Raw genomic sequence first — 72,089 nt, 5'->3', positions numbered from 1 at the left:
ACTGAGTTTGAGAGATTTGAGAAAGTAGAGGGATCAGTGGAGTAGGGTAATGGGATGAGGAGGTGTGTGGGGCTAGTGGAGTGTGTGTAAGGTGGAAGGCAAAAGGTGTAATGGGTGGGGGAAATACTGGAGTGGCAGGTGAGGTGTGTGGAGAGATGGAAGGAAGTTGGGGAGAAAGAGATGGAAGTATGTGTGTAAAGGAAATAACTAGAGAGGCCAAAAGGGATAGATTGGAAGGGAAGATGTACAGGTCTGAAGTATGATATATAGAAGGAGGGAAAGCACAGGCTTGGGGCACTAGATTTTGTGTTGTAGGGAGAAAGGGTTAGGCAGGGAATAGTGGAAGATATTGGGAGAAGGCAGTATATTTTTGGGTAAGGGATGTAGAAGAATGCATGGTACTTATAATGGGGTAAGGGAAAAGTAGGGATGTGTGTAGGCATGTCTGTGACTAGAAGGGGATAGGTCTTATATTGGTTTGGAATGGTAGTAGGGAAAGTAGGATGTCCAGGAGTAGGGGAGGAAATTACTGTTTAGGTTGGAGAGGTTGTTTACATTGGGGGTGAGTATGGAAGGTGCAGGGTGCTGGAGCGTGGGGATAGATTGGAAAATTTTGAGTCTTCAGAGACTAAAGGGCAAAAAATTTTATGTCACTGTAAGTATAAGAAACAGCAGAGTACAAAAATTGGGAAAAAAACTGAAAGGAGGAGAAAATTCTGAACTAAAAGGAACTCGAGCATGTGGGGGGATGTGAATCCTAGAATGATGCTAATGGAAAATGGAGGACATTATGCCCTCTACCATATCTGAAAGTTCATACTGCTAGAATCAGAGATACCATGAAACCTAATTTTAGTTCCAGAACCAAGTGAATGAGGAAGAGGGAAGGGAAAGCCAAGTGCATACTCCTCCCAAGTTTGAGGGAGGTGTTTGGTGGGATTTTATCCTAGCACAATGGCCTGACGTGTAGCTAGATAGAAGAGCCATACAAGATCGTGGGTAGTGTGCCAAGAAGGAATAGAAATGGTATTGCAGCAGGTGCTGGGCAAATATCTCTGTGAACGTACTGCAAAAGAGAAGGTTCAGCATTTGGGGACTGTGTGAAAGAGAGGAAGGGATACCTTGGTGTCTCTCAGATACTTGGTGCTTTCTGGGAAGGTTTTCAGGTACTGGGTGATGTAATATTGCCCATGCTAGAGGCATACAGTAGTAATGTATACCTAGCTTCTAAAAGTGGCAGAGGTGGAGATCTTCAACTCTTAACTCTTTCAAAGTGTGAATAACTCATACTGGGTTGTCTGTTTTTCCTACCAAAAAGTTCAGGTAAAATTGGTTACAGGCTTTTTAAAAAAAATCCCCAGGTGCTTTGTCGATTCTCTGGTGTTTTGATTTGAGTTGGGTAGTGTAATGTTAGTATTATTATATTGAGAAAAGACTTCTGGGGTTGTGCATACATAGGGCACCCGTTTGCCAGGCACATGGGAAATAACCTTTAGGGGTTTGAGCACAGACTTTGAGCGCAGGTCTCATTTAGTGTTCTGTGGCTTGTGTTAAAGTCTTGTACATTTGGAGGGATTGAAGACACTGCTTTAAGACTGCCCAGTAATCAGGGTTTCCTAGAATTTTGTAAAACAACATCCCCTTTGACAGTTGAAAATTCAGTCTTGTAAGATTTTGTTAAAAAATAAATTATTTCATCCTGTTGCGGAAATAACTTCAATTATTGCTCTGTGGTGGGTTTTATATAGCATGTAATGAAGTACCAGTACCTAGTGTGATTCCAAGTAAAGTTCTTAGTAACTTGAGAATTTTTCTGGGTTAGTTTTTTTTTCCTTTTGCCTAATTTAGGTAATATCTTAATGCAACTATTATATCTTCAAATAGTAAGTTTGAGTGGAAGTGGGACTCTTACTTAAATATAATGATGACTGAGCAGAGCACCAAACTAAGGAATCCATATCTGTAAATGTAAATGTTGTAAAAATAAACTGGAAGCTAATGATTTTTTATAATCCAAATTTGAAGTATCATACAGACAGCAATGTATTGCCCTGAAGGCATTGCTATAAGATCTTATTTTTGGAGGGAAGTATTTTTAAAGTGTAATGTGCCTTTAATTGAAAGGTATATTATATTATATTAGTAGGATTTTTAAATTAATATATATATAGAATATAGTTATAGGGCATATGTCTGACCTTCTTGGCTCCCTGGCAGAGAATTTGAGCCGAAAGATATGAGATGAATAGGGTGACTTGAAAATTCTCTCCACATGGCCCTTGTTTCCTCCTTGTGTTTTTTAAGTCCATTGTGTTAGCCGATTTTATTGATTTGGGGCAAGCAGTACTTTCTTGCTCAAAATACTCAATTCTGGCATAGTGTTCTGATTGTATATATTGTGTCAAGGAGTTCTATGGCTTGGGATAATTTCTAGGCACTTTAAAATATTCTGCTGAGTTTATGAACCAAGAAAAGCAGGTTATTTAGGTATTGTAGACTAAATAATTGGGTTCTGGTTTGTGCTTTCACTGGTGACTTGTTGAATGAGATATTTAATCCCTTTGTGCTTGTTTCTCTTCCAGAAACCTGACTCTTTATCTGCCTTTCATGAGAATTGAGGTGGCTCATATATAACAAGTTTATGTCTTTTGGTACGACTAGAATTATGCAAATACAGGAGATATACATAATTTTAGTCCCCTCCTCCCCAACTTTTAGAATGGTTGAATAGTAATTAGTATTTCAGAATGTTAATTATGTGGACTAGTTTGTAGTGAGAAATTTGAATAGAGATGAAACTTCTTTGAAGAAGTTTCAGGCATCAGAGAGGTCTACAAATTGAAGTTTGTTCATTCTTTGCTCTATTGTGTACTTATCTTTCCTGGCGTATGTCTGTAGCTGAGTGTTGGTGCCGATTTGAATTCATCAATCCAAGCAAAACCTTAAGAGAAGTTCTGAATTCTAGCTATAGCCTAAGATTGTTTCCAAACATGAATTTCCATGTGAAGAGTCCTTTTCAAGCTCAGTGAATTCAGTTCTTAAATCAGGAATACTAATATAATGCATCTTCCTATGTATTTTGCAGAAAATTGACTAATTCTCAGTGACTTAAAGAGAAAAATACACTTAGCCCTTCTCCTGGGTATGTTTCCTTGTTTATTGAATATTTTCTCCTTTTTAAAGTTTTGGTTATCAAATATTGGCTCATTAGTTTGCCATTTCCAAATTCATTGATAGGTTATGCTCTGTCTGAGTGGGGGATGATTTTTAAATGCTTTTTTAATGTTGTAGTTTGGTTTACTAGTTGTATAAAGTGTCCAGGTACTCTTCATGATTGACATTGCAAAATTCTAAATATTGCTTTATTAGATATTTAATTTGCCATCAACTTGGTAGTAGTCTTTTCTGAGTCTTTCTGTGTTAGCTAATCTACTCTAATAGTTTATGCTCTTATATAGCTTTTGGACATTATTTCCCATTTTACTGTTCTTCTGTTTTCATTTGTTTTGCCTAGATCCTTTCTATTGGAAGATTGTTGATTTTCAAAATTTGTTCACCTGTAGAAAAACTGTTTTTGACAGGTAATTATGAAAGACTTCATAATCCAGTCTTATTTTAGAAAGCTTTATTGAGAGGTGTAAATTAAATGTATGTCAACTAAAATAGAAAAGAATAAACTAATGAGACCAAATTAATGGTGATAGAAATAATTAAATGGTTTGAGCCTGAAAGATTTGTAAATCTTTAATCCAGCTTTTAGGTCTTGCATTGAATAGTGACCAGATATCTTTTTGTTACTTTCATGCCTAATTTGAATTATTTCTTGCCCTAAGTGTCCTTTAGGTGTATTGTTTTTGAGATGTATGTTGCTTACCTCACAAAAGATATTCTGTGTCTGTGTGTGGCTGAGTCATTAAAGTGCTCCTCAATTTTAGTTATTTAATAATCAGATCCTCTTAACTTCTAACATAACACTGTGTAGAACATCTGCTTTTTTTTTAGATAACTTTAGCACAACTTGGAAGAGTGCAGTTGATTGTGTCAGTAATAAAATCACAGCCTTTTGCATTGTGACTTCGTGGTTCATTTCCATTTGAAAAATGACAATTCTGCTGTAGGTTGTGTAATAAATTCTGAGGCATTTCTGGGTCATGGATAAGCTGTAGTTTCTTACTGTACCTGCAGAAATTCCTGTTCTTTGCAGTTTTTGAGGTGCTAGGGCTTTCACAGTATTCTATTGGTCAGATCAACATTGTTTATGAATTTAATTTAACCATTTAGTACTGTGACATAATAGCAATTGTAATTTTCTTTAAAGACTTTATCTAGATTTTTTTTCACTCTGTTACCTTGGTTTGCCAATTTAATTCAGCAGACATTCGTTTATATTTAGGCTTAATATCTCCTTTTGTGCCAGACCTAAGATTTCTCTGTAGGGCTCAATAATACTGCTTTGAGTAAAGAATAGATCCTAGATAAATTGACCCTTAATGTGAAAATGAAGTGTATAACTTTGGTTACCTATGTTCAGTAAGCCTAAGTGAAAATCACTTTTTTAAAAAGCTAGATAGTGACCTGATAAGGAAGTTGTTTGTTTCCAAAAGTTAACATGGAGGCAGTTCATGTTATGATGTTTATAATTCCAAGTAAATCTGAAACTCATCAAATATTGCATCTAGTCATTGGCTTTTGTACAGCTTAGGTACTGTACATTATAACATAATGAATTATTAAATGGTGAATAACTTTCATATTGAATATCTCTGGCTAACTCAGTTCTAGTTAGCAAAGCTAGTGAACTAGAGGGGATATTTGTTGCAATCTTGATAATGTAGGTAGGTGGCTAGAAAGAATAAACATCTGGGGCCCTACTTATGCATATTTCTCAGTTGTTTTTGAAGTAAGCTGTGAAGTGCACATATAATGTCAATTTAGTGTGGAAGAATAAATATCATGGATATTAATGATGAGGTTTTAAAAAGATGGTATCTTTTATTTTTCCTGCTCTCGGATTCCTCTTTTCTTTTATAAGATATTTTTATTGAGAAATCTACACACACTACAGTCTATTCATACTATACAATCAGTGGCTCACAGTATCATCACATAGTTGTATATTATCACCATGATTATTTTTTGAACATTTGCTTCACTCCAGAACAAGAAATAAAAAGACAAAAGAAAAAACTCATTCATCCCATACCCCTTACGCTCCCTCTCATTGACCACTAGTCTTTAAATCTACCCAATTTATTTTACCCCTAATCACACCTATTATTTATTTATTTTTTTACTCATCTGTCCATACTCTGGATAAAAGGAACATCCAGGCACAAGGTTTTCACAATCCCACGGTTATATTGAAAAAGCTGTAAAGTTATACAATTGTTTTCAAGAATCAGGGTTACTGAAATACAATTCAGCAGTTTCAGGTATTTCCCTCTAGCCGGCTCCAATACACTGTAAGCTAAAAAGGGATCTCTATATGATGCATAAGAATAACCTCCAGAATAACCTCTTGACCCTGAAATCTTTCAGGCACTGAAACTTTATTTTGTCTCATTTCTCCTCCATTTTGATCAGGAAGGCTTTCTCAATCCGGTGATGCCGGGCCCTGGCTCATTCTGGAAGTCATGTCCCATGTTGCCAGGGAGATTTACACTCCTGGGAGTCATGTCGCACATAGTGGGGGAGGGTAGTGAGTTCACCTGCCAAGTTGGCTTAGCGAGAGAGACTACAAAAAATGTGGTTTCTTAAAATATGTATTAACTCTGATCTTTCTGATCTGCCAGTTTTGTGGTAAATATTGTGAAATTATACAAAGTTGTCGTTTGAATTTGGTCAGTGTTGTTATTTAGTAGTATCCTTTAGTTGTAGAGCAAAGAATTCACATACCTACACTTAAGGCCCTGTGATTGCTGTGTAATATAGGTGAATGGCAGAATATTACATTTGGAAAAATGGAGGCATGGGGATTGACTCTAGAGCAGAGAGTAGCAGGCTATCAGAATACCCTTTCAGAAGATGTATAACAAATTCCTATTAGTGTCTGAAATTGTCAAGGATGGTTGATGAAACCTACCTCTTTCAGTCAAGCCCTTAAGTACAAGTCTTTTCACTCTCCCTCCCCCAATGATGGTCAGGGTTCCAGGATTATAGTTTAGTATTGAATCTGAGAAAAAGGGATGGCATTGGGACAGACATAATCTCAGTTGCTGTACTAGGTAGTAAAAGAATGTTTTTAACTATCTTAGGAGGCTTGGCTTTGAGATCTGATCTTGCTGTTTACTAGCAGGATCTTTCTCCTCATGTGTAAAATTGGGATACTACTTCTAATTTACAGAGCTAGAGTAAGGATTAAAGAAGACAGTTTGTAGCTGTGAAGCACATGACATTTTTTATTAACTTTTTATTTGAAATAATTTCAAACTTACATGACACTTGTGAAACTAATACAAACCCCATACAAAGAACTCTACCATATCCCCATTCCCTCCAGATATCCATATCTACCAGTTTTAACATTTTGCTATTGCTCTCCCTCCCTCCTTTCTTTCCCCTTCCTCTCCCTCCTTCCCTACTTCCTTCTCTCCTTCCTTCCCTCCCTTCCTCCACCCATTATCTGACTATTTGAGAGCAAATGGCACACATAATCATTGAACTTAATACTTCTGTGTACATTTCCTTGGAAGATATTCACTTCTGTGTACATTTCCTCAGAATAAAGATATTCACTTATGCAATTGACTTAAGTGCAGTTATCAAGTTAAAGAAATTTAACATTGATACAAAGCTTATATTCTATATTCCAGTTGCTTTTTTTTAAACATTTTTTATTGTGAAATATATATGCAAAAAAGCACTAAATTTCAAAGTACTTCATAACAAGTAGTTTGTAGAATAGATTTCAGAGTTTGGAATGGGTTACAGTTCCATGATTTCAGATTTTTCCTTCTAGCTGCTCCAAGACACTGGATACTAAAAGAAATATCAATATAATGATTCAGCAGTTATACTCACTTGTTAAATCTTATCTTCTCTGTAATAACTCTTTCTTTTGGTTTGATCCTTCTCCCAATCTTTAGGCATATTCTTAGAATGACCATTCTAAGTTTTTCATGTTGGAAAGGGGTGTCGACAATATGGAATAGAGGGATGGAACTAGTTGTTGTTGGAGAAGCTGGCCTCTCTGGGTTTTAGGACTTTTCTGGCCTAGGAACCATCTGGAGGTTGAAGGTTTCTGGAAAGTAATCTTAGTGCATGAAACTTTTGTAGAATCTCAGATAGTGCCCTCTGTGTTTTTTAGGGTTACAGGATCTAGTTGCTTCTTAGGTCCCCAGAAATCCTTTTGAGCATTTTCTCCTCCATACTTAGATCCCATCCAGTTTCATGTATTATATTTAATTGTCGTTATCTCTTTATTTTATTTTTTTTTAATTTTTTAAAATGTGGAAACATATATGTATGTATAGAACAAAAATCTTTCCTATCCTAAACTACTTTCACAGTCTTACGGTATTCTCAGCACTATCCATTACCAGAACTTCTGTTTCACCCCAAAGCAAAATGCTACACTCATTTTTAATATACTCCCCATTGCCCTTGCCCCCTACATCTGGTAACTTGTACTTTATTTCTGTCTCTCTGAGTTGCATAATCTCTGATATTTTCTTTGTGGTTACCATGGGGTGTAAATCTGATATTGTAAATCTGTGACAAGTCTCGTTTGTTGTGATACCGACTTAATTTCACCAGCATACATAAACTATGTTCCTTTACCTCTCTGCCTCTCCCCCCCATTTATGTAGTTCTTTTCACATTATACTTTATGAAGTCCAAAGCCATACATTTATCATTATATTTTATGTGTTTGCTTTTAGATCCTTGTGGAGTTACAAATAAAAATACAATAGTACTGATGTTTGTATTATGTCATTATCTTTACTGGAGATGTTTATTTCTTAATGTAACTTCAGTTAATTGTCTCCTGTCCTTTCCTTTTAAACTGCAAAAATCCCTGTAGCATTTTTTATAGGGGTTATCTAGTGGAGACAGACTCCTGCTTTTGTTTGTTTGGGAATGTCTTAAACCCTCCTTCATTTTTGAAAGACGGTTTTGCCAGATATAGAGTTTTGGATGGCATTTTTTTGCTTTCAAGCTCCTTAAAGTTGTCTTTCAGCTGCCCTTTGTCTCCACGGTTTCCAATGAGAAATTGGCATTTAATCTTATTGAGGCTTTCTTGTATGTGACTTGTTGCTTCTCACTTGAAGCTTTCAGAATTCTTTATCTTTGGCATTCTGCAGTTTGATTATAACAGGGCAATGTGAGGTGCTATTTGGGTTTATCCAGTTTGAAGTTTGTTGAGCATCTTTTAATTTTTTAATTAGAGAAATTGTAGGTTTATGCAAAACCATGCAGAAAATACAGAATTCCATATACCACTCGTATTATTAACACTTTGCATTAGTGTGATTCTTTTGATACAGTTAATGAAACAAGAATATTATTATTAATTACAGTGCATAGTTTGTGTTAGGGTTCACTATTTGTGCTGTATAGGACTTTTTTTTTAAAACAATTATTGTGAAATACAACACATATGAAAAAGCAATAAATTTCAAAATACATTGTAACAAGTAGTTATAGAATGGATTTCAGAGTTTAGTTTACAGTTCCATGATTTCAGGTTTTCCTTCTAGCTTCTCCAAGACACTGGAGACTAAAAGAAATACCAATATAATGATACAGCAGTCATACTCACTTGTTAAATCTTATCTTCTCTGTTATAACTCCTTTTTCTCCTGTTGATCCTTCTCCTAATTTTTAGGCATTTTTGGGCAGTGGCTGTTCTAACTTTTTCATGTTGGAAAGGGGTGTCAACAGCATGGGTGGGATAGGGGGATGGAACTAGTTGATGTTCTTGAAGAAGCTCGCCCCTTTTGGTTTCGGGACTTATCTGGCCTAAGAACCATCTAGAGGTTGTAGGTTTCTGAAAAGTGATCTTCGTGCATGAAACTTATGTAGAATCTCAGCTCCTTACATGTTCTTTAGGGTTAACGGAACGGTGTTGGTTGGGGTTTGGCAAACCGTGATAATTAGCAACATCTAGCTGAAGCTTGTGGAAGAATAGCCTCCTTAATAGCCTCTTGACCTCTATTTGAAATCACTTAGCCACTGATACCTTATTTTGCTACATTTCTTTTCCCCTTTTGGTCAAGAAGGCACTGTCAATCCCACAGCGCCAGGGCCAGGCCTATCCCTGGTAGTCAGGTCCCACATTGCCAGAAAGACTTTTGCCCCTGGATGTCATGTCCCACGTGCAGGGAGGGTAATGGTTTTTTGCTTGCAGAGTTGGGCTTAGAGAGATTGAGGTCACATCTGAACAACAAAAGAGGTTTTCTGGAAGTAACTCTTGGGCATAACTATAGGTAGGCTTAGCTTCTCCGCTACAGAAATAGGTTTCGTAAGAGAAAGCCTCAAGGTCAAGGGTTTGGCCTGTTGACTTGGGAGTCCCTAATGTTTGAGACAATATCAGGAGTTTCCCCAGGTAAAGTTTATTAGTGCCATAGTTTTTTCCAGGCCTTCAAGGGACTTTACCAGTACTTTTAAATTATCTGCCCAACATCCTTTGGAATGTGTCCGGGTATTATATTAAGCTATACAGAATAAGAAGCCCTCATTACCATTCTGGGCTCCATGTGTTTGGGTTATTTAAATGAGCTATCCAGACAGGCTGAGTTAGATTATGTGCTACAGAATATTTAGGTTTTGGACAAAATAAACCTCTCTCCTTTGGTCTCATATAGTAGGTGAAGTTCTAAAATACAGACAGTGTCAAACATTACCCTGTATTCTGAATTCCAGTATAGGCATTTTTAAAAAAAAATTTTTATTTTATAACATATGCAATCTAAAATTTCCCCTCTTACCTGCATTTAACTATATAATTCAGTGATGTTAATTGCATCATAATGTTGTACCACCACCACCACCATGATCACCATCCATGTCTAAAATTTTTCCTTCACCACAACAGAAGTTCTATACCAATTAAACATTCCCTACTCCCAGCCTGGGTACTGCTCATTTGTATTCTAGTTTCTGATTCTATTATTTTGTTTTTTTCTAATTATATCTTATTAATCTGATCATACAAGATTTGTCCTTTTGGATCTTGCTTATTTCATTCAATATGATGTCTTCAAGGTTTATCCATGTTGTCACATGTATCAGAACTTCATTCCTTTTTATGGCTGAATAATAGTCTGTTGTGTATATATACCTCATTTTGTTTATCCATTCATTGGATGATGGATACTTGGGTTGTTTTCAACTTTTGGCAGTTGTGAATAATGCTGCTGTGAAATGGTGTGCAAATATCTGTTTGGTCCCTGCTTTCAGTTCTTTTAGGTGTATACCTAGAAGTGGGATTACCAGGTCATATGTGTTTAACTTTCTGAGGAACCACCAAACTGTCTTCGACAGCAAATGCACCATTTTACACTCTCACCAAGAGTGTATGAGGGTTCCTATTTCTCTGCATCCTCACCAACATTTATTTTCATTTTTTTAAATTGTAGCTATTCTAGTGGGTATGAAATGGCATCTCGTAGTTTTGATTAGCTTTTCCCTAATGGCCACTGATGTTGAGCATCTTTTCATGTGCTTTTTGACCATTTGTATATCTTCTTTGGAAAAATTTCCATTCAAGTCTTTTGCCCATTTTTTAAATTGGGTCGTCTGTCTTTTAGTTGTTGTAGGATTTCTTTGTATATTCTGGATATTAAACCCTTATCAGATATGTAATATCCAAATCTTTTCACCCTTCTGTAGGCTGTCTTTTTGCTTTACTTGTTGAAGTCTTTTGATGCACAAAAGTTCTAAATTATGATGAAGTCACATTTACTATTTTTTTTTCTTTTGTTGCTTGTGATTTTGGTATAAAGTCTAAGAAACCATTTAGGACCTTGTAAGGCAATGTCCTAAAGATTCCTCCCTGTTTTCTTCTGGGAGTTTTATAGTTTTGGTTCTTATATTTAGATCTTTGTTTCATTTTCAATTAATTTTTATATAATACAAGATATAGGGGTTCCTCTTCATTCTTCTGCATATGGATATCCAGTTTTCCCAGCATCATTTGTTATAAAAATTATTTTTTTTCCCAATTGAGTCGACTTGGCACTCTTGTCAAAAATCAGTTAGTGACCGGAATTAAGATGGCGGCTCAGCAATATGCGCGTTTTAGTTCGTCCTTCAGAACCATTACTAAATAACCAGAAACAGAACAGAACAGAACAGCTCCTGGGGCCACATCAGTGACCGGACACACAGTGTACTCCAGTCTGAACCAGCTGGACCAGCTGTGGGCCCACCCAGAACCATGAGTTCCCCAAGCCACAGCAACCTGTGCCTGACACCCCTCCCCCACAGGCGACTTCCCAGAGGTGAAAGGAAAGAGACTTTACAGCAGCAAGGGCTGAGCCTACCCAAACGCCAGTCGTGGAATTAACAAATTCTGACTACTAAAAATAGGCCCCCAGCTCAGGTGAATCTAGTCAAAGTGGAGGTCGCTCATTTTTGCCCCATTCCAAGGTGGGCAGGGCTGACGGAAAAAGAAAAGAGGTTTTTGTGGCTTGTTTCTACAAAGGCTTGACTGCCTTTGGGTTCAGTGGCAGGGCTTCTCAGGCTGCAACTGCCCCAGGCATAGGCAGAAACAAGCTCATTTGAGGGCTTGTCTGTAGCCTGTGCCTTCCCCAGGGAAGGGGTGAAGCCCAACTCAGGTGGGATCCCTCCCTCAAGGAATTCAGACACCAGGGCTTGGTAATTTGAAGCCATTAAAACCAGCCTACAACCTCTTCTCTGTCTCCACCATGCTCCCAGCAGGGAGAGTCTGCCAAAGTTAAGGGTACTGCATCATCTTATGCTGGTGGGACCAGCAGGCAGACAAGCGCCACATACTGGGCAGGATAAGAAAAACAGAGTCCAGAGACTTCACAGGAAAGTCTTTCAACCTGCTGGGTCTCACCCTTCGGGAAAACTCATGCAAGTGACTCGTTCTTCCTGATAGGCCAGTTTGGTCTGGGAAAATCTGACTGGGATCTATAATACCTAAGTAAACCCTCCTAAAGGTGGAGGGGGGAAAAGGCACCATACAAGCAGGGTAAGAAACGAGAAAACAAGAACTGAAAAATTATTCTCTAGTAAACAAAACCTAAGCTCTAGAGGTCCAGAAAAAGCTGGACTGAATGTCAAAGAACAGATAACAAATTCATCCAGCAAGAAAACCTTAAGTAAAAGAAGTGAAAGCAATCTCCAGAATAAACTAATTAAGGTAATTAAATGCCTAGACACTAGCAAAAAATAACAACTCACACTAGGAAAATTGAAGATATGGCCCAGTCATAGGAACAAACCAGCAATTCAAATGAGCTACAGGAGCTGGAACAATTCAGAATATATGAACAGACATGGAAAATCTCATCAAAAACCAGATCAATGAATTGAGGGAGGATATAAAGAAGGCAAGGAATGAACAAAAAAAGACTTTCAGAAACGGAAAGTCTGAAAAAACAAATCACAGAACTGAAGAGAATGAAAGGCACAGAAGAAGAGATGAAAAACAATGGAAACTTACAATGGTAGATTTCAAGAGATAGAACATAGGGTTTCTGAACTGGAGGACGAAACATCTGAAATCCAACAAGAAACAGAAACTATAGGGAAAAAAATGGAAAAATATGAGCAGGAACTCAGGGAATTAAAGAACAATATGAAGTGCACAAATATACCTGTTGTGGGTGTCCCAGAAGGAGAAGAGAAGGGAAAAGGAGGAGAAAAACTAATGGAGGAAATTATCACTGAAAATTTCCCAACTCTTATGAAAGACTTCAAATTACAGATCCAAGAAGTGCAGCGTACCCCAAAGAGAATAGATCCAAATAGATGTACTCCAAGATATTTACTAATCAGAATGTCAGAGGTCAAAGAGAAAGAGAGAATCTTGAAAGCAGCAAGAGAAAAACAATGAATTACAAACAAGGGAAGCCCAATAAGACTTTGTTAGGTTTCTCAGCAGAAACCATGGAGGCGAGAAGACAGTGGGATGATATATTTAAATTATTAAAAGAGAAAAACTGCCAACCAAGAATTCTGTATCCAGCGAAATTGTCCTTCAAAAATGAAGGGGAAATTAAAACATTTTCAAACAGAAAAATCACTGAGAGAATTTGTGACCAAGAGATCAGCTCTGTAAGATATACTAAAGGGAGCACTAGAGACAGTTACAAAAAGAAGAGGAGAGGTGTGCAGAAGAGTGTAGAAAGAAGGAAAATTAGATATGACATATAAAATCCAAAAGGCAAAATGGTAGAAGAAAGTACTACCCGTACAGTAATAACACTAAATGTTAATGGATTAAACTCCCCAATCAAAAGACATAGACTGGCAGAATGTATTAAAAAGCAGGACCCATCTATATGCTGTCTCTACTCAGAGGACATAAGGGCAAGGACACAAACGGACATTTGCACACCGATGTTTATAGCAGCATTATTAACAATTACCAAGAGATGGAAACAGCCAAAATATCCATCAACAGACTGGTGGCTGAACAAACTGTGGTATATACATACAATGGAATATTATACAGCTGTAAGACAGAATAAAGTTATGAAGTATATAACAACATGGGTGGACTTAAGGACATTATGCTGAGTGAGATTCGCCAAAAAGAAAAGGACAAATACTGTATGGTCTCACTGATATGAACTGACATTGGTGAATAAACTTGGAATATTTCCTTGGCAACAGAGACCATCAGGAGATAGAAATAGGGTAAGATATTGGGTAATTGGAGCTGAAGGGATACAGATTGTGCAACAGGACTGAATATAAAAACTCAGAAATGGACAACACAGTACTACCTAACGGTAATACAATTATGTTAAAACACTGAATGAAACTGCATATGAGAATGATAGAGGGAGGAGGGCTGGAGCATAAATGAAATCACAAAGAAAGATAGATGATAAAGATTGAGATGGTATAATCTAGGAATGCCTAGAGTGTATAATGATAGTGACTAAATGTACAAATTTAAAAAATGTTTTTGCATGAGGAAGAGCAAAGGAATGTCATTACTGCAGTGTGCTGAAAATAGATGGTAATTAATATTTTAAAATTTCAACTTATGTGTGAGACTAAAGCAAAAAATGTTTATTTGGTACTAAATTTATATTTTGACTAGTGCATGTTCTAATATAACTTATGTAGATAGCTTGATTGAACAACATAAGTACATGGAACCTTGGGTAGGACATGAGACTTTGTTGGTTTGTCCAGAATGAGGCCCTGATGAATCCCAGAGTGATTTGATCAGTGAGTGGAAAAATATTTGCAAGGTCTCCTTCAGGGAATGGTGAAAATTGGGGAAAATTCAGCCTCCCCAAGTTGAATTCTTTATATTCTCACAAGCAATGTGGACAACCAGAGCTTTAGGCTGAGCCCCCAGTCTTGGGGTTTGTTCATATGAAACTTAAACCCCCACAAAGGATAGGTCAAGCCTACTTAAAATTAGTCCTAAGAGTCACCCCCAGGAGAACTTCTTTTGTTGCTCAGATGTGGCCTCTCTTTCCAGCCAACACAACAAGCAAACTCACCATCCTCTCCCTGTCTATGTGGGACATGACTCCCAGGGGTGTGGACCTTCCTGGCAACATGGGACAGAAATCCTAGAATGAGCTGAGACTCAGCATCAAGGGATTGAGAAAAACCCTAGAATAAGCTGAGACCCAGCATCAAGGGATTGAGAAAACCTCGACCAAAAGGGGGAAGGGTGAAATGAGACAAAATGTCAATGGCTGAGAGGTTCCAAACAGAGTCGAGAGGTTATCCTGGGGGTTATTCTTATGCATTAAGTAGATACCACCTTGTTATCCAAGATGTAATGGAGAGGCTGGAGGGAACTGCCTGAAAATGTAGAGCTGTGTTTCAGTAGCCATGTTTCTTGATGATGATTGTATAATGATATAGCTTTCATAGTGTGACTGTGTGATTGTGAAAACCTTGTGTCTGATGCTCCTTTTATTTGAGTAGACCATATGGAATAAAAATAATAGGGGGAACGAATGTTAAAATAAATTTAGTTTGAAATGCTAGAGATCAATGAAAGGGACGGGTAAGGGGTATGGTATGTATAATTTTTTTTTCTGTTTTCGTTTTATTTTTCTGTTGTCTTTATTTTTTTCTGAATTGATGCAAATGTTCTAAGAAATGATCATGACGATGAACATGCAACTATGTGATGATAGTGTGAATTACTGATTATATATGTAGAATGGAATGATCATATATTAGGAATGTTTGTGTTTCTTGTAATTTTTTTAATTAATAAAAAAATTAAAAAATATCAGTTGGTTATAGGTGTGAGGGCTTATTTCTGAACTCTTGGTTTGATTCCTGTGGTTTATGTGACTGTCCTTGTCCTAGAACCATGCTGTTATACTTACTGTAGCTTTGTAGTAAGTTTTCAAATTGAAAAGTGTGAGCCCTGTACCTTTGCTCTTTTTTTCAAGATGGTTTTGGCTGTTCAGGGCCCCATATCTTTCTATATAAATTTGGTGGATTGGCTTTTCCATTTTCAAAGAAGGTTGTTGGTATTTGGTTTGAAATTGTATTGATAAATCACTTTGGGTAGAATTGACATCATAATAATATTTAGTCTTCCAGTCTATGCACATGGAATGCCCTCTGTTTATTTTTTACTTCTTTTTCACATTGTTTTTTAGTTTTCTGTGGTTAGATTTATTCTTAGATATTTGGTTCTTTTAGTTTCTATTGTAAATGGAATTTTTTTCTTGATTTCTTCTTTAGATTGTTCATTAGTAGTGTATATATAAACATTACTGATTTTGGGGTGTTGATCTTAAACCCTGCCACTTTGCTGAATTTATTTATTTACTCTTAACTTTTTTGTGGCTTTTTCGGGGTTTTCTATAAATGTCATGTCCACATGGGGAAAAGTTTACTTCTTTCTTTCCAATTTGGATGCCTTTTATTTCGCTGTCTTGCCTAATTGCTCTGACTAGAACATCCAGTATAATGTTGAATAACAGTGGTCACCGTGAGTATACTTGTTTTGTTCCTGAAAACTTTCAGTCTTTCACTGTTAAGGTAGGATATCAGGTGTCGGTTTTTCATGTTGAGGAAGTTTCATTTTAGATCTGGTTTTCTAAGTGTTTTTGTCAAGAGCGATGTTTTTCTCCAGGTGCTGGATTTTGTCAAATGCCTTCTCTGCATCACTTGAGATGGTCATTTGTTTTTTTCCTTTGTTTCCTTAATGTGGTATATTACCTTAATTCATTTTCTTATGTTGAGCCACCCTGTATACCTGGGATAAATCCTACTTGGTCATAGTGTATAATTCTTTTAACCTGCTGTTGGATTCGTTTTGGTTGTGTTTTGTTGGGGATTTTTACACCAATATTCATAAGGGATATTGGTCCGTAATTTTCTTGTGTTATTTTTATTTTGGTATTAGGGTGATATTGGCCTCATGGAAAGAGTTAGGCAGCAGTCCCTCCTCTTTAGGTTTTTGGAAAACTTTGAACAGGGTTGGTATTAATTCTTCCTGAACTGTTTCGTAAAATTTGGCAGTGAAGCCATATGGTACTGGGTCTTTATTTTGCATATAGACAGGCACCAGTAATCGAACCTGGGTCTCTGGCATGGAAGGCAAGAACTCTGCCTGCTGAGCCACAGTGGCCCACACTGTTGGGAGTTTTTATACTGCATTTTATTTATCTATTCATCAGTTAATGTATGTATGTGGGAAATTTTTGATTGCTGGTTCAATCCCTTTACTTGTTATTGGTTTAAGATCTTCTGTTTCTTCTTGAGTCAGTGTAGGTAGTGTGTGTGTTTCTTTGTTGAGCATCTGGGATGTGTAATTCATATCTTTCGTTAAATTTAGGAGTTTCTAGGTCATATATCTTTGAATATTCTCTCTGCCCCTTTCTGTCTTTGTTCTCCCTCTGGGACTTCCACAGTGTATATATTGGCACACTTGATTGTGTCCCACAAGTTTATCAGGTTCTATTCACTTTTCTTCATTCTTCCTTCCACTCTCTTTATTCAAAATTTAGATTTTTTAATAGTCCATAAAGTATAGGTTCACAAGGGACAAAAGGGTACATACAGCAAAAAGTCTCCTTCCACTTCTGTTACCCAGTTTTTTATTATCTTTTCTGAGATAGTCTTTGTATTACAAAGTAATTTTCATATATTACCTCCATTTTTTTAAACAAATGATAGCATATTATAGACACTGTTTTGCTCTTTGTTTTTTCATCTATCTTGGAGATTGTTCCCTATCAGTGTGTGTTTTGGTTTGCTGAAGTTGCTGCAATACCATGTACTAGCAATTGGTTTGGCTTTTAACAATGGGGATTTATTAATTTATAATTTACAGTTCTTAAATCATAACAGTGTCCAACTCAAGGCATCAACAGGATGATACCTGGACTTTGAAGACAAGCTGCCAGCATCTGGGACACCTCTTACATGGGAAGGCACACGGCAATGTCTCCTGGTCGTTCTTTCCTTGGTTTTCTTGCTTCCAGCTCTGGCTTCACTCTCTTAGCTTCTGTATATATGTCCATGTCTTTCAGCTTCTCTGAGCTTTTGAAATAACCTAATCAAAAGGGTTCCACCCACAATGGCACTGCACTCAGAGGAATGGATTAAGAGACAGAACATGGCCTTTTCTGGGGTACAACAGCTTCAAACTTCCACAGTATGTTAAAAAAATTTTTTTTTTACAAAATTATTTATGTTTAGACTAAAAGTAAACAGAATAGAATAGAATATTCAGATATATCATATCCATGGTATGGTTGTACTATTGACAGGCATTTAGAATGTGTCCAAATTTTTGCTGTTATAAACAATGCTACAATGACAGACAGCCTTATAAGTACCTGGAAGCAGAGTGTCTAGGTCAGTGGGTATGGGTGTAATTGTCTTATCGGTTTCCATATTTCTCTCTATGGAGGTTGGAACAATTGTTTGTCCCACTAGCAGTGAAACAGCATCTGTTTCTCCATACCACACCAGTGGACCATGTTAGAATCTTTTGATCTATGCCAGTGTGATAGTGAAAAGTGCTCTCAGTAGAATTTTAATTTGACTCTTATTATGAGTGAAGTTGAATAGCCATTTGTGTAATACTTTTCTATAACCTGTCTGTTATTTCAATTGAGTCACTCTTCTTTTTCTTTTGATTTGTATGAGTTCTTTATATACTTAATAAATCAGCCTCTTGACTGTGATAAGTATTGCAGTTATTTCCTGCAAACCCCTACCCCCAACCAAGTTCTTTATCTTGCTTTGCTTGTGTGTGTGTGTGTATGTATATATTTTTTAATCTTGATGACTATTTTTGGGGGATAGGGGATGATGATGACTCTTTTCTTTTTTGATGTCTTGATTTCCTGTCTTACTACTCTAAAATTATTTAAAGGTCTTACCTGCTCTGATTATTTAAAAATTTCTCCAGGGCAGGCCACAGTGGTTCAGCAGGCACAGTTCTTGCCTGCCATGCTGGAGACCCGGGTTCGATTCCCAGTGCCTGCCCCTGCAAAAACAAACAAACAAGCAAAATTCTCCAATTGTTCTTCTTAATGCTTTTATGGTTTCATTTTTCATATTTATTTCTTTGATCTATCTGGAATTTTGGTGTAAAGTATAAGGTAGGGATTAAATTTACTTTTCCCCAGTTGGATACCTAGGCGTTAAAATACTTTACTAAATAGTTCATCCTTTTCCTCACTGATTTTTTTAAAAAATTTTTTATTAATTAAAAAAAATTATAAGAAACAAACATTCCCTACATATACACTCAGTAATTCACAATATCATCACATAGTTGCATATTCATCATCATGATCATTTCTGAGAACATTAGCATCAATTCAGAAAAAGAAATAAAAGGACAGCAGAAAAATATAACAAACAGAAAAAAAAATTTTACAGGCCATACCCCTTACTGATCCCTCTCATTGATCACTAGCATTTCAAACTAAATCTATTTTAACATCTGTTCCCCCTATTATTTATTTTTATTCCCTATGTTCCTCTCATCTGTTGACAAAGTAGATAAAAGGAGCATCAGACACAAGGTGTTCACATTCATTCACACAGTCACACTGTGAAAGCTGTATCATTATACAGTCATCATCAAGAAACATGGCTACTGGAACACAGCTCTACATTTTCAGGGAGTTCCCTCCAGCCTCTCCATTACATCTTGGATAACAAGGTGATATCTACTGCATAAGAATAACCTCCAGGATAACCTCTCGACTCTGTTTGGAATCTCTCAGCCATTGACACTTTGTCTCATTTCACTCTTCCCCCTTTTGGTCGAGAAGGTTTTCTCAATCCCTTGATGCTGAATCTCAGCTCGTTCTGGGATTTCTGTCCCACGCTGCCAGGAAGATCCACACCCCTGGTAGTCATGTCCCACGTAGACAGGGGGAGGGTGGTGAGTCTGCTTGCTGTGTTGGCTGGAGAGAGAGGCCGTGAGCAACAAAAGAGGTTCTCTTGGGGGTGACTCTTAGGCTTAATTTTAAGTAGGCTTGACCTATCCCCTGTGGGGTTAAGTTTCATATGAACAAACCCCAAGACCAGGGGCTCAGCCTATAGCTTTGGTTGTCCACACTGCTTGTGAGAATATCAAGAATTCAACTTGGGGAAGTTGAGTTTTCCCCGTTCTCACCATTCCCCAAAGGGGACTTTGCAAATACTTTTCCACTCACTGATCAGATCACTCTGGGATTCATTAGGGCATCACCTGGACAAACCAACAAAGTCTCATGTCCTGTACAAAGTTCCATGTACTTAAGGTGTTCAATCAACTATCCACATAAGTTATATTAGGAGATGCACTAGTCAAAGTATAGATTTGTACCAAATAAACATTTTTTGCTTTAGTCTCACACATTAGTTGAAATTTTAAAATATTAAGTACTATCTATTTTCAGCACACTGCAGTAATGACATTCTTTTGTTCTTCCTCAGGCAAAAACATTTTTAAAATTTGTACATTTAGTCACTATCACTGTACACTCCAGGCATTCTTAGATTACACCATCTCAATCTTTATCGTCTATCTTTCTTTGTGATTTCATTTATGCCCCAGCTCTCCTCCCTTTATCGTTCTCATATGCAGTTTCATTCGGTGTTTTAACATAATTGTATTACAGTTAGGTAATATTGTGCTGTCCATTTCTGAGTTTTTATATTCAGTCCTGTTGCACAGTCTGTATCCCTTCAGCTCCAATTACCCAATATCTTACCCTATTTCTATCTCCTGATGGTCTCTGTTGCCAAGGAAATATTCACTAATGTCAGTTCATATCAGTGAGACCATACAGTATTTGTCCTTTTGTTTCTGGCTAATCACACTCAGTATACTGTCCTTAAGGTCCATTCATGTTGTTACATACTTCATAACTTTATTCTGTCTTACAGCTGCATAATATTCCATCTTATGTAAATGTCACAGTTTGTTTAGCCAACTGTCTGTTGATGGACATTTTGGCTGTTTCCATCTCTTGGTAATTGTTAATAATGCTGCTATAAACATTGGTGTGTAAATGTCCATTTGTGTCCTTGGCCTCGTGACCTTTGAGTAGAGACAGCATATAGATGGGTCCTGTTTTTTAATCCATTTTGCCAGACTATGTCTTTTGATTGGAGAGTTTAATCCATTAACATTCAGTGTTATTACTGCACGGGTAGTACTTTCTTTTACTATTTTGCCTTCTGGATTTTATATGTCATATCTAATTTTCCTTCTTTTTACCTTTACTCATAGTCTTCCTTTCTACACTCTTCTCCACACCTCTGTCTTCTGTCTTCGTATCTGTCTCTAGTGTTCCCTTTAGTATTTCTTGCAGAGCTGGTCTCTTGGTCACAAATTCTCTCAATGATTTTTTGTCTGAAAATGTTTTCATTTCTCCCTCGTTTTTGAAAGACAGTTTTGCTGGATACAGAATTCTTGGTTGGCAGTTTTTCTGTTTTAATAATTTAAATATATTATCCCACTGTCTTCTCGCCTCCATGGTTTCTGCTGAGAGATCTGCGCATAGTCTTATTGGGCTTCCCTTGTATGTGATGGATTGCTTTTCTCTTGCTGCTTTCAAGATCCTCTCTTTCTCTTTGACCTCTGACATTCTGATGATTAAATGTCTTGGAGTATGTCTGTTTGGATCTATTCTCTTTGGGGTATGCTGCACTTCTTGAATCTGTAATTTGAAGTCTTTCATAAGAGTTGGGAAATTTCAGTGGTAATTTCCTCCATTAGTTTTTCTCCTCCTTTTCCCTTCTCTTCTCCTTCTGGGACACCCACAACACGTATATTCATGCGCTTCATATTGTCTTTCAGTTCCCTGAGTTCCTGCTCATATTTTTCCATTTTTTTCCCTATAGTTTCTGTTTCTTGTCGGATTTCAGATGTTCTGTCCTCCAGTTTTGAAATCCTATGTTCTGTCTCTTGAAATCTACCATTGTAGGTTTCCATTGTTTTTTTCATCTCTTCTACTGTGTCTTTCATTCCCATAAGTTCTGTGATTTGTTTTTTCAGACTTTCAGTTTCTTCTTTTTGTTCTTTCCTTACCTTCTTTATATCCTCCCTCAATTCATTGATTTGGTTTTTGATGAGGTTTTCCATGTCTGATTGTACATTCTGAATTAATTGTTTCAGCTCCTGTATGTCATTTGAATTGCTGGTTGTTCCTTTGACTGGGCCATATCTTCAATTTTCCTACTGTGGTCTGTTATTTTTTGCTGGCATCTAGGCATTTAATTACCTTGATTAGTTTATTCTGGAGATTGCTTTCACTTCTTTTATCTAGGGTTTTCTTGCTGGATGAATTTGTTGTCTATCTGTTCTTTGACATTCAGTTCAGCTTTTTCTGGACCTCTAGAGCTTAGGTTTTGTTTAATAGAGGAGAATTTTTCAGTTCTTGTTTTCTTGTTTCTTGCCCTGCTTGTGTGGTGCCTTCCCCCCCCCACACACACTTAGGAGGGTCTGCTTAGATATTATATACCCCAGTCGGATTTTCCCAGAACAAACTGGCCTCCTATCAGGAGGAAAGAGTCACTTGTATTGGTTTTCCCTGAGGGTGAGACCCAGCAGGTTCAAAGACTTTCTTGTGAAGTCTCTGAACTCTATTTTTCTTATCCTACCCAGTATGTGGTGCTTGTCTGACTGCAGGTCCCACCAGCATAAGATGATGCAGTACCTTTAACTTTGGCAGACTCTCCCTGCTGGGGACGTGGTGGAGACAGAGGAGAGATTGTAGGCTGGTTTTGATGGCTTCAAATTACCAAGCCCTGGTGTCTGAATTCCATGAGGGAGGGATCCCACTTGAGTTGGGCTTCACCTCTCTCCTGGGGAAGGCACAAGCTCCAGATAAGCCCCCAAAAGAGCTCACTTCTGCCTATGCCTGGGGCAGTTGCAGCCTGAAAAGTCCTGCTGCTGTATCCAGAGGCAGTCAAGCCTTTGTAGATACACAGCCACAAAAACCTCTGTTTCCTTCTTTTTTTTCCCCCCTTTTTCTGTCAGTCCTACCCCCTTGGCGCCGGGGCAAAAATGAGCAACCTCCACTTTGATCAGGTTCACCTAAGCTGGGAGCCTATTTTTAGTAGTCAGAATTTGTTAATTAGTTCCACAATTGGCGTTTAATTGTGCCCAGCTCCTGCTGCTGGTAAAGTCCTTTCCTTTCCCCTCTGAGAAGGGGCTGTGGGGGAGGGGCACTGGCCACCACAGCTTTGGGAATTCACTGTTCGGGGGGTGGCTCGCAGCTGGTCCAGACTGGGGTACACTGTGTGTTTGGTCACTATCGTGGCTCCGGGAGCTGTTCTGTACTGTTTCTGGTTATTTAGTAGTTTTCTGGAGGACGAACTAAAATGCGCACGTTGTTAAGCCTCCATCTTGACCCAGATGCCCTCACTAATTTTAAATGCCATTTTTCTCGTATCTAAATTCCCATATGCGTTCTGGTCTGTTTCTTGACTTTGTATTCTGCTTTATTGATTTGTATGGCTCTTCATCTGTCCATACTGTACTGTTTAAATGACAATAGCTTTGTAATATAGTTGGACATTTGGTAGGACTAATCAATTACCCAGTGGTGGTCTTTGCTTTATAATACTTAGTGTTTGTTTTTTAACAAACTATTTGTGTACTTTCATTATGCTCGATGCCTTGTATTCCTTCCAGTATCTTTTCTGTGTTGCTCTGGAAAACTACCTGCTCTTCTTTAGGGCTCTCTTGTGTCTGAGACAAACTCTAGATAAATTGAGTATCATCTCCACAAATAAAGGAGAATCTTGGATTTGAATCAGTAGCAATAGGGACCCCAGAAGACACTCATATAAAAGTATCCAGATTTGGGAATATTAGATGTATGAAAGAGTACATCTGTGTACATCTGTCTGTGTGTGGCATTGTATCTGTCCTTCTGATTAAACCCAGCCCTGATTACATGGAGTAGGGAGAATTCTAAATATAAACCACAAAAGAAGATGGCCGACGAAGTTCAGGGTTTCCTTCTCAAGCGAGAAGGCACATGGTGAACACAGTCAGGGTTCCTCTCTCATCTGGAAGGGCACATGGCGAACATGGCGTCGTTTGCTAGCTTCTCCTGGCTTCCTGTTTCATGAAGCTCCTTGGGAAGTACTTTCCTTCTTCATCTTTAGAGGTTGCTGGCTGGTGGACGCTGCTTCTTGTGGCTATGTCTTGTTGCTCTGCTCTCTCTGAATCTCCTCATTCTCCAAAATGTTTCCTCTTTTATAGTACTCCAGAAACTTATCAAGACCTACCCAAATGGGTAGAGACGTGTCATCACCTAATCTAGTTTAACAGCCACTCTTGATTAAATCACACCCCCAGGGAGATCTGATTACAGTTCCAAATTTACAATACTGAATAGGGATTAGAAGAAATGGCTGCCTTTACAAAATGGGATTAGGATTAAAATGTGGCTTTTCTAGGGGACAGATATCCTTTCAAACCAGCACATATCCTCTCTGACTTCATTTTTTATTACTATTCTTTTTGTTTACTCTATCATGGCCACAAGGGCTTTCTTGCTGCTCTGTTAACATGCCAGGCATATTCCTGCCTCAGGTCCTTTGTGCTGGCTATTTGCCCTGCTTAGAATGTTATTTTTCAGATAATTTGCTTGGCTCTCTCAGTCTTTTTCAAAAGGCCGTTGCTCATAATGTTTCCTTCTCAGGGAAGCTTTCCCTCACTATCTTATTAAAATGGCAGCTTCTCCTTTAATGGCTCTCACTAACTCCTGTTTCCTACTCTTTCTCTATATCTTTTAAACTGTTAAATGTACCATATATTTTACTTATTTACTTTGCTTATTGCTTTTTTTCCTTCCACTGGATTGTAAACTCCATGAGAAGACAAGGGTTTTTTGTTGGTTTTGTTTTTTTGTGTGTATTCTCAGTTTCAAGAATAGTGTCTGGCATTGTGACTGTTAATTTTTCTTTTCTTAACTGTAATCTGTTAGTTGGTAAAGGATGCTATTGTAGTGCTGTAGTTGGAACTTGTTTTTCTTTGAAAATTCTGTGCACCTTTAAGTCTTTTTGTATATTTGTTTTTCATCTCCTCATGAGTTTCCTATTTAAAGACTACTGTTAGTTTTTTTATTATTAATTAAAAAAAGAATTAACAAAGCAATTAGAAATCATTCCATTCTACATGTACAATCAGTAATTCTTAATAACATCACATAGTTGCATATTCATCATTTCTTAGTACATTTGCATCGATTTAGAAAAAGAAATAAAAAGACAACAGAATAAGAATTAAAACAATAATAGAAAGAAAAAAAAAACAAAAAAACCTATACCTCACATGCAGCTTCATTCAGTGTTTTAACATAATTGCATTACAATTGGGTAGTATTGTGCTGTCCATTTCTGAGTTTTTATATCCAGTCCCATTGTACAGTCTGTATCCCTTCAGCTCCAATTACCCCTTCTCTTTTTTTTTTTTTTAATTAACGGAAAAAAAGAAATTAACCCAACATTTAGAAATCATACCATTCTACATATGCAATCAGTAATTCTTAACATCTTCACATAGATGCATGATCATCATTTCTTAGTACATTTGCATCGGTTTAGAAGAACTAGCAACATAACCGAAAAAGATATAGAATGTTGATATAGAGAAAAAAATAAAAGTAATAATAGTAAAATCAAAACAAAACAAAACAAAACAAAACAAAAACCTATAGTTCAGATGCAGCTTCATTCAGTGTTTTAACATGATTACTTTACAATTAGGTATTATTGTGCTGTCCATTTTTGAGTTTTTGTATCTAGTCCTGTTACACCGTCTGTATCCCTTCAACTCCAATTGGCCATTATCTTACCCTGTTTCTACCTCCTGCTGGACTCTGTTACCAATGACACATTCCAAATTTATTCTCGAATGTCTGTTCACATCAGTGGGACCATACAGTATTTGTCCTTTAGTTTTTGGCTAGATTCACTCAGCATAATGTTCTCTAGGTCCATCCACGTTATTACATGCTTCATCAGTTTATCCTGTCTTAAAGCTGCATAGTATTCCATCATATGTATATACCACAGTTTGTTTAGCCACTCTTCTGTTGATGGAGATTTCGGCTGTTTCCATCTCTTTGCAATTGTAAATAACGCTGCTATAAACATTGCTGTGCAAATGTCTGTTTGTGTCTTTGCCCTTAAGTCCTTTGAGTAGATTCCCAGCAAAGGTATTGCTGGGTCGTATGGCAATTCTATATTCAGTTTTTTGAGGAACCGCCAAACTGCCTTCCACAGTGGTTGCACCATTTGACATTCCCACCAACAGTGGATAAGTGTGCCTCTTTCTCCGCATCCTCTCCAGCACTTGTCATTTTCTGTTTTGTTGATAATGGCCATTCTGGTGGTTGTGAGATGATATCTCATTGTGGTTTTGATTTGCATTTCTCTAATGGCCAGGGACATTGATCATCTCTTCATGTGCCTCTTGGCCATCCGTATTTCCTCTTCTGGTAGGTGTCTGTTCAAGTCTTTTTCCCATTTTGTAATTGGGTTGGCTGTCTTTTTGTTGTTGAGTTGAACGATCTCTTTATATATTCTGGATACTAGACCTTTATCTGATATGTCATTTCCAAATATTATCTCCCATTGTGTTGGCTGTCTTTCTACTTTCTTGATGAAGTTCTTTGATGCACAAAAGTGTTTAATTTTGAGGAGCTCCCATTTATTTATTTATTTCTTCAGTACTCTTGCTTTAGGTTTAAGGTCCATAAAACCACCTCCAGTTGTAAGATTCATAAGATATCTCCCTACATTTTCCTCTAACTGTTTTATGGTCTTAGACCTAATGTTTAGATCTTTGATCCATTTTGAGTTAACTTTTGTATAAGGTGTGAGATGTGGGTCTTCTTTCATTCTTTTACATATGGATATCCAGTTCTCTAGGCACCATTTATTGAAGAGACTGTTCTGTCCCAGGTGAGTTGGCTTGACTGCCTTATCAAAGATCAAATGTCCGTAGATGAGAGGGTCTATATCTAAGCACTCTATTCGATTCCATTGGTCGATATATCTATCTTTATGCCAATACCATGCTGTTTTGACCACTGTGGCTTCATAATATGCCTTAAAGTCCGGCATTGCGAGACCTCCAGCTTCGTTTTTTTTCCTCAAGATGTTTTTAGCAATTCGGGGCAACCTGCCCTTCCAGATAAATTTGCTTATTGGTTTTTCTAATTCTGAAAAATAAGTTGTTGGAATTTTGATTTGTATAGCATTGAATCTGTAGATCAGTTTAGGTAGGATTGACATGCTAATTATATTTAGTCTTCCAATCCATGAACACGGTATGCCCTTCCATCTATTTAGGTCTTCTGTGATTTCTTTTAGCAGTTTTTTGTAGTTTTCTTTATATAGGTTTTTTGTCTCTTTGGTTAAATTTATTCTTAGGTATTTTATTCTTTTAGTTGCGATTGTAAATGGGATTCGTTTCTTGATTTCCCCCTCAGCTTGTTCATTACTAGTGTATAGAAAAGCTACAGATTTGTGAATGTTGATCTTGTAGCCTGCTACTTTGCTGTACTCATTTATTAGCTCTAGTAGTTTTGTTGTGGATTTTTCCAGGGTTTCGACGTATAGTATCATATCGTCTGCAAACAGTGATAGTTTTACTTCTTCCTTTCCAATTTTGATGCCTTGTATTTCTTTTTCTTGTCTAATTGCAAATGTTGAATAATAGTGGTGATAGTGGACATCCTTGTCTTGTTCCTGATCTTAGGGGGAAAGTTTTCAATTTTTCCCCATTGAGGATGATATTAGCTGTGGGTTTTTCATATATTCCCTCTATCATTTTAAGGAAGTTCCCTTGTATTCCTATCTTTTGAAGTGTTTTCAACAGGAAAGGATGTTGAATCTTGTCGAATGCCTTCTCTGCATCAATTGAGATGATCATGTGATTTTTCTGCTTTGATTTGTTGATATGGTGTATTACATTAATTGATTTTCTTATGTTGAACCATCCTTGCCTACCTGGGATGAATCCTACTTGGTCATGATGTATAATTCTTTAATGTGTTGTTGGATATGATTTGCTGGAATTTTATTGAGGATTTTTGCTTCTATATTCATTAGAGAGATTGGTCTGTAGTTTTCTTTTTTTGTAATATCTTTGCCTGGTTTTGGTATGAGGGTGATGTTGGCTTCATAGAATGAATTAGGCAGTTTTCCCTCCACTTCGATTTTTTTGAAGAGTTTGAGGAGAATTGGTACTAATTCTTTCTGGAATGTTTGGTAGAATTCACATGTGAAGCCATCTGGTCCTGGACTTTTCTTTTTAGGAAGGTTTTGAATGACTAATTCAATTTCTTTACTTGTGATTGGTTTGTTGAGGTCATCTATTTCTTCTTGAATCAAAGTTGGTTGTTCATGTCTTTCCAGGAACCCGTCCATTTCATCTAAATTGTTGTATTTATTAGCGTAAAGTTGTTCATAGTATCCTGTTATTACCTCCTTTATTTCTGTGAGGTCAGTAGTTATGTCTCCTCTTCCATTTCTGATCTTATTTATTTGCATCCTCTCTCTTCTTCTTTTTGTCAATCTTGATAAGGGCCCATCAATCTTATTGATTTTCTCATAGAACCAACTTCTGGTCTTATTGATTTTCTCTATTGTTTTCATGTTTTCAAGTTCATTTATTTCTGCTCTGATCTTTGTTATTTCTTTCCTTTTGCTTGCTTTGGGATTAGTTTGCTGTTCTTTCTCCAGTTCTTCCAAGTGAACAGTTAATTCCTGCATTTTTGCCTTTTCTTCTTTTCTGATATAGGCATTTAGGGCAATAAATTTCCCTCTTAGCACTGCCTTTGCTGCATCCCATAAGTTTTGATATGTTGTGTTTTTATTTTCATTTGCCTCGAGGTATTTACTAATTTCTCTTGCAATTTCTTCTTTGACCCACTCGTTGTTTAAGAGTGTGTTGTTGAGCCTCCACGTATTTGTGAATTTTCTGGCATTCCGCCTATTATTGATTTCCAACTTCATTCCTTTATGATCCGAGAAAGTGTTGTGTAAGATTTCAATCTTTTTAAATTTGTTAAGACTTGCTTTGTGACCCAGCATATGGTCTATCTTTGAGAATGATCCATGAGCACTTCAGAAAAAGGTGTATCCTACTGTTGTGGGATGTAATGTCCTATAAATGTCTGTTAAGTCTAGCTCATTTATAGTAATATTCAGATTCTCTATTTCTTTATTGATCCTCTGTCTAGATGTTCTGTCCATTGATGAGAGTGGGGAATTGAAGTCTCCAACTATTATGGTATTTGTGTCTATTTCCCTTTTCAGTGTTTGCAGTGTATTCCTCACGTATTTTGGGGCATTCTGGTTCGATGCGTAAATATTTATGATTGTTATGTCTTCTTGTTTAATTGTTCCTTTTATTAGTATATAGTGTCCTTCTTTGTCCCTTTTAACTGTTTTACATTTGAAGTCTAACTTGTTGGATATTAGTATAGCCACTCCTGCTATTTTCTGGTTGTTATTTGCATGAAATATCTTTTCCCAACCTTTCACTTTCAACCTATGTTTATCTTTGGGTCTAAGATGTGTTTCCTGTAGACAGCATATAGAAGGATCCTGTTTTTTAATCCATTCTGCCAGTCTATGTCTTTTGATTGGGGAATTCAGTCCATTAACATTTAGTGTTATTACTGTTTGGATAATATTTTCCTCTACCATTTTGCCTTTTGCATTATATATATCATATCTGACTTTCCTTCTTTCTACACTCTTCTCCATACCTCTCTCTTCTGTCTTTTCGTATCTGACTCTAGTGCTCCCTTTAGTATTTCTTGCAGAGCTGGTCTCTTGGTCACAAATTCTCTCAGTGACTTTTTGTCTGAGAATGTTTTAATTTCTCCCTCATTTTTGAAGGGCAATTTTGCTGGATATAGGAGTCTTGGTTGGCAGTTTTTCTCTTTTAGTAATTTAAATATATCATCCCACTGTCCTCTAGCCTCCATGGTTTCTGCTGAGAAATCTACACATAGACTTATTGGGTTTCACTTGTGTGTGATAGATTGTTTTTCTCTTACTGCTTTCAAGATCCTCTCTTTCTCTTTGACCTCTGACATTCTAACTAGTAAGTGTCTTGGAGAACGCCTATTTGGGTCTATTCTTTTTGGGGTGCGCTGCACTTCTTGGATCTGTAATTTTAGGTCTTTCATAAGAGTTGGGAAATTTTCAGTGAAAATTTCTTCCATTAGTTTTTCTCCTCCTTTTCCCTTCTCTTCTCCTTCTGGGACACCCACCACACGTATATTTGTGCGCTTCATATTGTCCTTGAGTTCCCTGATACCCTGTTCAAATTTTTCCATTCTTTTCCCTATAGTTTCTGTTTGTTTTTGGAATTCAGATGTTCCATCCTCCAAATCACTAATTCTATCTTCTGTCTCTTTGAATCTATCATTGTAGGTATCCATTGTTTTTTCTATCTTTTCTACTTTGTCCTTCACTTCCATAAGCTCTGTGATTTGTTTTTACAGTTTTTATATTTCTTCTTTATGTTCAGCCCATGTCTTCTTCATGTCCTCCCTCAATTTATCGATTTCGTTTTTGAAGAGGTTTTCCATTTCTGTTCGTATATTTAGCATTAGTTGTCTCAGCTCCTGTATCTCATTTGAACTATTGGTTTGTTCCTTTGACTGGGCCATATTTTCAATTATTTGAGCGTGATCCGTTATCTTCTGTTGGCGTCTGCGCATTTAGACAGATTTCCCTGGGTATTGAATCCAAAAGTTTGGAAGATTTTTCTGTGAAATCTCTGGGTTCTATTTTTCTTATCCTGCCCAGTAGGTGGCCCTCGTGGCACACGTTTGTCTGCGGGTCCCACCAGTAAAAGGTGCTGTGGGACCTTTAACTTTGGAAAACTCTCGCCATCCGGGAGGTTCGCTAGCCGAAGCGGCTTGAGCTGGCCCGGGGTCCGAACGCGGGGAGGGTTGCTGGCCGCCGCAGCCCGGGAAAGCACCCGTCCGAATTTCCTAGTCGGCCCGAGGCGACAAGCTTGGCGGGAGGGCGCCAGCGGCAACGGCCCGCCCGGGAGAGTGCACGTTCCCGGGGAGTCATGGGTTTGGAAGGGGCCTCCCCCACCCATCACCGTTCTCCGCGGCCTGGGGATTTCCGATCCAATTCTCTCAGTTGGTCCGGGGGGCCGCGCGTGTTGTGGGCGCCAGCGCCGCGGTTTCAGGGGACCGCCTCTCCAGTTCTTCCAGCCGGCCCGGGAAGGGGGAAGGGAGTGACTCCGGCCGCTTGCCGCCCCGCCCGGTGAAGCCCACGCGCCTCGGCGATCTCACCCGAGCGGCTTCTCTCAGCCAGCCAGCCGTTCCAGGATGGGGTACGCTGTCTTTTTTATCTCTGTTATGGTTTTGGGAGCTGTTCTGTGTCGTTTCTACTCCCCTAGTAGCTGTCCTGGAGAAGAAAGTAAGATCCGTGCGTCTTACTAAGCCGCCATCTTCTCCGGATGTCTACTGTTAGTTTTTATTATCAATTTATTCATCAGAAATTTTGGCTCTTGTGTTTAAGGTACTGTGCTAGTTGCATTTGAGGATACAAAGGTAAATCATACATAAACTCTGATCTTTAAAAGCTTATAGTCATTTAGGTGAGGTGATGTATGATACATTAAAAAAAAGAGAGTGGTTAAGTGCCTTAGAGAAAAAGGGGTCCAGGAATTTAGAAGAGGGAGAAATACCCCTAGCTGAGGGGGATAAGAAAGAGGCTTCCAGGAGAACCTGTGATGTTTGTGTTGAGCCATCCTGCTGAGATTTGACTATGGGAAAATGGGGAAGAGAATTCCATATGGAATTCCATTCCAAATAGAAGTACTTAAGATTTGTATGGGAAATAAGTGGTTCATTTTAGGAATTGGTAGAATGTAAATTTATAGGAGTGTTGAGCTACCTAATAAAATACCTTGAATGTGAATATAAGGAATTTGAACTTAATTCTGTCAACAGTGAAGCTTCAATGAGGGTTTTGAGCAGGAGTGGAAGAATGACACTATTAGGACTTTTTATATATTTGGGAAGTTAATGTGCAGAGACTGAAAATACACACTCTGATTAAAATGCTGTTGTAATAATTTGGAAAAAAGTGATAAAGGTAGTGGAAAAGAGTATAGAAGGGTGTTTTAGAACCTATGGAACTTCCTGAGTATGAGGGTTGAGTTGGAAATGCGACAACTACGAGGTTTCAGGTTTGATTGGCTGGCTAGGCCAAGGGTACCTTGAATAGAAATTGGGGACCCAAGGGAAGTGGGATCAAGAGGCAAGTTTAGGGTAGTTTTGGTATTGAGTTTGCAAAGGTGGTGGGGCATATAGGTAATAATTGTCCGATGAGAAGAAAATTAGGCATTTTTTAGGAAGGATGTTAATCTGTGGCTTTAGTTCCTTCATTTTGATACAGCTGACTGCCAGAAAGAGAAGTAAGATTTAATAGCTTTTATGCAAAGGTCTGAATCTAGATAATTGATTTGAGAAACCTCCGCTAAGGCATGTGAACTTTTTTTTGATCTGTAGGTGGCTCATTTTGTTTCACTAAAATTTACTAAATAAGTTGCTTCACCTTTTAACCCACTTCATGTATTCTCAGTAGCTTGAAACAACTTTAAGTGTTATCCTTTGAACTCTCCTTTGCTTACTGCTTCATTGGCTATGGCTGTCTAAGCAGTGTCTGTATTAACACCCCTTTGAAGACAACAGATGGAATTTCCCACTTTATAATCTTGATCACTTTGTTGAGATGAAGACAGTACTTATTTGAGTTAAAAGGTAGACATAATCATGCCACAATCTCGTTTCTCCCCTTAGGACTGAGGCAGGTTAGAGAAAGACAAGCCTTCTGACCTAATTAATGGTCGTTAAGGCATTAGTTGCCAAAACATTTCTTTAACAGACTACACTTAACAAAATACCAGAAGATATCAGAGGATTTAGCTTCTATTCCAGGCAAATTCAAGAGCAGATTAAGGTTCTTTTAGATTTATATATTTTCAGAGGCTTGTTGCATGAGCTATTTTTATATACATTAAAAAACCAGAAGTTATTTACAGAGAAAAAGAAATTATTTGCAAAATAATGTTAATTGTTGTATACAGTATTTATAGATTATCTAATGATGCACATTTACATTTTTATACTTGGCATTTCTTTATAATTGACTAAAAATAAATATCTGACAATAAAAATAAATATCTTCACAATCATATGTAAGGTCAATTATGGCAGGTTTATAATACAGGTTATACCCCTACTGCTTCACCACCCATCTCTGATTTGCTGGTGAGAAATAAAGAGAATCCTCTATATGTTATTTAGTTGTGGATGTATTACACTTACAAACAACAGCAACATTAAAAAAAAGTGCCAGGAACATAACTGATTATTACTAATATTAGTATGATTAATACTAATAAATGTGCACTATGCATTGTTATTTCTAATTTTCGTATTAGCCTTTCAAAATGTTGCTGTATTTCAGATGAGAAAACTAAAGCATGTTCAGTAATTCTAGAATCATTTAGCTGGTAAGTGGTGAATCTAGAATTTGAATCCATGTCTGTTTGGCTCCAAAAGTTGGGTGTTCTCACTAAATCTGACAGTGAACAGGTAAAAATGCAAAAGATGGAGGGGATCATCTTACATGGGTGAGTCGGTATTGTCTTAGCAGAAGAGTGTATGAAGAAAGGGGATTTGAATTTTCTGGTGCTTTTAGTATCTGTGTAATAAATAGTAGCCACTTTTCCCTAATCAGCTGTGATCAATATAGGGGGGAAAACAAAATAGGAAATAGCTTTTGGAACACTTTAGTGGATATTGTTATAAGTAATTAGGAGCTATTGGAATGTAACTTCTGAGAATTATTCTTAGAAATTCTCCATTTCTTTTTTTCTTCCCATTTATTTTTAGTGGGTCTTTATTTGTCTTTATTTTAAATTTGTAAGTTGATTTGCTTGAGTAATGATTAGTCGGAGCAGTAGTGGAACTTGATTGATTTCCTGTTTGAAAATACTTTTTAAAAAAGAACCCTTATGTGAAAGAATAGACTATAGTTAATAGTATAATTATAATAATTTTTCATCATTTGCAACAAGTGTGCCATACTAATGCAGAGTGTTAATAATAGGGAAAACTGCGTGTGTAAGTGGGGTGGTATATGAGAACTCTGAATTTTCTGCCTGATTTTTCTGTAAAAAACTTCTCTTAAAAAAAAAAGTGGTTCCAGTGAAGAAAACTCAAATTGTGTTTATAGAAGGATTTTGTAATTAAACTTTGCCCCTATTAAAAAAAAATCACCTTAGCTTGTTTAAAGCTTGGAAGAACTTTTGATAAGCTAATTTTCAGTCATTACTTTGAAAGTGGCCAGTAAGTCACCTCTTAAAGCTTGTCTCTTCGAAGTCTCCTGTGGTTTGTCCTGAAAGACAGGACTTCTCTTGATTAATAAGCACTGGAATAATTTGCTGCAGCTTGCTAGGTTTTGGGTAAAAAAGGATGGTATTATGTAAAAAATAACTTCCTGGCTATTTTGGACAAAAGGTTTTTTTTTTGGATATATGGGCATAACAAGAATATTAGTTAGCAGCCAACTACAGATATACTGAGTTTAAATGTATTGATAATTATCCTATAGATTTTTGACAGTGACCTTGTGACTTTTGCTAATATCTGAATAGTAGGCACTTTCATAAATGGATTTCAAACTTTTAAAAACTTTTATTTAAAAATTGTAAAATGCCCTTGTGACTTGGTTCTGATATTACATACTGCTTTTCCATTTTGACCTGAGGATGAAGTTCCATACTTTCTTGAACCAACAAAATTTATTGCAGCCTTTGAAGTTGGTCAGATTTGTTTTTACATCCTTTCTCTACCACTTACTTAACTAACTGGAAGGCCTTGGGCAAAGTTACTTAACCTCTCAAAATCTCACTGCTTTCATCTTTTACAATGAATATATCTCACAACTCTGCAGGGTGGAATTGGATGTCTATAAAGAGCTCAGCGCAGTATCTGGCACATAGTAGGCATTCAGATTGTAGCTGTTAAGGAAGAAAGAAAGATTTTGGTAGTCTAGACAAATATCAACTTAATGCAAATACAATAAAACCTCATTTTATAATGTATACTGTCCTGCAATCAGTATATTTCTTCTTGGAGTTCTTGTGTTTGTGTTCTGCTATTTCCTGCAGCTTGCCCTTCTTTTCTCAGAGATGTTTGGCAAATATTTCCATTCGTTATTATGTAATTTACCTCAAAGACCAGGTGGTGCAAGTATAGAAGCTAGCAATGAGGCATTTGTTCCCCTGTAGTTATCTCTTCAGTTAGGTGTTCCAGTGTAGCATGCTAACAAATCATTCCCACCTTCAGAGATGTGTGCAGGCCTATGCTCGAGCTTATGTCAAAAAGGCCTATGCTCGAGCTTTGGTTGCTTGGGATGAAAAAAGTACACAATACCTGCTTGGTCTTATGGTATATTTTATGGTGATTGTTAATATTAAAGCATGAAAAGCTATTAGTTTTACTCAGTACTTCCGCATTATTTGTATTGTTTTTCTCATTCAGTTCAGAAAAGCCTACAAAGAGCCTTTTCTCTGTAACTGTAGGGTTGAGGTTGTGATGGACCATAAACCAAGAATATTTAGTTATGGAGGAAACTTTATTAGCCAGACTAACCTCTTATAGATGAGAAAAAATAGCTGAGAGAGGTTATGACTTAGTTGAGGCCACACAGAATCTAAGTGACAGGTTTGATTGCTAGTCTAGTGTTATGAAGGTAACCTGATAGAGTGGAGTAAGCACTGGACTTTGGAGTCACACAAGCCTGATTTTGAGTCCTGATTTCTACCATTTATTAACTGTGTGACCTTTGGCAACTAAATCTGAGTCTATGTCCTGATCTGTGATGCTTTATTTACAGGGTTGTGAGGATTATGAAATAATGTAAGTAAAGCATGGTGCTTGGCTTATGCTATTGGCTCAATAAATGCTTGTCTTTTTTGCTGTACTGTTTCTCTTGATAACTTAAAACAGGTCATGTGGCTAAGTGATTATTCTTTATGAAATGGGAATCAATGAGAATAGTTGATGTTTTTGCCAAAGCCTTTCACAGAAAAATCTAAGTTGTTTTATTTGAGGAGGACTGCTCTCTGCAAAATGAGTGCAGAGAATGTTCATCAAGAGCTTGGTGAATAATGTTCCAAGTAGTACAGTGTTCACATGGTTCCTTCCTGGGAAATGTCTGCATTTCCCAAGTGAATGGACAGAAAATACTAGTATGGGGATCACCAAAATCAACCTACATTAAGTTAAGGCCAGCAGTTTTCAAAAACTTTTTTTTATCTCAGGACTCCTTTGCATTTTTAAAAATTATTGAGGATCCCAAAGATCTTTTGTTTGTGTGAGTTATATCTGTAGATAATTAGATTAGAAATTTTATCTGAGAAAAATTTATTTACTAATTCATTTAAAAAGAGCAGTAATAAGCCCTTATATGTTAAACAGGTGGTATTTTTAATGATAAACTTTTTTTTTTTTGGTTTTTACATGGGCAGGCACCAGGAGTCGAACCCGGGTCCTCTGGCATGGCAGGCAAGCATTCTTGCCTGCTGAGCCACTGTGGCCCGCCCAAAACACATTTTTTCAAAACAAATTTTAATGAGACATGTGGCATTTCTTTATATTTTTGCAAATCTCATTAATATCTAGCTTAATAGAAGACAGCTGGATTCTGATAGCTAGCTGCTGCTTTACTCAGTTGTGGTATGTTATTCTGGTTAAAGTATAAGAAGAACATTTGGCTTCGTATAGATGTGTAGTTTGAAAAGGGAAGAATATTTTAATAGCCTTTGTAGATAATTGTGGATATTCTATACCAAAGCTTGATCAGTACTAGTTTCTTAATGGAATCTGAAACTGTATCATGGACTTTACGTATTCTGTTACATTAAAATCCATTGTCCATCTTGGATTTCGAATGAGTCTTTTATCCTTACATGATTTTTAAAAAATTAATTTATTTTGTAAACATAACATACAAACACAAACCTTACCATATGATCATTCCATTCTTGAAGTTATAATCAATAACTCACAATATCATCACATAGTTGTATATTCATCATCATGATAATTTTTTAGAACATTTGTATCAATTCAGAAAAAGAAATAAGAAAAAAGGAAAAAATTCATACGTGCATACTCCTTACCACTCCCTTTCATTGATCACTAGCATTTCAATCTACTAAATTTATTTGAACATTTGTTCCCCCTATTGTTTATTTTTAATCCATGTGTTTTACTCATTTGTCCATAAGGTGGTAAATGGAGCATCAGACACAAGATTTTCACAATCACAGTCACTCTGCAAAAGCTATATCGTTATCCAATCATTTTCAAGCTGTGGTATATACATGTGATGGAATAGTATGCAGCTGTAAGACAGAATAAAGTTATGAAGTATGTAACAATATGGATGGACATTATGCTGAGTGAGATTAGCCAGAAACAAAAGGACAAATACTGTATGTTCTCACTGATAAGAACTAACATTAATGAATGAATTTGGAGAATTTCAGTTAAGAACAGAGGTCATCACATGGCTACTGGAACACAGCTCTGCATTTTCAGGCACTCCCCTCCAGCCTCTCTATTATTCCTTAACTAAAAAGTTGATATCTATATAATGTGTAAGAATAATCTCCAGGATAACCTCTCTACTCTGTTTGAAATCTCTCAGCCATTGACACTTTATTTTGTCTCATTTTTCTCTTCCCCTTTTTGGTTGAGAAGGTTTTCTCAATCCCTTGATTAATGAGTCCCAGCTCATTTTAGGATTTCTGCCCGACGTTGCCACTAAGGTTTACATCCCTGGGAGTCATGTCCCACGTAGAGAGGGGAAGGGCAGTGAGTTTGTTGTTGTGTTGGCTGAGAGAGAGAGGCCACATCTGAGCAACAAAAGAGGTTCTCTGGGGGATGACTTTTAGGTCTAATTTTAAGTAGGCTTAGCCTATTCTTTGCTGGGATAAGTTTCATATGAACAAACCCCAAGATTGAGGGGTCTGTCTTTTACTTTGGTTGTCAGCACTGCTTGTGAGAATATCAGAAATTCTCCACATGTGAAAGTTGAATTTTTGCCTATTCTCGCCATTCTCTCAAGGGGACTTTGCAAATACTTTTTTATTCACTGTTCAAATCACTCTGGAATTTATCGGGACATCATTCTGGACAAACCTACAAGATCTCATGCCCTGCTAAAAGTTCCATGTACTTATGGTGTTCAGTTAAACTGTCCACATAAGTTATATTAGGAAATGCACTAGTCAAAATATAAATTTTATACCAAATAAACATTTTTTGCTTTAGTCTCACATGTAAGTTAAAATTTTAAAATATTAATTGCCATCTATTTTCAACACCCTGCAGTATTGATATTTGCAGTAGTTAGACTCAGTTGTCAACTTGGCCAGGTGAAGGTACCTAGTTCTGTTGCTGTGGATATGAGCTGATGGTATGTGAACCTCATCTGTTGCTCATTACATCTGCAGTTGGCTAAGAGGCATGCCTGCTGTAATGAATGATACCTGATTTAATTGGCTGGTGCCTAAATGAGAGCTCAACATAGCACAGCCCAAGCAGCTCAGCATACCTCATCTCATCACTCACAGCTCAACCCAGCCCTTTGGAGATGCAGAAAAAAATCACCCTGGGGAAAGTTGTTGGAACCCAGAGGCCTGGAGAGAAGACCAGCAGAGATCACCCTGTGCCTTCCTACATAAGGAAGAACCTCAGTTGAAAGTTAGCTGCCTTTCCTCTGAAGAACTAAGGAAATAAATCCCCTTTTATTAAAAGCCATTCTGTCTCTGCTGTGTTGCCTTCTGGCAGCTAGCAAACTAGAACATTCCTTTGTTCTTCCTCATGCAAAAACGTTTTAAATTTGTACATTTAGTCACTATCATTACACACTCTAGGCATTCCTAGATTATACCATCTCAGTCTTTATTGTCTGTCTTTCCTTCTGATTTCATTTGTGCCCCCAGGCCTCCTTCCTCTATCATTCTCAAATTCAGTTTCATTCAGTGTTCTAACATTATTGTATTACAGTTAGGTGATGTTGTACTGTCTATTTCTGAATTTTTACAATCAGTCCCTGTGCTGGTTTGAAAGGAAGTATGCCCCCTAAGAAAAGCCATGTTTTAATATAAATCCCATTTCATAAAGGTAGAATGATCTCTATTCAATACTGTATGTTTGAAACTGTAATGAGATCATCTCCCTGGTTGATGTGATTTAGTTAAGAATGGTTGTTAAACTGGATTAGGGGATGACATGTCTCCACCCATTTGAGTGGGTCTTGATTAGTTTCTGAAGTCCTATAAAAGAGGAGAAAGAGAGACTCAGAGAGAGCAGAGAATGTTGCAGCACCACGAAGCAGAGAGTCCACCAGCCAGTGACCTTTGGAGATGAAGAAGGAAAACGCCTCCCGGGGAGCTTCATGAAACCGGAAGCCAGGAGAGAAAGCTAGCAGATGACACTGTATTCGCCATGTGCCCTTCCAGCTGAGAGAGAAGTCCTGACTGTGTTCGCCATGTGCCTTCTCACTTGAGAAAGAGAAACACTGAACTTCATTGGCCTTCTTGAACCAAGGTATCTTTCCCTGGGTGCCTTTGATTGATCATTTCTATAGACTTGTTTTAATTGGGATATTTGCTCGGCCTTAGAACTGTAAACTAGCAACTCATTAAATTCCCCTTTTTAAAAGCCATTCCGTTTCTGGTATATTGCATTCCAGCAGCTAGCAAACTAGAATAGTCCCATTGCACAATCTGTATCCCTTCAGTTCCAGTTACCCAGTATCTACCCTATTTCCATCTTCTGATGACCTCTGTTCTTAACTGAAATTCTCCATGTTCATTCATTAATGTTGGTTCATATCAGTGAGACCATACAGTATTTGTCCTTTTGTTTCTGGCTAATCTCACTCAGTATAATGTCCATCCATATTGTTACATACTTCATAACTTTATTCTGCCTTACAGCTGTATAATATTCTATCGTATGTATATACCACAGCTTGTTTAGCCACTCCTCTGTTAATAGACATTTGGGCTGTTTCCATCTTTTGGCAATTTTGAATAATGCTGCTATAAACATTGGTGTGCAAATGTCTGTTTGTGTCCTTGCCCTCATGTCCTCTGAGTAGATACCTAGCAATGGTATCGTTAGGCCATACGGCAGTTCTGTACTTAGCTTCCTAAGGAACTGCCAAACTGCCTTCCACAGCAGTTGTATCATTTGAAATTCCTACCAACAATGGATAAATGTGCCTCTTTCTCCACATCCTCTCCAGCACTTGTCGTTTTCTGTTTTATTGAAAATGGCCATTCTGGTGGGTGTGAGATGATATCTCACTGTGGTTTTGATTTGCATTTCCCTAATAACCAGGGTAGTTGAGCATCGTTTCATGTGCCTTTTGGCCATTTGTATTTCCTCTTCTGAGAAGTGTCTGTTCAAATCTTTTGCCCATTTTGTAATTGAGTTGTCTTTTGTTGTTGAGTTGAACAATGTCTTTATATATTCTGTATACTAGACTTTTATCTGATATATCGTTTCCAAATATTGTCTCCCATTGTGTAGGCTGTCTTTTTACTTTATTGGCGAAGTTCTTTGATGTACACAAGTGTTTAATTTTGAGGAGTTCCCATTTCTTCCTTCTTTCTTCAGTGCTCATGCTTTGGGTGTAAGGTCTAGGAAACCACCTCCTATTATAAGATTTATAAGGTATTTCCCTACATTTTCTTCTAACAGTTTTATGGTCTTAGATCTAATGTTTAGGTCTTTGATCTATTTTGAGTTAATTTTTTTATAGGGTGTGAAATATGGATCCTCTTTCATTCTTTTGCATGTGAATATCCAGTTCTCTAGGCACCATTTATTGAAGAAACTCTTCTGTCCCAGGTAAGTGGCTTGACTGCCTTATCAAAGATCAATTGTCCATAGATGGGTCTATATCTGAACACTCTATTCATCAGTATATCTGTCTTTATGCCAGTACCATGCTGTAGCTTCGTAATAGGCCTTGAAGTCAGGTGGCGTGAAACCTCCGACTTCAGATTTCTTTCTCAGGATACTTTTAGCTATTCAGGGCACCCTGCCCTTCCAGATAAATTTGGTTATTGGTTTTTCTATTTCTGAACAGTAAGTTTTTGGGATTTTAATTGGTATTGCATTGAATCTGTAAATCAATTTGGGTAGAATTGACATCTTAGCTATATTTAGTCTTCCAATCCATGAACAAATAGTATGCCCTTCCATTTATTATGCCTTCTATTATTTCTTTTAACAATTTCTTGTAGTTTTCTTTGTATAGGTCTTTTGTCTCTTTAGTTAAATTTATTCCTAAATATTTTATTCTTTTTGTTGCAATTGTAAATGTGATTTTTTTTCTTCATTTCCCCCTCAGGTTGTTCATTACTAGTGTAGTTTCTTGTCTAATTGCACTACAGATTTTTGAGTGTTGAACTTGTAACCTGCTACTTTGCTGTACTCATTTATTAGCTCTAGTAGTTTTGCTGTGGATTTTTTGGGGTTTTAGACATATAGTATCATATCATCTGCAAACAGTGAGAGTTTTTCTTTTTCCTTTCCAATTTTGATGCATTGTATTTCTTTTTCTTGTCTAATTGCTCTGGCTAGAACTTCCAACATAATGTGGAATAACGGTGGTGATAGTGGACTTCCTTGTCTTATTCTTGACCTTAGGGGGAAAGTTTTCAGTTTTTCTCCATTGAGGTTGATGTTAACTGTGGGTGTTTCATATATTCCCTTTAGCATGTTGAGGAAGTTCCCTTCTATTCCTATCCTTTGAAGTGTTTTCAACAGGAAAGGATGTTGAATTTTGTCAAATGCCTTTTCTGCATCAATCGAGATGATCATGTGGTTTTTCTGCTTTGATTTGTTGATATGGTGTATTACATTAATTGATTTTCTTGTGTTGAACCATCCTTGCATACCTGGGATGAATCCTACTTGGTCATGGTGTATGATTCTTTTAATGTACTGCTGGATTCGATTTGCAAGAATTTTATTGAGGATGTTTGCATCTATATTCATTAGAGAGATTGGTCTGTAGTTTTCTTTTCTAGTAATATCTTTGTCTGGCTTTGGTGTGAGGGTAATGTTGGCTTCGTAGAATGAGGTAGCTTTCCCTCCTCTTCAGTATTTTGAAGAGTTTGAATAGGATTGATATTAATTCTTTCTTGAATGTTTGATAGAATTCACTATGTGAAGCCATCTCGTCCTGGACTTTTCTTTTGGGGGAGCTTCTTATTGACAGATTCAGTTTCTTTACTTGTGATTGGTTTGTTGAGGTTGTCTATTTCTTCTAGACTCAGTGTTGGTTGTTCATGCCTTACTAGGAAGTTGTCCATTTCATTTACGTTGTTGAGTTTGTTAGCATAAAGTTGTTCATAATATCCCCACAATAACTCCTTTATCTGTGGGGTCAATGGTTAAGTCTCCTTTTCCATTTCTGATTTTATTTATTTGTATCCTCTCTCTTCTTTTTGTCAACCTCACTAAGGGTCCATCAGTCTTATTGATTCTCTCATAGAACCAACTTCTGGTTTTGTTGATTTTCTCGATTGTTTTCACATTCTCAGTTTCATTTATTTCTGCTCTAATGTTCATTATTTCTTTCCTTTTGCTTGCTTTGGGGTTAGTTTGCTGTTCTTTCTCTAGGCCTTCCAAGTGGACAGTTAATTCTTCAATTTTTGCTCTTCTTTTTTGATGTAGGCATTTACGGCAGTAAATTTCCCTCTTAGCACTACTTTTGCTACATCCTATAAATTTTGATATGTTGTGTTTTCGTTTTCATTTGCCTCGAGATATTTACTGATTTCTCTTGTAACTTCTTCCTTGACCCACTGGTTGTTTAAGAGTGTGTTGTTGAGCCTTCATATATATGTGAATCTTCTAACACTCTGCCTATTTTTGATTTCCAACTTTATTCCTTTATGATCTGAGAAAGTGTTTTGTATGATTTCAGTCTTTTTAAATTTATTGAGACTTGCTTTGTGACCCAGCATATTGTCTGTCCTTGAGAGTGATCCATGAGCACTTGAGAAAAAGGTATATCCTGCTGTTGTGGAGCGTAATGTCCTATAAATGTCTGAAGTCTAGCTCATTTATTGTATTATTCAACTTCTCTTTTTCTTATTGATCCTCTGTCTAAATGTTCTCTCCGTTGATTAGAGTGGGGAATTGAAGTCTCCAGCTATTATGGTAGATGTGTCTATTTCTCTTTTCACTGTTTTCAGTTTGCCTTATGTATTTTGTAGCATTCTGGCTCTTTGCATAAATATTTATGATTGTTATGTCTTCTTGTTGAATTGTTCCTTTCATTAATACATAGTGTCCTTCTTTGTCTCTTAACTGTTTTATACTTGAAGTCTAATTTGTTGGATATTACTATAGCTACTCTGCTCTTTTCTGATTATTATTTGCATGGAATATCTTTTCCCAACCTTTCACTTTCAACCTGTGTTTATCCTTGGATCTAAAATGTGTTTCTTTAGACAGCATATAGATGGGCCCTGTTTTTTAATCCATTTTGCCAGCCTGTGTCTTTTGATTGGTGAGTTTAATCCATTAATATTTAGTGTTATTACTGTATGGGCAGTACTTTCTTCTACCATTTTGCCTTTTGTATTTTATATGTAATATCTAATTTTTTTTCTTTTTGCCTTTGCTGATAGTCTTCATTTCTACACTCTTCTGCCCACCTCTCTCTCCTGTCTTTTCCTATCTGTCTCTAGTGCTCTCTTTAATATTTCTTGCAGAGCTGGTCTCTTGGTAACAAATCTCTCAGTGATTTTTTTGTCTAAAAATGTTTTAATTTCCCCTTCATTTTTTTTTAGAGTTTTTTTTATTAATTAAAGAAAAAAAGAAATTAACACAACATTTAGAAATCATTCCATTCTACATATGCAATCAGTAATTCTTAACATCGTCACATAGATGCATGATCATCATTTCTTAGTACATTTGCATCGATTTAGGAAAAGAACTAGCAAAACAACAGAAAACGATATAGAATGTTAATATAGAGAAAAAAATAAAAATAATAATAGTAAAAAAAAAGACAAACAAACAGACAAACAAACAAAAAAAACCTATAGCTCAGATGCAGCTTCATTCAGTGTTTTTTTTGAGTGTGTGTGTGTTTATTATCTTTTTTTTATTAATTAACGGAAAAAAAAGAAATTAAGCTACATTTAGAAATCATACCATTCTACATATGCAATCAGTAATTCTTAACATCATCACATAGATGCATGATCATCGTTTGTTAGTACATTTGCATCGATTTAGAAGAACTAGCAACACAACAGAAAAAGATATAGAATGTTAATATAGAGAAAAGAAATAAAAGTAATAATAATAGTAAAAAAAGAAACAAAAAAAACAAAACAAAAAAAACCTATAGCTCAGATGCAGCTTCATTCAGTGTTTTAACATGATTACTTTACACTTAGGTATTATTGTGCTGTTCATTTTTGAGTTTTTGTATCTAGTCCTGTTGCACAGTCTGTATCCCTTCCGCTCCAATTACCCATTATCTTACCCTGTTTCTAACTCCTGGTGGACTCTGTTACCAATGACATACTCCAAGTTTATTCTCGAATGTCCGTTCACATCAGTGGGACCATACAGTATTTGTCCTTTAGTTTTTGGCTAGACTCACTCAGCATAATGTTCTCTAAGTCCATCTATGTTATTACATGCTTCATAAGTTTATTCTGTCTTAAAGCTGCATAATATTCCATTGTATGTCTATACCACAGTTTGTTTAGCCACTCGTCTGTTGATGGACATTTTGGCTGTTTCCATCTCTTTGCAATTGTAAATAACGCTGCTATAAACATTGGTGTGCAAATGTCCGTTTGTGTCTTTGCCCTTAAGTCCTTTGAGTAGATACCTAGCAATGGTATTGCTGGGTCGTATGGCAATTCTATATTCAGCTTTTTGAGGAACCGCCAAACTGCCTTCCACAGTGGTTGCACCATTTGACATTCCCACCAACAGTGGATAAGTGTACCTCTTTCTCCGCATCCTCTCCAGCACTTGTCATTTTCTGTTTTGTTGATAATGGCCATTCTGGTGGTTGTGAGATGATATCTCATTGTGGTTTTGATTTGCATTTCTCTAATGGCCAGGGACATTGATCATCTCTTCATGTGCCTCTTGGCCATCCGTATTTCCTCTTCTGGTAGGTGTCTGTTCAAGTCTTTTTCCCATTTTGTAATTGGGTTGGCTGTCTTTTTGTTGTTGAGTTGAACGATCTCTTTATATATTCTGGATACTAGACCTTTATCTGATATGTCATTTCCAAATATTATCTCCCATTGTGTTGGCTGTCTTTCTACTTTCTTGATGAAGTTCTTTGATGCACAAAAGTGTTAAATTTTGAGGAGCTCCCATTTATTTATTTCCTTCTTCAGTGCTCTTGCTTTAGGTTTAAGGTCCATAAAACCGCCTCCAATTGTAAGTTTCATAAGATATCTCCCTATATTTTCCTCTTATTGTTTTATGGTCTTAGACCTAATGTTTAGATCTTTGATCCATTTTGAGTTAACTTTTGTATGGGGTGTGAGATACGGGTCTTCTTCCATTTTTTTGCATATGGATATCCAGTTCTCTAGGCACCATTTATTGAAGAGACTGTTCTGTCCCAGGTGAGTTGGCTTGACTGCCTTATCAAAGATCAAATGTCCATAGATGAGAGGGTCTATATCTGAGCACTCTATTCAATTCCATTGGTCGATATATCTATCTTTATGCCAGTACCATGCTGTTTTGACCACTGTGGCTTCATAATATGACCAAAAGTCCGGCAGCGTGAGACCTCCAGCTTCGTTTTTTTTCCTCAAGATACTTTTAGCAATTCGTGGCACCCTACCCTTCCAGATAAATTTGCTTATTGGTTTTTCTATTTCTGAGAAGTAAGTTATTGGGATTTTGATTGGTATTGCGTTGAATCTGTAAATCAATTTAGGTAGGATTGACATCTTAACTATATTTAGTCTTCCAATCCATGAACATGGTATGCCCTTCCATCTATTTAGGTCTTCTGTGATTTCTTTTAACAGTTTTTTGTAGTTTTCTTTGTATAGGTTTTTTGTCTTTTTAGTTAAATTTATTCCTAGGTATTTTATTCTTTTAGTTGCAATTGTAAGTGGAATTCGTTTCTTGATTTCACCCTCAGCTTGTTCATTACTAGTGTATAGAAATGCTACAGATTTTTGAATGTTGATCTTGTAGCCTGCTAGTTTGCTGTACTCATTTATTAGCTCTAGTAGTTTTGTTGTGGATTTTTCCGGGTTTTCGACGTATAGTATCATATCGTCTGCAAACAGTGATAGTTTTACTTCTTCCTTTCCAATTTTGATGCCTTGTATTTCTTTTTCTTGTCTAATTGCTCTGGCTAGAACCTCCAACACGATGTTGAATAATAGTGGTGATAATGGACATCCTTGTCTTGTTCCTGATCTTAGGGGGAAAGTTTTCAATTTTTCCCCATTGAGGATGATATTAGCTGTGGGTTTTTCATATATTCCCTCTATCATTTTAAGGAAGTTCCCTTGTATTCCTATCTTTTGAAGTGTTTTCAACAGGAAAGGATGTTGAATCTTGTCAGATGCCTTCTCTGCATCAATTGAGATGATCATGTGATTTTTCTGCTTTGATTTGTTGATATGGTGTATTACATTAATTGATTTTCTTATGTTGAACCATCCTTGCCTACCTGGGATGAATCCTACTTGGTCATGATGTATAATTCTTTTAATGTGTTGTTGGATTTGATTTGCTAGAATTTTTTGAGTATTTTTCCATCTATATTCATTAGAGAGATTGGTCTGTAGTTTTCTTTTTTTGTAATATCTTTGCTGCCTGATTTTTGTATGAGGGTAGTGTTGGCTTCATAGAATGAATTAGGTAGCTTTCCCTCCGCTTCGATTTTTTTGAGGAGTTTGAGGAGAGTTGGTACTAATTCTTTCTGGAATGTTTGATAGAATTCACATGTGAAGCCGTCTGGTCCTGGACTTTTCTTTTTAGGAAGCTTTTGAATTACTGATTCAATTTCTTTACTTGTGATTGGTTTGTTGAGGTCATCTATTTCTTCTTGAATCAAAGTTGGTTGTTCATGTCTTTCCAGGAACCCGTCCATTTCATCTAAATTGTTGTATTTATTAGTGTAAAGTTGTTCATAGTATCCTGTTATTACCTCCTTTATTTCTGTGAGGTCAGTAGTTATGTCTCCTCTTCCATTTCTGATCTTATTTATTTGCATCCTCTCTCTTCTTCTTTTTGTCAGTCTTGCTAAGGGCCCATCAATCTTATTGATTTTCTCATAGAACCAACTTCTGGTCTTACTGATTTTCTCTATTGTTTTCATGTTTTCAATTTCATTTATTTCTGCTCTAATCTTTGTTATTTATTTCTTTTGCTTGCTTTGGGATTAGTTTGCTGTTCTTTCTCCAGTTCTTCCAAGTGGACAGTTAATTCCTGAATTTTTGCCTTTTCTTCTTTTCTGATATAGGCATTTAGGGCAATAAATTTCCCTCTTAACACTGCCTTTGCTGTGTCCCATAGGTTTTGATATGTTGTGTTTTCGTTTTCGTTCACCTTGAGGTATTTACTAATTTCTCTTGCAATTTCTTCTTTGACTCACTCGTTGTTTAAGAGTGTGTTGTTGAGCCTCCATGTATTTGTGAATTTTCTGGCACTCCGCCTATTATTGATTTCCAACTTCATTCCTTTATGATCCGAGAAAGTGTTGTGTATGATTTCAATCTTTTTAAATTTGTTAAGACTTGCTTTGTGACCCAGCATATGGTCTATCTTTGAGAATGATCCATGAGCACTTTAGAAAAAGGTGTATCCTGCTGTTGTGGGATGTAATGTCCTATAAATGTCTGTTAAGTCTAGCTCATTTATAGTAATATTCAGATTCTCTATTTCTTTATTGATCCTCTGTCTAGATGTTCTGTCCATTGATGAGAGTGGTGAATTGAAGTCTCCAACTATTATGGTATATGTGTCTATTTCCCTTTTCAGTGTTTGCAGTGTATTCCTCACGTATTTTGAGGCATTCCAGTTTGGTGCATAAATATTTATGATTGTTATGTCTTCTTGTTTAATTGTTCCTTTTATTAGTAGATAGTGTCCTTCTTTGTCTCTTTTAACTGTTTTACATTTGAAGTCTAATTTGTTGGATAATAGTATAGCTACTCCTGTTCTTCTCTGGTTGTTATTTGCATGAAATATCTTTTCCCAACCTTTCACTTTCAACCTATGTTTATCTTTGGGTCTAAGATGTGTTTCCTATAGACAGCATATAGAAGGATCCTGTTTTTTAATCCATTCTGCCAGTCTATGTCTTTTGATTGGGGAATTCAGTCCATTAACATTTAGTGTTATTACTGTTTGGATAATATTTTCCTCTGCCATTTTGCCTTTTGTATTATATGTATCATATCTGATTTTCCTTCTTTCTACACTCTTCTCCGTACCTCTCTCTCCTGTCTTTTCGTATCTGACTGTAGTGCTCCCTTTAGTATTTCTTGCAGAGCTGGTCTCTTGGTCACAAATTCTCTCAGTGACTTTTTGTCTCAGAATGTTTTAATTTCTTCCTCATTTTTGAAGGACAATTTTGCTGGATATGGGAGTCTTGGTTGGCAGTTTTTCTCTTTTAGTAATTTAAATATATCATCCCACTGTGTTTTAGCTTCCATGGTTTCTGCTCAGAAATCTACACATAGTCTTATGGGTTTCCCTTGTATGTGATGGATTGTTTTTCTCTTGCTGCTTTCAAGATCCTCTCTTTCTCTTTGACCTCTGACATTCTAACTAGTAAGTGTCTTGGAGAACGCCTATTTGGGTCTATTCTCTTTGGGGTGCGCTGCACTTCTTGGATCTGTAATTTTAGGTCTTTCGTAAGAGTTGGGAAATTTTCAGTGATAATTTCTTCCATTAGTTTTTCTCTTCCTTTTCCCTTCTCTTCTCCTTCTGGGACACCCACCACACGTATATTTGTGCGCTTCATATTGTCCTTGAGTTCCCTGATACCCTGTTCAAATTTTTCCATTCTTTTCCCTATAGTTTCTGTTTCTTTTTGGAATTCAGATGTTCCATCCTCCAGTTCACTAATTCTATCTTCTGTCTCTTTAAATCTACCATTGTAGGTATCCATTGTTTTTTCCAGCTTTTCTACTTCATCCTTCACTCGCATAAGTTCTCTGATTTGTTTTTTCAGTTTTTCTATTTCTTCTTTTTGTTCAACCCATGTCTTTTTCATGTCCTCCCTCAATTTATCGATTTGGTTTTTGAAGAGGTTTTCCATTTCTGTTCGTATATTCAGCATTAGTTGTCTCAGCTCCTGTATCTCATTTGAACTGTTGGTTTGTTCCTTTGACTGGGCCATATTTTCAATTTTCTGAGCATGATCCGTTATCTTCTGCTGGCGTCTGGGCATTTAATCAGATTTCCCTGGGTGTAAGACCCCGCAGGTTGAAAGATTTTTCTGTGAAATCTCTGAGCTCTCTTTTTCTTATCCTGCCCAGTAGGTGTCTCTCGTGGCGCTCATCTGTCTGCGGATCCCACCAGTAAAAGATGCTGTGGCCCCTTTAACTTTGGAAAACTCTCGCTGTAGGGCGGGGTCGCCAGCCGAAGCGGCTTGGGGGAACGCCTGTCCAAATTTCCCAGCTGGCCCGGGGTGCCAAGCGTGGCAGGGGTCCCCAGCCGCCGCGGCTTGGGGACGTGTCTATCCACCGTTCCCGCCGGACCGGGAAGCTACGTGTTTGGAAGGGACCCCAGTCGCCGTTCTCTGTGGCTTGGGGATCTCCGATCCAATTCTCCCAGCTGGTCCGGGGGGCCACGCGTCGGGGGGGGTGCGGGCGCCAGCTGCCGCGGCTTGAGGGGACCACCTGTCCAATTCTCCCAACCGGCCCGGGAAGGAGGGAGGGAGGGACTCCGGCTGTCTGCCGCCCCGGCCCGGGGAAGCCCGCGCCCCTCGACAATCTCACCAGAGCGGGTTCTCCCAGCCAGTCAGCCGTTCCAGAATGGCGTACGCTGTCTTCTTGGTCTCTGTCATGGCTCCGGGAGCTGTTCTGAATCGTTTCTACTTCTCTAGTAGCTGTTCTGGAGGACAAACTAAGACCCACGTGTCTTACTAAGCCACCATCTTCTCCGGAATCACCTCCCCTTCATTTTTGAAGGACAATTTTGCCGGATATAGAATTCTTGGTTGGCAGTTTTTCTCTTTTAGTAACTCAGATATATCATCCCAGTGTCTTCTCGCCTCATGATTTCTGCTGAGAAATCTATGCATAGTCTTATTGAGCTTCCCTTGTATGTGATGGATTGCTTTTCTCTTGCTGCTTTCAAGAGTCTCTCTTTCTCTTTGACATCTGACATTCTGATTAGTAAGTTTCTCGGAGTATATCTATTTGGATCTGTTCTCTTTGGGGTACGCTGTACTTCTTGGATCTGTAATTTGAAGTCTTTCATAAGAGTTGGAAAATTTTCAGTGATAATTTCCTCTATTAGTTTTTCTCCTCCTTTTCCTTTCTCTCTCCTTTTGGGACATCCACAACACATATATTTGTGCACTTCATGTTGTCATTCAGTTCCCTGAGTCCCTGCTCATATTTTTCCCATTCTTTTTCCTATCTTTTCTTTTGCTTTTTGGATTTCAGATGTCCCATCCTCCAGTTCGCTGATCCTATGTTCTGCCTCTTGAAATCTGACATTGTAGGTTTCCACTGTTTTTTCATCTCTTCTACTGTGCCTTTCATTCCCATAAGTTCTGTGATTTTTTTTCATACTTCTGATTTCTTCTTTTTGTTCATTCCTTTCCTTCTTTAAGTCCTCCTCAGTTCATTGATTTGATATTTGATGAAGTTTTCCATGTCTGTTTGAACATTCTGAATTAATTGTTTCAACTCCTGTATCTCATTTGAATTGTTGTTTTGTTCATTTGAGTGAGCCATATCTTCAATTTTCCTAGTATGAGTCACTATTTTTTGCTGGCATCTAGGCATTTAATTTCCTTAATTAGTTTATTCTGGAGCTTGTTTTCACTTTTTTTTTACCTAGGATTTTTTTGCTGGATGACTTTGTTGTCTGTCTGTTCTCTGACATTCAGTTCAGCTTATTCTAGACCTCTAGCTTAGGTTTTGTTTAACAGGTCAGAATTTTTCAGTTCTTGTTTCTTGCGCTGCCTGTATGGTGCTCCCCCTCCCCCCACCCCCACCTTAGGAATGTCTAGTTAGGTATTATAGACCCCAGCCAGATTTTCCCAGAATAAACTGGCCTCCTCTCAGGAGGAAAGAGTCATGTATGTCACGTTTCCCTGAGGGTGAGACCCAGCAGGTTGAAAGACTTTCCTATGAAGCCTCTGTGTTTTTCCTGTCTTGCCCGTTATTTGGCACTTGTCTGCCTGCGGGTCCCACCAGCGTGAGGTGATGTGCTCGTACCTTGAACATCATCAGACTCTCCCTGCTAGGGGCGTGGTTGAGAGAGAATAGAGATTGTAGGCTGCCTTTAATTACTTCACTTTCCCAGACCCTGGGGTCTGAATTCCTTGAGGGAGGGGTTCCACTTGAGCTGGACCCCACCCCTTTCCTGGGGAAGGCACAATCTCCAGACAAACTCTCAAACAAGCTTAATTCTGCCCATACCTGGGGCAGTTGAAGCCTGAGAAGCCCTTCAGCTGTATCCAAAGAGTAGTCAAGGTGTAGAAACACAGCCAAGAAAAAGAAAAATCCTTTTCAGAGTAGGACACCTGTTCCTCGGGTTTGCCAATGAAGAGTTTAAGTTGATATGTTGTTCTGTGTATCTCCAGGTGCTATGTGCCCTGTCCTTTTCTTCAGGGCCCAGACCCTTTCAAATATTATGTGCTATCCGATCCAAAAAAACCTCTGTTTTTTTTTTTTTTTTTCTTTTTTCTTTTTCTGTCAGCCTTGCCCTCTCTGGGCCTGGGCAAAACCCAGCAACCTCAGCTTTTACTGGAAATTCAGCTGTGTTGGGGGCCTATTTTTAGTAGTCTGAATTAGTTAGTTAATCCCACAATTGGAGCCTGGTTGCCTTTAGCCCCTACTGTTAGTAAAGTCTCTTTCCTTTCCCCTCTGGGAACCAGCCTGTGGGGGAGGGTCGCCAGCACTGTGGCTTGGGGGAGTCATGGTTCTGGCTGGGCTTGCAAGTGGCCCAGCTTGTCCAGGCTGGTGTAAACTGTGTATCCAGTCACTGATGTGGCCCCAGCAGTTGTTCTGTACTGTTCCTGGCTTAATATTAGCTGCTCTGGATGACGAACTAAATCCCACTCCTCAATAAGCTGTCATCTTGTCCCCCTCTTCCTTACATGATTTTATAGCATCGTGCATTGGTCCTTTGGATAATATTTGTTCAACTAAATTAGGTTATCTTCCAAATGTGACCTATTTCATTATATCATCACACATTATGCAGCCTCTGGGAAAATTTTATACTTGTGAGGAAACAAGAATTTTAAAAGGCAATAGTGTCTTAGTATTATTTTGGAAACAGTTTTGACCTTGCAGACTTCTGAAAGGGTCTTTTGGGCCTCCATGGGTCCCAGGACCGCACTTGGAGAACTTCAGAGTTAGACAAGTTGATGAACTAAAGGGAATGACTTGGTTTTCAGACTGCAGCTTTAATAATAGATAACCTGGAAATTACTGTAGGGAATGAATTGTTGTACAAGTCTGTGATCTTAAAACTATCTATTCCTTGAAATAAAAAGTGGCCAAATTTTGAAATGCAGTGAATTGGTCATTGAATATATGAGTGTTCCAAGGTGTTGTATTAAGTTATTGCTGAGGATATGAATTTTGAAAAAAGATTCCATCTCTTCAGTAGTTTATAGTCTAGCTGGATATATATATATATATATATAAGATTATATATATATATATAATCTTTTGAAAGGTAACTAATGCAATGTTCTCCCTAACAAGTATGATGCACAGTGCTGAGTTGGATGAGTTTTAAGTAGGTGAAGGAGAGAAGGAAGGCCATTCTATAGACAGGTTAAATGTAATGCTTCTTCTGATAGTTACATCAGTGAGGTTAGATAAGAGAATTCATATAGAACAGTTAAGGTAGCCTTGCAAAATTAAGTTACAGTTTGTGAGGATCCTGAGCAATCCCAGATATACCTCACCTCCTTCCATGAAAGCACGAGCAGGGATAGGGACAGGACCCAGGGAGCGGAAATTGTGACATGTGTTCTGGGCAGGGTTTGAGGTTTTGGAACCTTGTCTAAAATAGACAGCGAGCACCTGGTACGGTTCCTAATCGTGAGGTGGCTGTGCAGCAGTTGGGGTCTGAGTGTGCTGTGCTGATCATGATGATGCAGAGATTCCTCCAGAGCAGCAGGCTTGTTCTGGCTATCTCCCTCATCCTGTTTTGGGAATCTTCAGTTCAAGCTTGTCCCATACACAGAGCCAGGTACCAGTTAGTAAGCTGCAGTCCGGACAGTAACTCTGCAGACTACGTTGAGGAAAAGGAACCAGTGTTTGACCTACCTTCTGGTGAATCTGACAGGATCCTGTCTCCAAGGACTGACGTTTTTTTCAATGACGAAGCTCCAGAACCTGCACGATCCTTTCCCTCTTTCTGTAGACCATTCTGAATCAGACTCTGGCTCTGGATCAGGTTCTGGAAGTGGTTTCCCACCCCAAATCGAACAAGAATACCAACCAGTAGATGAAGATGATGCTCTCCATTACAGTACTCAGCCTCTTAAGAGGAATCTGCCCTCCGACTACCAGAACTTGGATCAAGATGGATCAGAAAATGATTTTATTATATGAAAGAGAGGGATTCCCCACCTTGACACCGGGCAATGTATTTTAAATCTTTTTTGTACTGTAGTTAGGTGATCTTGGGACAGAAAGTTTTACAGGAATTTTAAAACATCTGAAAAGAAGCTTGTGTTTAATTTTTTTTCCTCCTGGATTTTTAAAAGTTGTAAGCTTATGTTTTAATGCTGGCATCTCTCATATTCTGGAAAATACGTGCATTCTCTTTGTATTGTATTCAGGCAGCCTTACTGTGAAATTAACTATACTCCCCATGTCCGTAAAATTGCTTTAAAGAGTAAATTGTACTGTTTTAAAAAATTGCTTAAGAAGCAAATTGACAGGCAAAATTTCATAACTTTTTAGTCTTCAGGAGCATGCCTCTGAATGTGAATTACTGATGTCCCTTTTCTTATGGAAAAAAATCAAAAGACAACACATAGTAAGTTTATAGAGTTGGATATTTGATGTATTTTATGGTGTAAGGTGTATTACTATAATATTATGATTGGATATGTTTACAGAGCTTTTGGGTGTTGTTTAGAAGTGTGGTCTCTGTTACAGTTAGAAACTGAAGACCCAAATTAAAGCACAGCCATGCCTCATACTCCTTTACGTTTTTCTCTGGATATATATGCATTTTCAAATTACTCTATTAAAGCAGAAATATAACAAAAAAATTAAGTTACAGTTTATATTTTTCTCACATTGTTGCCTTATTTTTATAGGGCTGTATGTTCAGTTTCCAGTAATTTTATAAGTTTTTGGCCTTAAAAAAACAATCCACTGTAACATGGGAAGGACTAGAATGTTGTCCCTACTTTATAAACAAAGTTAAATTAAGTCTACCAAGACGCATAGATAATGAGTAATATGTCATTTACTCATATTAAAAAATCCTCATAATAGAATATAATAAAAATATTCAGGGAAATAATAAGCTATTATAAAATAAAATATGAGCAGTATTTAGGGAAATATTTTTGTACATATGCATAATCCAGAGAAAACATCTCCATCCAAAACTTTGTAGAAATATTTAATGCTTCTAGTGTACCTTCTGTACTCCTTGTGCTTACTTAGTTGCTCCCTTATGAAATTGTTACTAGGATTTTAAAAAATGATAAAGTTTCCCAGTCCAATCGCGTGGGTGAGCGAAGATGGCGGCCAAGTGGGAGCCTCCTCTGCTGGGGGACGGTAAGCCCACTGACTTTGAGGAGCTGGAGGATGGGGAGGACCTGTTCACCTGCACCGTTTCCACCCTTGAGTCAAGTCCATCATCTCCAGAACCAGCTAGTCTTCATGCAGAAGATATTAGTACAAACTCCAATGGTCCAAAACCCACAGAAGTTGTGCTAGATGATGACAGAGAAGATCTTTTTGCAGAAGCCATGGAAGAAGTTTCTTTGGATAGTCCAGAAAGGGAACCTGTACTGTCTTCAGATCCTTCTCCTGCAGTTACCCCTGTCACCCCTACTACACTCATTGCTCCCAGAATTGAATCAAAGAGTGTATCTGCTCCTGTGATCTTCGATAGATCCAGGGAGGAGATTGAAGAAAAAGCAAATGGAGATATTTTTTATATAGAAATTGGTGTATCAGATTCAGAGAAAGTTGGTGATGGCATATAGGGTAACAACAAAGACTTCCCTTTCCATGTTCAGTAAGAGTGAATTTTCAGTTAAAAGAAGATTCAGTGACCTTCTCGGTTTGCATAGCAAATTAGCAAGCAAATATTTACATGTCGGTAATATTGTGCCACCAGCTCCAGAAAAGAGTATAGTAGGCATGACCAAGGTCAAAGTGGGTAAAGAAGATTCATCATCCACTGAATTTGTTGAAAAACGAAGAGTGGCTCTTGAAAGATATCTTCAAGGAACTGTGAAACATCCAACTTTACTACAAGATCCTGATTTAAGGCAATTCTTGAAAAGTTCAGAGTTGCCTAGAGCAGTTAATACACAGGCTCTGAGTATAGCAGGAATATTGAGGATGGTGAACAAGGCTGCCGATGCTGTCAACAAAATGACAATCAAGATGAATGAATCGGATGCATGGTTTGAAGAAAAGCAGCAGCAATTTGAGAATTTGCGGATCAGCAATTTAGGAAACTTCATGCTAGTGTTGAAGCCTTGGTCTGTCATAGAAAAGAACTTTCAGCCAACACAGCTGCCTTTGCAAAGAGTGCTGCCATGTTAGGCAATTCTGAGGATCATACTGCTTTATCTAAAGCTTTGTCTCAGCTTGCTGAGGTTGAGGAGAAGATAGACCTGTTACATCAGGAACAAGCTTTTGCTGATTTTTATATGTTTTCAGAACTACTTAGTGACTACATTCGTCTTATTGCTGCAGTGAAAGGTGTGTTTGACCATCGAATGAAGTGTTGGCAGAAATGCGAAGATGCTCAAATTACTTTGCTCAGAAAACGTGAAACTGAGGCAAAAATTATGGTTGCTAACAAAGCAGATAAAATACAGCAAGCTAAAAATGAAATAAGAGAGTGGGAGGCCAAAGTGCAACAAGGAGAAAGAGATTTTGAACAGATTTCTAGAATGATTCGAAAGGAAGTGGGAAGATTTGAGAAAGCGAATAAAAGATTTTAAAACTGTTGTTATCAAGTACTTAGAATCCTTAGTACAAACACAACAACAGCTGATAAAATACTAGGAAGCATTCCTGCCTGAAGCAAAAGCCATTGCCTAGCAAGAAGATTATTCCTGTTAAGATGATCTTGGATGATTGTTCCAGTTATGCTGAATTCCACAATGAAATAATTTAAAACCATCTAAATAAACCACTATATATTTTATGAATTACATGTGGTTTTTTTATATATATGCTCTGACACTTTATTAGAAGCTGCGTGTCCTGACCCTATTTGAATTAAGTGGACTGTGGCATGACATTTTGCAGTACTTTGCTGAATTGAACACTATTGTGTCTTAAATACTTGCACTAAAAATGCACTGCAAGGCCAGAAAATTTTACAATGTTTTTTCTTTACAATATGTCTGTAGTATGTTTACCTGTTCTTTATGAAGTGAATTATCAGTGCATTGATTAGTGTTCACTTATACATTCCTGTACAGAAATTATGATTTTGTGATTATAGTAATAAAATTATATTCCTTGTGAAAAAAAATTCCTAAAGCTCATATAGCAGCTGCTATTATTATAATTGTTATTGTTCTTCCAACTTAGAGTTATCTCTAATCTACCAGCTAGATAAGACACCCTATAATCTTTTTTTAAAATATTTTTATTATAAACAACAAACAAACATACAAACATTCTTGACATGGTTATAATCAGTGGCTCACAATATCATCACATAGTTGTGTATTTATAAACCATGATCATTTTTTTGAACATTTGCATCTCTCCAGCAAAAGAAAGAAAAGAAAAAAGAAAAACTCATACATGCCATATCCCTTACCACTCCCTTTCATTGACTGCTAGTCTACTCTATTTATTTTAATCTTTGTTCCCATTATTTATTTATTTTTAATCCATATGTTTTGCTCATCTGTCCATACCGTAGATAAAAGGAGCATCAGATAACAAGGTTTTCATAATCACATGGTCACACTGCGAAAGCTATATGATTACACAGTCATCTTCAAGAAACATGGCTACTGGAACACAGCTCTACAGTTTCAGGTACTTCCCTCTAGCCACTCTAATACACCATAGACTAAAAAGTTGGTATCTATATAATGCATAAGAATAACCTCCAGGATAACTTCTTGACTCTGTTTGAAATCTCTCAGCCACTGACACTTTGTCTCATTTCTCTCTTCCCCCTGTCAAATTGAGAAAGTTTTCTCAATCCCTAATGCTGAATATCAGCTCGTTCTAGGATTTCTGTCCCACATTACCAGGGAGGTTTACACCCCTGGGAGTCATTTCCCACATACAGAGGGAAAAGGCAGTGTCTTTGCTTGCTGTGTTGACTGAGAGGCCACATCTGAGCAACAAGAGAAGTTCTCTGGGGATGACTCTTAAGCCTAATTTTAAATAAGCTTAGCCTATCCTTTGCAGGAATAAGTTTCATAGGGACAGACTCCAAGATAAGGGCTTGGCCTATTGATTTGGTTGTCCCCACTGCTTCCTTGAGAGTATCAGGAATTCTCCAAATGGGGTGGTTGAGTTTTCCCCCCTTTCTCCAAAGGGTACTTTACAAATGCTTCTTTATTCACTGTTCAAATATAGATCCTTTATTAATGTTTTGTTGAATGTAGTATTTTACCTATTCTGCGTTCCTTTTATGAAAGGCTTATTACTTTGTTTTGGGCCCTATGCTAAGTACTTTACATGCATTATCGTTTTAGATCCTTAAAAAACAGATTGACTGTGAGGTGAGTGATGGTGTTAACATTTTATAAATGAGAAAAGTGAGGCCTTAAATGGTTAGTTGATCATGTACTAGCTAAGAAGTTGTAGAACTGGGATTTAAAAAAATATATGTTTTTATTGAGAAATATCCACACATGTACATTCCAACCATATTATAGAACCATTTTTCACAATATTGTCATGTAATTGTGTATTCTTCACCATGATCATTTTTAGAACGTTTTCATCACTCCAGAAAAACAAAGAAAAAGAAAGAAAAAGAAACTCATACATCCTATACTGTTTAGCCCACCCTCTCATTGACCCACAGTATTTCAATGTACCCAAATTTTACCCTTTATTTCTTTGTTTTATTCTTTTTTTTTTTTTTTTTTACTTTTCTATATATACCCTGGATAAAAAAAGCATCAGACATAAGGTTTTCATAATTACACAGTCACACTGTAAAAGTTATATAATTATACAGTCTTCTTCAAGAATCAAAGGTATTGGGACACAGTTCAACAGTTTGAGGTACTTCCCTCTAGCCACTCCAGTATACCATAACCTAAAAGGGATATGTATAAAATGCATAAGAATAACCTCCAGGATGACCTGATGCTGCTTGAAATCTCTTACAGAGTTGGGATTTGGAATCATGTATCTCCCTCTCTTCAAAGTGCTTTCTTTTACCTTCCCATTTTGGTAGTAAGTGTAAGGAAATATTTTTGGACTGTAATAGGGTTTTACTATTTTTTGAAGGACAGCTTTTCTTTTGGGGGGAGGAGTTTGGGTGGTGGTTACCTCTTTAAAAATGTATTGATTAGTATTTGGATTCAAAAGCTTATTTTATTTCAAATTGAGGCACTTAGTTGCTTGATGAAGTTATTGTAAAATAGTAATGAATTGAATTTTCCCAGATCTTTCTACCATGACATTTTTGGTTTATCTTTACTATATTTGTATGGAACAGTTTGTGGGCTTTTACAGGTTGTTTTAGGTCAAGAGTTGACCTATCTTTACTGCCTATCTAATAACATTACATTTCTTTTTGATTGAATAATATGGTTATAGTCACTTTTGAAAGAGTATTGTGGCTTACAAAGCTTATTTGAGGGAAAAAAATTCATTTGTACTGGCAGTCAGCCAATATTTTATAAGCTTCAATTTTCCTTTGAGTAGCTGGTGGTTTGTAGCTTCATAATTTGAGGCTTATCTGAACTGGTAAAAAGAGAATACATATTTAAAAATGACCTTATCACTTTAATGTTTTAAGCAACAGTCACATGCTGTTATGCCATATAGTGTTTTTGTTGTTGTACTTAATTTTCCTGGGCTGAGAATCTTTTTTTTTTTTAATTTTTTTATTGTATAGTATAACATATATACAAAGCAAAGAAATAAAAAAGCCATAGTTTTCAAAGCACTCTTCAACAAGTGATTACAGGACAGATCCCAGAATTTGTCATGGACTACCATACCATCCTCTCATATTTTTCCTTCTAGCTGCTCCAGAATATAGGGGGCTAGAGGGCTTAAATACTTTTTTATCATAACAATCGACTTTTTTTCCTTCTTTCTTTTGAAAAATGACATATATGCAAAAAAGCTATTAATTTCCAAGCACAGCACCACAATTAGTTGTAGAACATATTTCAGACTTTGACATGGGTTACAGTTTCACAATTTTAGGTTTTTACTTCTAGCTACTCTAATACTGGTGACTAAAAGAAGTATCACTTTAATGATTCAGCATTCATATTCATTTATTAAGTCCTATCTTCTGTGTTTATGTTCTAGTTTGCTAGCTGCTGGAATGCAATATACCAGAAACAGAATGGCTTTTAAAAAGGAGAATTTAATAAGTTGCTAGTTTACAGTTTCTAAGGCTGAGAAAATGTCCCAGTTAAAACAAGTCTGTAGAAATGTCCAATCAAAGGCATCCAGGGAAAGAAACCTTGGTTCAAGAAGACCGATGAAGTTCAGGGTTTCTCTCTCATGTGAGAAGGCACATGGTAAACACGGCATCATCTGCTAACTTTCTCTCCTGGCTTCCAGCTTCATGAAGCTCCCCGGGAGGCGTTTTCCTTTTTCGTCTCCAAAAGTCGCTGGTTTGTGGACTCTCTCCTTCGTGGTGCTGCAGCATTCTTTTCTCTCTCCGAATCTCTTTCATTCTCCAGAATGTTTCCTCTTTTATAGGACTTCAGAAACTAATCAAGACCCATCCAGATGGGTGGAAACATGCCTCTACCTAATCCAGTTTAACAACCACTCTTGATTGAATAGGGGTTAGAAGAAACAGCTGCTTTTACAAAATGGGATTAGGATTAAAACATAGCTTTTCTAGGGTACATACATCATTTCAAACCAGCATGGTATAATTCCACCATCACCTTTGATCTTTCCATACCTCTCTTTAGGGCTGTTTGGGCTATGACAATTCTAAATTTTTGATATTGGAAGCATCTGTCACTAATATGGTATAGGGTGATGGAATCATCTGATATTCTGGAGAGGCTGGGCTAGGTTTCAGGATTTATATGGACCAGGGACCCATCTGGAGGTTGTAGGTTTCTGGCAAGTTACTCTTGTGCCTGGAACCCTTGTGGAATCTTACATATTGCCCTAGGTGTTCTTTAGGATTGACTGGAATGGTCCTGGTTGGGGTTGGCAGGTTATACCTGAAGCTTGTCTAAGAGTCACCTCGAGTAACCTCTCGACTATTTGAACTCTCTCTGCCACTGGATGCTTTATTAATTACACTTCTTTTCTCCCTTGTGGTCAGGATTGAATTGTGGATCCCATGGTGCCAGGTCTGAATTCATCCTTGGGAGTCCTCTTCCCCGTTGTAGGGAGACTTTCATCCCTGTATGTCATGTCCCATGTAGGGGGGAGGGCAGTGATTTCACTTGCAGAGTTGGGCTTAGAGAGACTGAGGCCACATCAGAGCAATGACAGAGGTCCTCCAGAAGTAACTCTTAGGCATGCCTATAGGTAGTCTAAGCTTCTCTGCTACCCACATAAGCTTCATAAGAGTAAGCCTCATAATCGAAGGCTAGGCGTATTGATTTGGATATCCCTAAAGTTTGACACAGTATTAGGGGATTCCCTGATGGTAAGGTTTAAAAGTTCCAAGTCTTTCTCCCCTCCCTCAGGGGACTTTGCCAGTAGTTTTTGATTATCTGCTTAATATACTCTAGGATGTTTCCAGGCATTACAGTAATCTATAGAGGATTAAAGGACCACTTTATTATTCTGTGCTTCCTGTGTTTCAGTTGTTCAAATGAGCTACACAGATAGGGTGAATTAGATTATGCACTACAGAAAATTTCAGTTCCAGATCAAATAAACCTTTCTTCCATTGGTCTCAAAGAGTACGTGTGGTTCTAAAATGTACATACTGTCTTCCTTACCCTATGTTCTGAATTACTTGAACCCCGACCTGTTCGGCTTCTTTGTTATCTCTAAGTATCAGGTTATGTATATAAAACAGTCTCTCAAAATCCAGAAATCAACACCACACCGGACTTAATGTGTCTGCTCTAAAAGCTTATGATGTAGGCCCCTATTTTCTTATGAGCATTTTCTAAAGGTGACCACACTAATGTTGTTTTTTTGTTTGAGAATCTCTTTTAAGTTAATAATTTATATAGTGTAAATTATATAAATTTACGCTGTAAAATTCCCCCCCCCGAACTTCGTACAAACCAGAAGCCAAAAACAAATTTGATAATGTTACAAGCATACTTAAAAGCAAAGGAAATTTATGTGTCTCTATGTCAGTCTGCCTAGATCCTTGAAATATCCACGATATTCCATTCCTTAGCTACTGCTGCCTGGATGTGTTGAATTATGGGGGATGTGGGTTTGTTTGGGTGTGTTTAGTGTTCCTGAATAACATTGTTTTTTTTTTTTTTTTTTTTATTAACGGAAAGAAAGAAAAAAAAAGGAATTAACACAACATTTAGAAATCATACCGTTCTACATATGCACTCAGTAATTCTTAACATCATCACATAGATGCATGATCATCGTTTAGTACATTTGCATCGGTTTAGAGGAACTAGCAACACAACAGAAAAAGATATAGAATGTTAATATAGAGAAAAGAAATAAAAGTAGTAATAATAGTAAAAAATAAACAAACAAAACCCTATAGCTCAGATGCAGCTTCATTCAGTGTTTTAACATGATTACTTTACACTTAGGTATTATTGTGCTGTCCATTTTTGAGTTTTTGTATCTAGTCCTGTTGCACAGTCTGTATCCCTTCCGCTCCAATTACCCATTATCTTAACCCTGTTTCTAACTCCTGGTGGACTCTGTTACTAATGGCATATTTCAAGTTTATTCTCGAATGTCCGTTCACATCAGTGGAACCATACAGTATTTGTTCTTTACTTTTTGGCTGGACTCACTCAGCATAATATTCTCTAGGTCCATCCATGTTATTACATGCTTCATAAGTTTATCTTGTCTTAAAGCTGCATAATATTCCATCGTATGTATATACCACCGTTTGTTTAGACACTCTTCTGTTGATGGACATTTTGGCTGTTTCCATCTCTTTGCAATTGTAAATAACGCTGCTATAAACATTGGTGTGCAAATGTCCGTTTGTGTCTTTGCCCTTAAGTCCTTTGAGTAGATACCTAGCAATGGTATTGCTGGGTCGTATGGCAATTCTATATTCAGCTTTTTGAGGAACCGCCAAACTGCCTTCCACAGTGGTTGCACCATTTGACATTCCCACCAACAGTGGATAAGTGTACCTCTTTCTCCGCATCCTCTCCAGCACTTGTCATTTTCTGTTTTGTTGATAATGGCCATTCTGGTGGTTGTGAGATGATATCTCATTGTGGTTTTGATTTGCATTTCTCTAATGGCCAGGGACATTAATCATCTCTTCATGTGCCTCTTGGCCATCCGTATTTCCTCTTCTGGTAGGTGTCTGTTCAAGTCTTTTTCCCATTTTGTAATTGGGTTGGCTGTCTTTTTGTTGTTGAGTTGAACGATCTCTTTATATATTCTGGATACTAGACCTTTATCTGATATGTCATTTCCAAATATTATCTCCCATTGTGTTGGCTGTCTTTCTACTTTCTTGATGAAGTTCTTTGATGCACAAAAGTGTTTAATTTTGAGGAGCTCCCATTTATTTATTTATTTCTTCAGTACTCTTGCTTTAGGTTTAAGGTCCATAAAACCACCTCCAGTTGTAAGATTCATAAGATATCTCCCTACATTTTCCTCTAACTGTTTTATGGTCTTAGACCTAATGTTTAGATCTTTGATCCATTTTGAGTTAACTTTTGTATAAGGTGTGAGATGCGGGTCTTCTTTCATTCTTTTACATATGGATATCCAGTTCTCTAGGCACCATTTATTGAAGAGACTGTTCTGTCCCAGGTGAGTTGGCTTGACTGCCTTATCAAAGATCAAATGTCCGTAGATGAGAGGGTCTATATCTGAGCACTCTATTCGATTCCATTGGTCGATATATCTATCTTTATGCCAATACCATGCTGTTTTGACCACTGTGGCTTCATAATATGCCTTAAAGTCCGGCATTGCGAGACCTCCAGCTTCGTTTTTTTTCCTCAAGATGTTTTTAGCAATTCGGGGCAACCTGCCCTTCCAGATAAATTTGCTTATTGGTTTTTCTAATTCTGAAAAATAAGTTGTTGGAATTTTGATTGGTATAGCATTGAATCTGTAGATCAGTTTAGGTAGGATTGACATGCTAATTATATTTAGTCTTCCAATCCATGAACACGGTATGCCCTTCCATCTATTTAGGTCTTCTGTGATTTCTTTTAGCAGTTTTTTGTAGTTTTCTTTATATAGGTTTTTTGTCTCTTTGGTTAAATTTATTCCTAGGTATTTTATTCTTTTAGTTGCGATTGTAAATGGGATTCGTTTCTTGATTTCCCCCTCAGCTTGTTCATTACTAGTGTATAGAAAAGCTACAGATTTGTGAATGTTGATCTTGTAGCCTGCTACTTTGCTGTACTCATTTATTAGCTCTAGTAGTTTTGTTGTGGATTTTTCCAGGGTTTCGACGTATAGTATCATATCGTCTGCAAACAGTGATAGTTTTACTTCTTCCTTTCCAATTTTGATGCCTTGTATTTCTTTTTCTTGTCTAATTGCAGATGTTGAATAATAGTGGTGATAGTGGACATCCTTGTCTTGTTCCTGATCTTAGGGGGAAAGTTTTCAATTTTTCCCCATTGAGGATGATATTAGCTGTGGGTTTTTCATATATTCCCTCTATCATTTTAAGGAAGTTCCCTTGTATTCCTATCTTTTGAAGTGTTTTCAACAGGAAAGGATGTTGAATCTTGTCAAATGCCTTCTCTGCATCAATTGAGATGATCATGTGATTTTTCTGCTTTGATTTGTTGATGTGGTGTATTACATTAATTGATTTTCTTATGTTGAACCATCCTTGCCTACCTGGGATGAATCCTACTTGGTCATGATGTATAATTCTTTTAATGTGTTGTTGGATTTGATTTGCTAGAATTTTATTGAGGATTTTTGCATCTATATTCATTAGAGAGATTGGTCTGTAGTTTTCTTTTTTTGTAATATCTTTGCCTGGTTTTTGTATGAGGGTGATGTTGGCTTCATAGAATGAATTAGGCAGTTTTCCCTCCACTTCGATTATTTTGAAGAGTTTGAGGAGAGTTGGTACTAATTCTTTCTGGAATGTTTGATAGAATTCACATGTGAAGCCATCTGGTCCTGGACTTTTCTTTTTAGGGAGCTTTTGAATGACTAATTCATACTCTTTACTTGTGATTGGTTTGTTGAGGTCATCTATTTCTTTGAGTTAAAGTTGGTTGTTCATGTCTTTCCAGGAACCCGTCCATTTCATCTAAATTGTTGTATTTATTAGCGTAAAGTTGTTCATAGTATCCTGTTAGTACCTCCTTTATTTCTGTGAGGTCAGTAGTTATGTCTCCTCTTCCATTTCTGATCTTATTTATTTGCATCCTCTCTCTTCTTCTTTTTGTCAATCTTGCTAAGGGCCCATCAATCTTATTGATTTTCTCATAGAACCAACTTCTGGTCTTATTGATTTTCTCTATTGTTTTCATGTTTTCAATTTCATTTATTTCTGCTCTAATCTTTGTTATTTCTTTCCTTTTGCTTGCTTTGGGATTAGTTTGCTGTTCTTTCTCCAGTTCTTCCAAGTGAACAGTTAATTCCTGCATTTTTGCCTTTTCTTCTTTTCTGATAAAGGCATTTAGGGCAATAAATTTCCCTCTTAGCACTGCCTTTGCTGCGTCCCATAAGTTTTGATATGTTGTGTTTTCATTTTCATTTGCCTCTAGGTATTTACTAATTTCTCTTGCAATTTCTTCTTTGACCCACTTGTTGTTTAAGAGTGTGTTGTTGAGCCTCCATGTATTTGTGAATTTTCTGGCACTCCGCCTATTATTGATTTCCAACTTCATTCCTTTATGATCCGAGAAAGTGTTGTGTAAGATTTCGATCTTTTTAAATTTGTTAAGACTTGCTTTGTGACCCAGCATATGGTCTATCTTTGAGAATGATCCATGAACACTTTAGAAAAAGGTGTATCCTGCTGTTGTGGGATGTAATGTCCTATAAATGTCTGTTAAGTCTAGCTCATTTATAGTAATATTCAGATTCTCTATTTCTTTATTGATCCTCTGTCTAGATGTTCTGTCCATTGATGAGAGTGGTGAATTGAAGTCTCCAACTATTATGGTATATGTGTCTATTTCCCTTTTCAGTGTTTGCAGTGTATTCCTCACGTATTTTGGGGCATTCTGGTTCGATGCGTAAATATTTATGATTGTTATGTCTTCTTGTTTAATTGTTCCTTTTATTAGTATATAGTGTCCTTCTTTGTCTCTTTTAACTGTTTTACATTTTAATTTGTTGGATATTAGTATAGCCACTCCTCCTCTTTTCTGGTTGTTATTTGCATGAAATATCTTTTCCCAACCTCTCACTTTCAACCTATATTTATCTTTGGGTCTAAGATGTGTTTCCTGTAGACAGCATATAGAAGGATCCTGTTTTTTAATCCATTCTGCCAGTCTATGTCTTTTGATTGGGGAATTCAGTCCATTAACATTTAGAGTTATTACTGTTTGGATAATATTTTCCTCTACCATTTTGCCTTTTGTATTATATGTATCATATCTGACTTTCCTTCTTTCTACACTCTTCTCCATGTCTCTCTCTTCTGTCTTTTCGTATCTGACTCTAGTGCTCCCTTTAGTATTTCTTGCAGAGCTGGTCTCTTGGTCACAAATTCTCTCAGTGACTTTTTGTCTCAGAATGTTTTAATTTCTCCCTCATTTTTGAAGGACAATTTTGCTGGATATAGGAGTCTTCGTTGGCAGTTTTCTCTTTTAGTAACTTAAATATATCATCCCACTGTCTTCTAGCTTCCATGGTTTCTACTGAGAAATCTACACATAGTCTTATTGGGTTTCCCTTGTATGTGATGGATTCCTTCTCTCTTGCTGCTTTCAAGATCCTCTCTTTCTCTTTGACCTCTGACATTCTAACTATAAGTGTCTTGGGGAACGCCTATTTGGGTCTAATCTCTTTTGGGTGCGCTGCACTTCTTGGATCTGTAATTTTAGGTCTTTCATAAGAGTTGGGAAATTTTCAGTGATAATTTCTTCCATTAGTTTTTCTCCTCCTTTTCCCTTCTCTTCTCCTTCTGGGACACCCACCACACGTATATTTGTGCGATTCATGTTGTCCTTGAGTTCCCTGATACCCTGTTCGAATTTTTCCATTCTTTTCCAGATAGTTTGTTTCTTTTTGGAATCAGATGTTCCATCCTCCAAATCACTAATTCTATCTTCTGTCTCTTTAAATCTATCATTGTAGGTATCCATTGTTTTTTCCATCTTTTCTACTTTATCCTTCACTTCCATAAGCTCTGTGATTTGTTTTTACAGTTTTTCTATTTCTTCTTTTTGTTCAGCCCATGTCTTCTTCATGTCCTCCCTCAATTTATCGATTTCGTTTTTGAAGAGGTTTTCCATTTCTGTTCGTATATTCAGCATTAGTTGTTTCAGCTCCTGTATCTCATTTGAACTATTGGTTTATTCCTTTGACTAGGCCATATTTTCAATTTTCTGAGCGTGATCCGTTTTCTTCTGCTGGCGTCTGGGCATTTAGTCAGATTTCCCTGAGTGTTGGACCACACAGGTTGAAAGATTTTTCTGTGAAATCTCTGGGTTCTGTTTTTCTTATCCTGCCCAGTAGGTGGCGCTCGTGGCACACGTTTGTCTACGGGATCCACCAGTAAAAGTTGCTGTGGGTCCTTTAACTCTGGAAAACTCTCCCTGTAGGGGAGGTTCGGCAGCCGAAGCGTCTTGGAAGAGTGCCAGCCGGCCCGGGGGTCCGAACGCGGGGAGGGTCGCCGGCCGCCGCAGCACGTGAGAGCACCCGACCGAATTTCCTTGTTGGCCCGGTGCGCCAAGCGTGGCGGAAGGGCGCCAGCTCTCGCAGCCCGGGAGAGTGCACTGTTCCCAGCCAGACCGTGGAGTCATGTGTTTGGAAGGGACCCCCTGGTCACCATTCTCCGCAGTCTGGGGATTTCCGACCCAACTCTCTCAGTTGGTCCGGGGGGCCTCGCGTGGTGGGGACGCCAGCCGCTGCGGCCCAACGGGACCACCTGCCCAATTCTGCCAGCTGGCCTGGGAAGGAGGAAGGGAGGGACTCCGGCCGTTTGCTGTCCTACCCAGGAAAGCCCGCGTCCCTCGGTCATCTCACCGGAGCTGGTTCTCCCAGACAGTCAGCCGTTCCAGGATGGGGTACGCTGTCCCTTTGATCTCCGTCGTGGCTCCGGGAGCTGCTCTGTATTTTCTCCACTCCCCCAGTAGCTGTTCTGGAGGAGGAAAGGTGAGGGTTGCAAGGCTGTCGAGGCTGGTGGCGGAGGAGCCGGTGAAGGCGGAAGAGGGCACCGTGGTAGTTGGAGAGCCGCCGGAGCAGGAGGGGGAAGAGGGGAGAGGAGGGCGGGCGGGCCAGCGGACAAAGAGGGGAGAGGAGGGCGGGCGGGAACATTAAGTTTTAAATCAATTTTTTGTATTGCCATCACTGTAGCTTTCTTATATGCAAGTGGAAAAAGCACTTTATTTGAAAAGCTTATATTCAGTACCTTGTTTTCATGGTTTCTGTGTAGGGTAGTTTAATTTGTGAAATTCATGGGATTATTGTACACGTTACCTTTGATTTTAGGTTGAATCCTAAATGGAATATGGTAACCTTTTTGCTTTAAAGGTTTTGGAAAGACAGGTTAATAGTCCCGTTTTTGTGTTTATATAAAAACAGTGTCTTCATATAGATTGTGGTGGCAAAGGCATGACTATGTGATTATACCAGGAACCATTGATTTCTTTTACTTAGGTTGGATTGCATGATGTGCAAATAAAACTGTTTAAAAGGGGGAAAAAATGAAGACATTGCCTCAAAATTCATCTCCCTGGTCTATTCTATTCCATTTCTAATGTAACCTTCTTGTCAGTGGGTTCATTTTAATATATTTCATTCAACAAATATTATTAATTGAGCAGTTATTTGGTGCCAGGCATTGTGGATGTGGTGTGAACAAGAGACATTGCTTCATGGTCTCATAAAATTTATTGTCTGAGAATGCTTCTAATAAAAAATAGAAAATGTCAAAAAAAAAAAAAAGGTGAACCTAGAGTTCAATTTCTGACTCAGACCCCTTTGCCAACCAGGACTATTATTTAAAATAATGAACTATTGTCTTCCTTGGTCTAGGGTTCCCATTTGCCAGTGAAATGTTTGGTTTTTTTTTTTTTTTTTGACATGGACAGGCTCTGGAAATTGAACCCAGGTGTCCCTCATGGCCGGCGAGAATTCTGCCACTGAGCCACTGTTGCACTACCCTGTGGAATGATTTTTGTGGCTAATTGTTAATGACAAGTTCCTTAACATCTGTTAATCTCAGCATGCTAACAAGGATTGCTTAAATTGCACCTGTTTCTCTTGCTTTGGAGGATACTGATTCTCGATCTTATTGCACATTGGTATTACCTGGGAGCGAAAAAAATAATAGAGATGCCTGGTTTTCATATTTACGGACTCTTATTGGCCTGGGAGACTAAGCATCAGGATTTTGGAAGTGATTTTCATGTGCATCTGAGGTTGAGAACCACTGTTCTGGGAAATTTATCAGCCTACTTAGGAGAAATATTTGATTTTGAAGAACGTATCTTTACCATTGGAATTTTAAATAACATGACATTGAGATAACTATAGATTCACATGAAGTTGTAAGGAATATATCCAATAATAATCCATCTTTATAATTTTTTTATATCAAGAAGGTTATATAAATAGAATTATACAGTATGTGACCGTATGAGATTGGCTTTGTTTTTATATTGAGCATAATTCCCTTGAGTTCTGTTTAAATTGTGTGTATCAATAGTTTATTCCTTTTTATTGCTGAGTTTATTCCATAGTATAGATACACTACAGTTTTTGTTCAGTCACTCACCTGTTGAAAGACATTTGGATTGTTTCCAGTTTGTGGCTGTTACAAACAAAGTTACTATGAACATTTGTGTACAGGTTTTATATGTCATAATTTCTCATTTCTCTGTGATAAATGCCCAGTTTGGCAGTGCCATTGCTGGAATGTATGATAAACACATGTTTTGTTTTGTAAGGCAATGTCATACTCTTTCAGAGTGTCTAAACCATTTCATGTTCCCAGCAGCAATGAATCAGTGATCCATTTTCTCTGCATCTTTGTTAGCATTTGATGTTTTCATTATTTTTTAAAAATCAATAGACTTTATTATTTTAAGTATAACACATATTCAAAGAAAAGAAAGAAAAGCAATAATTTTCAAAGTACACTTCAACAAGTAGATACAGAATAGATTTCAGAGTCTTATGGGTTACCATTCCACTATTTCATAGTTTTCCTTCTAGTTGCTCCAAAGCACTGGAGGCTAGAAGAAATATCAGTATTGTGATTCAGCAGTCATACTCATTTCATAATCCTATTTTCTCTTTTATAACTTCTTCTTTTTTGATCCTTTTCCCAATCTGTGGGGATCTTTAGGTAGTGCCCTTTCTGAATGTTGAGAAGGGGTGTTGACACTAAAAGATAGGGGGAATGTAGTTAGTTGATGGTCTTGAAGAGACTGGTCCCCTGGATTTCAGGATTTTATCTGGCCTAGGAACCCTCTGGAAATTATAGGTTCCAGGAAAGCAAACTTAGTTCATGAAACTTTTATAGAGTTTCAGTTTGAGCCCTAGGTATTCTTAAGAATTAACAGGAGTGATTTTGTTTGGGGTTTAGCAAATCACAGCAATTAGCACTATCTAACAGAAGATTGCATGAGAGTAGCTTCAAAATAGCCTCTTGACTCTATTTGATCTCCCTTAGGCACTGATGATGCTTTATGGTAATACCCTTCTTTTCCCCCTTTTAGTCAGGAAGGGATTGTCAGTCCCAGGGTGGCAGGGCCAGACTCATCCCCAGGAGTCATGCCCCATATTGTCAGGGAGACTTTCACCCCTGAATGTCATGTCTCACATAGCAGAGAGTGTAATCATTTTCCTTGCAGAGTTGGGCTTAGAGAGATTGAGGCCACATCTGAACAACAAAAGAGGTTTTCTGGATGTAACTCTCAGGCATAACTATAGCTTGGCTTAACTTCTCTGCTACAGAAATAGGCTTCATAAAAGAAAGCATCAAAATCAAGGGCTTGGCCTGTCTTCTTGGGAGACCCAGTGTTTGAGAGAGTACCAGGAGTTTCCCAAATGGGAAAGTTCCATATATTTTTTTTTCCTTCGGACCCTCGAGTGGCTCTTACAATATTCAGAAATTATCAGCCCACCATCGTCTGAGATCTATTCTGATATTCCATTAAGCGATACAGAATTACAAGGAGTTTGGGTTTAAATGAGCTGTCCAGACAGGATGATTTAGAATATGTGTTACAGAAAATTTAGGTTCTAGACATAATAAACCTCTCTGCCTTTTGTCTCCTACAGTAAGTGAAAGTTTAGAGTACTACCGTGTCATCTTTTATCCTATATTCTGATTTACCATAGTCCCAGACAGATGGTTTCTTTTTTTTTTTTTTTTTTAGGTGCATGGTCTGGGATTCGAACCAGGGTTTCCTGCATGAAAGGCGAGCATTCTACCACAGAACCATCTGTAGACCAGCAGATGGCTTTGTTTTTATCTCTAATTGAGGCCTGATCTTTTTTTTGTTCAACCGTTATTGTAGATAGGTAGGCTATCTTACAGGTCTGCGGCACTCCATATCTGGGTCTTAGGTGTTACTCAAAGTTCCAGGGAAATACCAGCCGATACACATATAGCTCAGTGTCTCAGAATCTAGAAATAGTCTTACAGCTTTGAACTAAGTGCGGTTGCTAAAAGGGCATACAATCTAGGCTCTAGTTTCCTTGTAATTTCTGAAAGAGAGCATATTTGTTCATTTGTTTCTGGCTTATTTTGCATAACACATTGTCCCCAAGGTTTATTTAGTTCATTGCATGCCTCTAGACATCCTTCCTTTTTTTAGTAGCACCATATTCCATCATATAAGTGTACAACAGTTCTCCATTTTGGTTCTCAGTTGTTGTACCCTTTGGCTTCCTCCATCTATTGGGTATCATGGATAATGTCCAAAATAGACTAACCATGTCTTACAGTGTCCTCTCTTGATTCTGTAATCAGCAGCACTCTCAATTTCAGACAATTTTCATTAGTCCATAGTGACAAATAACTGACAAACACAGCATCACCAAATATTAAATCAAAACTACCCCTTATTACTTGTCCATCTCCCACCCCCCTCTCCTAGTTAGTTGCCCCTGGTAGTGTGATGGTACTGTTGATGTCTTCCTTTTAACTGTTGGCCATGGCATGCATTTTTAGTTTTCCCTTTATACTCCTGTTGACTCTCTGTCCAGTATCAAACCTTTGAAATAGTTCATGTGAGAACTTATTTATAATTGTAGATTTAATCAGTGGGATACATGGCACTATACATCCAGTATATACAATCATATTCTCCTCAACATGGCAATATTACTTATAACTGCAGTAATTAGTTACCATCACTTCTATCAATTCCATTGCACTTCTTGATCCTCATTGGGCAGCCTTTCTCCTGTCTCTAGCTATGTACCTCTATGTCTGCTATATTTTGTAGTGTAATCTCTGAGGTTACCTTTA

General features: G+C 37.5%; 2 pseudogenes; both read left to right on the top strand.

Annotated features, from left to right (window-relative positions):
• Positions 1-47,315: 47,315 nt before the first annotated feature.
• LOC143669725 (serglycin pseudogene) lies at positions 47,316-53,532 on the top strand (annotated as a pseudogene).
• Positions 53,533-53,957: 425 nt separating this feature from the next.
• On the top strand, positions 53,958-57,060 carry LOC143669679 (sorting nexin-2 pseudogene; annotated as a pseudogene).
• Positions 57,061-72,089: the final 15,029 nt, after the last annotated feature.

This window comes from Tamandua tetradactyla, chromosome 2 (genome assembly GCF_023851605.1).
Source record: "Tamandua tetradactyla isolate mTamTet1 chromosome 2, mTamTet1.pri, whole genome shotgun sequence".
Classification (NCBI taxonomy): domain Eukaryota; kingdom Metazoa; phylum Chordata; class Mammalia; order Pilosa; family Myrmecophagidae; genus Tamandua; species Tamandua tetradactyla.
The sequence above is the reverse complement of the archived record's forward strand: the minus strand, read 5'-3'. Positions and strand labels throughout refer to the sequence as shown.